We start from the raw sequence: 72,089 nt of genomic DNA on the forward strand, positions 1-72,089 counted from the left end.
CCACTAAAAAGCTCCGGCAAGTGTCCAGGATTGCTGAGCGGCGCTGGAAGAAAACAAATTCGCAAGACAACTTCACCGCATTCAAACAGGCAACACTCGCTTTCAAATCTGCCCTCACCTCTGCTAAACAGGCCTACTTCACAACCCTCGTATCTTCCCTATCTTACAACCCCAAACAGTTATTCAATACTTTTAACTCCTTCCTCCGCCCATCACTGCCCCCTCCAACCTCCCTCATCTTTGCGGAGGACTTTGCCTCAAACTTCAAAAATAAGATTGATCAAGCAAGGCAAGTCTTCATCATTCATCCACCACAACCCCTTTGTATACCAGACCAATGCCCAAACCCCATAACCTCACTCTCCAACATCACTGAAGGGGAGCTTAATTGTGTCTTCTCCAAATCGCACCTCACAACCTGTGCACTTGACCCGATCCCATCCCACCTCCTCCCCAACCTCACCACCACACTTATCCCATCCCTAACCAACCTCTTCAATCTATCACCAATGTCCGGTACCTTCCCTTCTGCTTTCAAACATGCCACAATCACGCCTATCCTTAAAAAGCCAACCCTCGACCCAACCGCTATGTCCAGTTATCACCCAATATTGTTGCTCCCATTCGCTTCCAAACTCCAGGAGCAACACGTCCACGGTGAACTTTACTCCCGCCTATCATCTAACTTGCTCTTTGACAATTTATACACTCTGGCTTCCGCCCCCATCATTCCACTGATACAACCCTGACCAAAATTACTAATCACCTACTTACAGCCAAATCAAATGGACAATACTCTATACTCCTGCTTCTAGACCTGTCCTTTGCATTCAAAACAGTTGACCACTGCCTCCTACTACAGATCCTCTCCTCCTTTGGCATCAAAGACCTCGCCCTTTCCTGGATCTCCTCATACCTTTCCAACGGCACATACAATGTCTCCCAATCCCACACCACCCCCTCATCCCACCCTCTCTCTGTTGGAGTCCCCCGAAGCTCTGTTTTAGGACCCCTACTCTTCTCAATCTATACACTTGGTCTGGGACAACTCATAAAGTCCCACAGATTCCAGTACCACCTTTATGCTGATGACACTCAGATCTATCTCTCTGGCCCACACATCACCTCTTTGCTGTCCAGAATCCCAGAGTGTCTATCAGCCATATCCTAATTCTTCTCCTCTCGCTTCCTCAAGCTCAATGTGGACAAATCTGAACTCATCATCTTTCCTCCATCTCACAGATCTTCCTTACCCGACCTAGCTATAACATTTAATGATATCACGCTTTCCTCAGTACCGAAAGTCCACTGCCTCGGAGTAACCTTTGACTCTGCCCTGTCCTTCAAACCACACATCCAAGCTCTTTCTACCTCCTGTCGCCTCCAGATCAAAAATATTTCCAGAATCCATCCTTTCCTCAACCCTCAATCTGCTAAAATGCTTGTGCATGCCCTCATCATCTCCCACCTCGACTACTGCAACATCCTTTTCTGTGGTCTCCCTGCTAACACCTTCGCACCTCTCCAGTCCATCCTTAACTCTGCTGCCCAACTACTTCATCTTTCTCCTCGCTACCCCTCTGCTTCTCCCCTCTGCAGATCTCTTCACTGGCTCCCATTCCCTCAGCATATCCAGCTCAATTTACTAATACTGACCTACAAGGCCATCTATAACCTGTCTCCCCCATATGTCTCTGAACTAATCTCTGAATACCTTCCCTCACGTAATCTCTGGTCCTCCCAAGACCTCCTTCTCTCCTCCACACTTATTCGCTCTTCACCCAACCGCCTCCAAGACTTCTCCTGAATTGCCCCTATCCTCTGGAATTCTTTTCCCCAACAAGTCCGACTATCAACTACATTTGGATCCTTCAGGCGGAACATGAAAACCCACCTCTTCAAGAAAGCCTACAGCCTGCAATGACCCCACTACCTCCTTCTCTCTCACCACTACCGGAGATATCACCTCAACCAACACCGGAACTGCTGCAACCTACCAGCCTACTGTCTCCTTCCCCACCATCCTGTAGCATGTAAGCCCGAAAGGGCAGGGTCCTCTCCCCTCTGTATCAGTCTGTCATTGTTAGTTTGTTTACTGTAAGTGATATCTTTAATTTGTATGTAACCCCTTCTCATGTACAGCACCATGGAATCAATGGTGCTATATAAATAAATAATAATAATAATAATAATAATAAATAAAACTTAGAACTGAATAAAAAGATTTGCCAGACTCTGGTCCAGAAGCCACTCTGGGACTCCTTACAAGCTCTCCGACCTCATGCTATCTATGTAGTTAGAATTCACCGCACACTCAATTTTGGTGATGCAAAAGTAGACATTTATTAAAGTCAGTGAAGAAACAAAAAAATGGGAAATCGCAGGAAAATCAGACTTAGTTTCAAATGTGACTATAATCAGTTGTACACGGTTTGGGCCTATCTAGGACTTATTCATTACATTGCTGCAAGAGAAAAAAATTCCATGAGTAACAAGTTCACATGTACAAAAATTAAAATCACAAAAAGAATTAATTACATAAAATCCTGAAAATATTGACTGGTTTAAGATTATTCCATACAGTAAAATCCCTAGAGAAATGCAATGAGTTGGCATGATAACGTACATTATGTTAATCCCTTTCTGACATGAGACGTACTATCCTGTCCATGGAACCTGGGCCCCTATGCCCATGGACGGGATACTACGTTTAGCGCTGATCGCGGCCGGTTGTCAGCTGATTATCATAGCTGACACCAGGCACTATGTGTCAGGGGCGGTCATGGACCACCCCCGACACGTTAACCCCTGGCACACAGCGATCAAGCACGATCGCAGTGTACCGGGGGTTTAGGGAAGCATCGGCAGGTAGGGGGCTCCCTCCGTGCTTCCCTGAGCCCCCCGGAGCAGTGCGATGTGTGGCGCTGCTCCGGAGGCCTCCTTCCCTGCAGGTCCCTGGATCCAATATGGTGGCGGGGACCTTCAGGGGCCTGCAGGGAACCGGTTTCCTCATGCCTGCAAATCGCCGGCATGAGGAAGCCTCCAGCAGTGCCTGTGACAGATCGTTGATCTGTCACAGCGATCTGTGATGTGACAGATCAGCGATCTGTCATATGACAGTGATGTCCCCCCTTTGACAGTATAATAAAGTTAAAAAAAGTGTAAAAATAATTTATGAGAAATCGCTAAATAAATAAAAAAAAAATATTCCCTAATAAATTCATTTTTTGCAAATAAAAAAACCCAAAATAATAAAAGTACACATATTTAGTATCGCCGTGTCCGTAACGACCCACTCTATAAAACTGTCCCATTAGTTAACCCCTTTAGCGAACCCCTTAAAAAATAAAAATAAAAAACAAAGCAAAAAATAATGCTTTATTATCATACCGCCGAACAAAAAGTGCAATAATGCTACTGCTGAAAACGTCATTTTGTCCCGCAAAAAAACAAGCCACCACACAGCATCATCAAAATAAAAAAGTTATAGCTCGCAGAATAAAGCGATGCAAAAATAATAATTTTTTATATAAAATTGCTTTCAGTGCATAAAAGAGCCAAAACATAAAAAAAGACTTAAATGAGGTATCGCTGTAATCGTACTGACCCGTAGAATAAAAATACTTTATCAGTTTTACTGCACGCGGAATGGTGTAAACTCACCCCCCAAAAGAAATTCTTGAAATGCTGGTTTTTGTTCATTCTGCGTCCCAAAAATCAGAATTAAAAGCGATCAAAAATGTCATGTGCCCAAAAATGGCACCAATAAAAACGTCAACGCGTCCCGCAAAAAAAAAAGACCTAATATGACTCGGTGGGTCAAAATATGGAAATATTATAGCTCTCAAAATGAGGTGATGCAAAAACTATTTCTACAATAAAAAGTGTCTTTTAGCGTGCGACAGCTGCCAAATATAAAAACCCACCATAAATAGTAAATCAAACCCCCCGTTATGACCCCCTTACATAGGGAAAAATAATAAAATTAAAAAAATGTATTTATTTCCATTTTCCCATTAGGGTTAGGGCTTGGGTTAGGGCTAGGGGTAGTGTTAGGGCTAGGGTTACGGCTAGGGTTAGGGCTGAGATTAGGGTTAGGGGTGTGCTGGGATTAGGGTTGGAGTTAGAATTGGGGGTTTCCACTGTTTGGGCACATCAGGTGCTCTCCAAACGCAATATGGCATCTGATCTCAATTCCAGCCAATTCTGCGTTGAAAAAGTCAAATGGTGCTTCTTCCCTTCCAAGCTCTGCCATGCGCCCAAACAGTGTTTTACCCCCACATATGGGGTATCAGCCTACTCAGGACAAATTGCAAAACAACTTTTGGGGTACAATTTCTCCTGTTACCCTTAGGAAAATAAAAAATTGGGGGTAAAAATATCTTTTTTGTGGAAAAAATATGATTTTTTTATTTTCACGCCAAGGTGTTATAAACTTCTGTGAAGCACTTGGGGGTTCAAAGTGCTCAATCACCACACATCTAGATAAGTTCCTTGGTGGGTTTAGTTTCCAAAATGGGGTCACTTGTGGGGAGTTTCAACAGTTTAGGCACATCAGAGACTCTCCAAACGCGACATGACACCCACTGACCATTCCATCAAAGTCTGCATTCCAAAACGTCACTACTTCCTTTCCGAGCCCCGACATGTGCCCATACAGTAGTTTTCTCCCACATATGGGGTACTCAGGACAAATTGGACAACAACTCTTGGGGTCCAATTTCTCCTGTTACCCTTGGGAAATAAAAAAATTGGGGACTAAAAGATCATGTTTGTGGAAAAAATATGATTTTTTTATTTTCACGCCCGGGCGTTATAAACTTCTGTGAAGCCCTTGGGGGTTCAAAGTTCTCACCACATATCTAGATAAGTTCCTTGGAGGCGTCTAGCTTCCATAATAGGGTCACTTGTTGGGGGTTTCCACTGTTTAGGCACATCAGGGGCTCTCCAAACGTGACATGGCGTCCGATCTCAATTCCAGCCAATTTTGCAGTGAAAAAAGTCAAACGGCGCTCCTTCCCTTCTGAGCTCTGCCATACGCCGAAACAGTGGTTCCCCCTACATATCAGGTATCACCGTACTCAGGAGAAATTGCACAATAACTTTTGCAGTCCAATTTCTCCTGGTACCCTTGGTAAAATAAAAAAATTGGGCCTGAATTAAATTTTTTTGTGAAAAAAAAGTTAAATGTTCATTTTTTTTAATCATACAAAAAATTCCTGTGAAGCACCTGAAGGGTTAATAAACTTCTTGAATCTGGTTTTGAGCACCTTGAGGGTTGAAGCTTTAGAATGGTGTCACTTTTGGGTATTTTCTATCATATAGACCCCTCAAAGTGACTTCAAATGTGATGTGGTCCGTAAAAATAAAATGGTGCTGCAAAAATGAGAAATCGCTGGTCAACTTTTAACCCTTATAACTTCCTAACAAAAAAAATTTTGGTTCCAAAATTGTGCTGATGTAAAGCAAACATATGTGAAATGTTACTTATTAATGGCATGGCTGTGATTGGCTGCTGAAATGATGTCATGATGCACTATAAAAGCCACCGCCGTCGCCATTTCTGGTTCACTCTGCTTTGAATTCAGTTAGGGACAGGCTGCTGTTCAAGACTCTGAGGAACAGTTAGAGATAGCGATTTTCTATATAGTGCTTTACACAGGCTACTTTATCAACTGCTGTAGCTTTCTTTTGCCTTGCAGCACTGTTCACAGCTGTCTGCAAGGTCTGTGTGTGTGAGTGCAGCTTACACTGTAGTGTGTTCTGCACCACCTCTGGTTTTAGTTCGCTCAGCGTGCGTCACTGCCTCATACATAGTCCTTTTTTTGTTTTATTGCTTCTCATTTTTCCTGATTTTTCCTATTAGTGTGCTTCCATCCGTATCCATCTACATTGGTTGCAAACACTATATAGGAGTAGATAGTGGAGCCTTTCTGCAGACTTTCAGTGCTAGTGCACAGTTCTCTGCACTGTTCACGGCTGTCTGTGAGGTCTCTGTGTGTGAGGGCAGCTCACGCTGTAGTATGTTCTGCAGCCACCTCTGGTTGTAGTCCACTCAGCATGCGTCACTGCCTCATACATTGTCCTTTTTTGCTGTAGTGCTGCTTATTTTTCCTGAATTTCTCCTATTAGTGTGCTTCCATTCGTATCCAGCTAGATTGGTTGCAAACACTATATAGGAGTAGATAGAGGAGCTTTTCTGCTGGCTTGTACCCTGCAGCCCCAGCCAGATTAGTATTAGCCTATTTTTTGTAGCCTCATCTATTGCATTGTAGGTTACCTTCTTGCATTATAATAGCTGCAAAAAGTTTGTGATACCATCGCTTTTACATCTTTGGTCACATCCTTTTTTTTTGTGAAAAAAACACATAAAAAAAGTTCACCAAACATTCCACTTTACAGTTGTGTAGGCCACATTAGCTCATATTAAAGTGTAGTCCACACTTTATAAAATTAGTGTTTCTTATACCTGTTAGCAGCTGTTCAGGAATAAGCACACTAAGCCCTTAGTACTTTTCTGCCTATCTTTATCAGTCTACCAAGATGAAGAAGGCAGGGAGTAAGGCACGTGGTCGTGGGCATGGAGTTTCAGCAGGGAGAGGACGTGGGGATTCTGTGCCTGCTGCGGGCACCAGTGACTCAGCATCCCCCAGTTTTCCCAGGGAACAGTCCTTTATGCGCAGCTTTGTAGGAACTCGCTGTACCCCACTGCTGCGGGAGGAACAAATTGAAGCCGTTGTCGGATGGATGGCAGCTAACGCATCAACTTCATTTACTTCCACATCCTCACAGGTCCAGAGAACTGAAGAGCAACCATCTGTCTCTTCACCACCTGCCAAATTGCCCAGGCAGTCAGAGAGCCCTGGACAGGAGCCATCTCTACTTCTGTTCTCTGAATATCTTGGCTTGGAAAGAGGGGGCCAGCCAAGCAGCATTCTAGAATGTGAAGAAGAGGGAGTATGCAGTGATACGCAACAGCTTTGTCTCTCTGAATCTGAAGAGGCAGGTGGGCCAGTGCCTATGGTCAGCACACCTCAGTACGCATCTGATGATGAGACTCAGGTGCCACTTTCTGGTGCGTACTGTACTGGCGAGACTACCCAGGAGAAGCAGGTGTTTGAAGAGGGGAGAGTAGATGATGAGGTCCTTGACCCATCATGGCGTGAGAAACAGGAAGGTGGTGGGAGCAGCTCTGAGGAAGAGATTCCCCGAACGGCCAAAACAGGAGGGAGAGGGAGGGGGCAGACTTGGTTGCCTGTAGCCTCCACTTCGGCACCCATTAGGAGAATTCCTCTTCCAAACCCAAAACGGGCACTCCCAGGACTTGCAGTGCGTGGTCCTTTTTTGACACAGTTGCAGATGACATTTGCTTTGTCAAATGCAAGCTGTGTAATCAGAAAGTCAAAAGAGGGAAAAGTGTCAGCTACCTCAGTACCACAAATATGTGGAAACATGTGCGGACCGAGCACGTGGTGGAGTTACAAAGACACACTGAAGACATAGGCCAACCTACCACCTCTTCAGCTCGTGTTGTAGCCTCTTCCTCCAGCTCACACACAGCTGGTTCGGCTTCCTCACAGGATCGCCATGGAAGAACCTCTGGCACTGTTGTACAGAGACCCAGTGTAATTCCACCCACAGCACCACGTTCCCTGTCATCCTCACACTCCCAGGCCACTCTACAGCCATCAGTAGCACAGGCATGGGAGAAAAGGCGGCCATACTCGGCAAACCATCCCTGAGCACAGGCTCTGAATGCTGGCACTGCAAAACTACTGGCCCTTGAAATGCTCTCATTGAGGCTGGTGGAGACTGACACCTTCCGGAACTTCATGGCATTGGCAGTCCCACAATACAACGTGTCCAGCCGCTTTTATTTCAGCAGGCAAGCCGTCCCTGCCCTGCAAAAGCATGTGGAGGGAAAAATTAAGCATGCGCTACTAAACGCCGTCAGTAGCAAGGTCCAACTGACCACAGATGCGTGGACCAGTAACCATGGACAGGGACGATACCTTTCCCTCACTGGCCATTGGGTAAATGTTGTGGAGCCGGGTACAGATCTTGAGAGTGGCGCTGTGCGTGTTCTGCCAACTCCAAGCATTGCAGGAATCCAGTCTGTACACATTGACTCCTCCTCATACTCCAATTCCTCAGAATCAGCGCTGCAGGAGCCGTCACGGTCTATCTCCACATGGACCCGTGAACACTTACCTGTTACGACCGATATGAGCACAGCCGTGGACAAACGTCAACAGGCCATACTGAAATTAATTTCTTTGGGGAACCAAAGCCACACGGCGCAGGAGCTCTGGAATGCCATCAAGCAGGAGATCAAAGTTTGGTTTGTGCCAGCGAATCTCCAGCCAGGCTTGGTAGTTTGTGAAAATGGCCGAAATCTGGTGGCAGCTCTGGGCCTAGGCAACCTCACTCACATCCCATGTCTGGCACATGTACACAACTTGGTCATGTAGAGTTTTTTGAGGGACTATCCGAATCTTGATGCACTGCTGCACAAGGTCCGCATAGAGTTTGCTCACTTGCGGCATTCCAGCATGGCAAGATTGCGCATTGCAGCTCTGCAGCACCGATTCCGCCTTTGGAATATCGCATCATATGTGACCTACCCACCAGGTGGAATTCAATGTTACATATGTTGGAGCGGCTGTGTGAGCAGCAGGCAGCATTAATGGAGTACCAGCTGCATCAGGCGCAAACAAGTCGCACTGCGCGCCTTTCACACTTCACCACCACTGAGTGGGCCTCTATGAAGGACATCTGCCACATTTTGCGTGCCTTCGATGATTCCATGCGGATGGCGAGTGCAGATGATGCACTAGTCAGCATGACTATCCCCCTTATCTGCCTGCTTCAAAAAACACTGCAAGCACTAAGGGAGGCGGTTGTGGAAGACTTGGAGGATGAGGAGTCACAAATGCCATCTGCTTCTGGACAGTCTGTGCAATGTGGTTCCTCACAAAGGCCTAGGCAGGGGACACTTTGTGAGGAGGATGAGGAGGAGTCAATGGAGGAGGAAGACATCTCTCCAGAGGAGGGAGGTTCACAATGCTCTAGTAGTCAGTATTTAGAGCGAGGGTGGGGTGATGCAGAGCAGGCAGAGATGAAGCCTCAAGCAGGGGACAGCGTTTCTTGGCCAGTTAGGAGTCTGCAGCGCATGGTTGACTTCTTGCGGCAGTGCCTGAGAAACGACCACCGCATCGCTCACATTCTCAACACGGCTGATTATTGGGTGTACACCATCCTAGATCCTCGCTACCAGGACAACTTACAAAGCCTCATAACACCGTTGAACCGGGAGCGTAAAATGCGGGAGTGGCAAGACACACTGGTGCATTCCATCATGTTCTCCATTCCACCCGATAGCAGTGCTGCTAGTGCTTTACAAAGCAGCTCTGTGCGTCAAGGCAGTGGAGGAAGCTCTGCACAAAGAGGGAGCAGAAGCAGCGCCTCAGCACAAGGCAAGACCAGTATGGCCCAAATGTGGCACAGTTTTGTGTCCCCGCCACAAATGTCTACACCATCACAGACGGCTCCAGTCAGCAGGAAGCAATGTTTCCGTCAGATGGTGACAGACTACATGTCTTGCCCTCTCAGTGTACTCCCAGATGGCTCTTCCCCCTTCAAGTTTTAGGTCTCTAAGCTGGATACATGGCCAGAGCTTAGCCAGTATGCATTGGAGGTGCTGGCTTGCCCTGCTGCTAGTGTATTATTGGAGCGCGTCTTTAGTGCCGCAGGTGGTGTACTAACAGACCGTCGCATGCAACTATCCTCCGATAACGTTGACCCGCTTACTTTTCTGAAAATGAATAAGGCCTGGATCTTGCCGGAATTTGACAGTCCTCTTCCAGATTAAATAATTGTTTGGCAACAGTATCCAGGTCTCCTGTTGTATTCATGCTTATACCACCTGAACTGTAATCCCTGGGCTCCAACACCGCCAGTTGCTGCTCAGAAGTGCCCTCTGCACAGAAAAACACTAGCTCCTGTATTATTGGGGTTCAGTAATGCCAGCTGCTCCCCTGCTGTGTGTCCGGCAATGTCTCCTGCTCCCTCCACATTCACATTACATCAGATATTAAACTTGCTCCAATTAGGCATCAGCCTACACCATGATTGACCATGGGCTCTAACACTGCCAGTTGCTGCTCAGAAGTGCCATCTGCACAGAGAAAAACGCTAGCTCCTGTGTTAGTGGGGTTCCGTAATGCCAGCTGCTCCCCTGCTGTGTGTCTGGCATTATCTCCTGCTCCCTCCAAATTCACACTACATCAGATATTAAACTTGCTACAATTAGGCCTTAGCCTATACCCTGATTGACCCTGGGCTCCAACACTGCCAGTTGCTGCTCAGAAGTGCCATCTGCACAGAGAAAAACGCTAGCTCCTGTGTTAGTGGGGTTCAGTAATGCCAGTTGCTCCCCTGCTGTGTGTCTGGCAATATCTCCTGCTCCCTCCACATTCACACTACATCAGATATTAAACTTGCTCCAATTAGACCTCAGCCTACACCCTGATTGACCCTGGGCTCCAACACTGCCAGTTGCTGCTCAGAAGTGCCATCTGCACAAAGAAAAACACTAGCTCCTGTGTTAGTGGGGTTCAGTAACGCCAGCTGCTCCCCTGCTGTGTGTACGGCAATATCTCCTGCTCCCTCCACATTCAGACTACATCAGATATTAAACTTGCTCCAATTAGGTCTCAGCCTACACCCTGATTGACCCTGGGCTCCAACACTGCCAGTTGCTGCTCAGAAGTGCCATCTGCACAGTCAACATATGCTCCAGTGTTATTGGGGTTCAGTAATGTCAGCTGATCCCCAACTGTGTGTCCGGCAATTTCTCCTGCTCTGTCCACACTCACACAACTACAGATTTTAAACTTGCTCCAAAGAGGCCTCTGCCTCCACTCTGTTTGTACTATTGACCCTGGGCTCCAACACTGCCAGCTGCTGCTCAGAAGTGCCGTCTGTACAGTCAACATATGCTCCAGTGTTATTGGGGTTCAGTAATGTCAGCTGATCCCCAGCTGTGCGTCCGGCAATTTCTCCTGCTCTATCCACACTCACACAACTACAGATTTTAAACTTGCTCCAATTAGGCCTGTGTCTCCACTCTGTTTGTAGTATTTACCCTGCGTTCCAGCACCGCCAGCTGGCTCCCGGCAGTGTCTTTGGCACGGGTACTCCCTCCTACCCAGCCTGGTTCCAGCACGCCAGCTGTTTCTGGGTAGTGTCAACTTCACTTTGCCTCCAAAACTTTGTCCTGTCGTGTTGCGGTCGGGTTAGCCGACTCTATGGTGCCTGCAGTTTAGGTGCTTCCTATGTGGGCTGCGAGATCTGGCAGTAAAGGCTGGTTCCGTAGTGCCAATAGGACAAGCACCCCCTGTAGGACTGTGGGTTTTGGTAACTGCGGCCGGCTCGCGGCCTTGCAACTTTGTTTTTCATGGGTACCTTCTGCTACCCATCCGGGTTCCAGTACCGTCAACTGGTTCTCGGCAGTGCCTTTGGCTTAGGTGCCTCCTTCTCGGTATCTGAGTTCCAGCACTGTCTGCTGGTCCTTGGTAGTGCTTTCTAGCACAGGTACCTCCTGCTTAGTAACCGGTTTCCAGTACCATCAGCTGGTCCATGGTAGTGCCATTGGCTCTTGTTCCTTCTGCTACCCATCCGGGTTCCAGTACCCTCAGCTGGTTCTCGGCAGTGCCTTTGGCTTAGGTGCCTCTTTTTCGGTATCCGAGTTCCAGCAACGTCTGCTGGTCCTTGGTAATGCTTTGTAGCACAGGTACCTCCTGCTTAGTAACCGGTTTCCAGTACCATCAACTGGTCCCCGGTAGTGCCATTGGCTCTTGTTCCTTCTGCTGCCCCTCGGATTCCAGCACCGTCAGCTGGTTCTCGGCAGTGTCTTTGGCATGGGTTCTCCCTCCTGCCAAGCCTGGTTCCAGCATGCCAGCTGTTTCCGGGTAGTGTCAACGTCACTTTGCCTCCAAAACTTTGTCCTGTCGTGTTGCGGTCGGGTTAGCCGACTCTATGGTGCCTGCAGTTTAGGTGCTTCCTATGTGGGCTGCAGGATCTGGCAATAAAGGCTGGTTCCGTAGTGCCAATATTACAAGCACCCCCTGTAGGACTGTGGGTTTCGGTAACTGCGGCCGGCTTGCGGCCTTGCAACTTTGTTTTTCATGGGTACCTTCTGCTGCCCATCCGGGTTCCAGTACCGTCAGCTGGTTCTCGGCAACGTCTGCTGGTCCTTTGTAGTGCTTTCTAGCACAGGTAACTCCTGCTTAGTAACCGGGTTCCAGTACCATCAGCTGGTCCTCGTTGGTGCCATTGGCTCTTGTTCCTTCTGCTACCCATCCGGGTTTCAGTACCGTCAGCTGGTTCTCGGCAGTTCCTCAGCCTTCTTGTACCTTCTGCTACATTTCCAAGTTTAAGCTTTTTGAAATGGTTTTTGGTAATCACTCTGGATCTCCCTGACAACGACCCTGAAGACGACAACCCTGAAGACCACCCCGAAGAAGACGACGACCCTGAAGACGATGACCCTGAAGACGACGACCCTGAAGACCACCCCGAAGAAGACGACGACCCCAAAGACGACGACCTTGAAGATGACGACCCTGAAGACAACCCCAAAGAAGACCAAAAAGATGACCCTGAAAAAGATGACCAAGAGGACAAAGAACATGAAGACAACCACCAAGATACAGAACAACAAGAGACAGAAGACTAAGAAGCAGAAGACCAAGAAGCGGAAGAACAAAAAGCAGAAGAACATTAAGCATAAGACTAAAAATCAGAGCAAAAGATATTATCTAAATTCTAAGCAGAAGAAGACTAAGCAGTGTATGGGGGTGAGTCCGTTCCTCCTCGTGGTGCCCCTGGAAAATGCCTGCTGCTGCAGGCCAAACTGAGCGCGGACAAATCCTGTTGTAAATCTTTTGTGACAGGCAGAACGGAAGGTGTAATCTTCAAACTTTTATAGATAACAACTACAGGAATGCCTGTCACAAATAAGAATACGAGGAAGAAGAAGAATAGGAAGAAGATGAAGAAGTAGAATATGAAGAAAAATAATAGTTGAATAAGAAGAATATGAAGAATGTAAAAAAAAGAATAATAGGAAGAAGGTGAAGAAGAAGAAGAAGAAGGTGAAGAAGTTGATGAAAAAGATGCTGCTCCTGCTGAGGATGATGAAGGAGAAAGTGTGGGAGAAGTAAAAAAGAAGGTGAAGAACATAGAAGTAGTGAAACATACATAACTGACAAAATATAAAAAAGGTTAACATAGTCAATATCTTTGTAACTCCGAACGTCTTAAAAAAAAATAATTCCTGCTATTCCATTTGATTGGGCTAAACCTCTATGCCTTTAATGTCTCCTCCACCTCCCCCAATACATTCTACATTATTCTTAGTTGTTTTCCTTCATGTAGAATTAACCTACAAGGAAAGAAAGGGTTTATTTTAATTCCGATATTTCTGTCCCATTGACTTGCATTGGTTTCCGGTATCGGAATCAGCGATATCCGATGCTTTTTGGGTATCGGTCCGATCCAATCCGATCCGATATTTCACAATATCGGATGGTATCGCTCAACACTATTCAACGGATCTAGGCGATTCTGACATTGTTTTCTCGTGACATTTTGTACTTCATGATAGTGGTAAAATTTCGTTCATATAACTTGCGTTTATTTGTGAAAAAACGGAAATTTGGCAAAAATTTTGAAAATTTCTCAATTTTCCAACTTTGAATTTTTCGGCTCTTAAATCACAGAGATATGGCACTCAAAAAACATAATAAGTAGAGTTGAGCGAAACGGGTCGAAAAATTTCAAAAGTCGCCGACTTTTGGCAAAGTCGGGTTTCATGAAACGAAACCCGACCCTAAGATGAGGTCGGCCACGAGGTCGGCGACTTACGCGCCAAAGTCGCGTTTCAAAAGTTTGTTTTGCGCTCTTTTTCAGCCAATCAGGATCCACGGACACTGGGCAACGTGATGACATAGGCACGGGTCACCACCATCTTTCAGAAGGGCATGCAAGTGATTGGCTTGCTTTGGTGGGTGTCACAGGGGGTATAAAAGGGCGTGCATGCCGACCGCCATCTTACTTCTGCCGATCTTAGTATAGGGAGAGGTTGCTGCTGATTCTGTAGGGAGAGCGTTAGGCAGGGAAGAAGACAAAAAAACTGCTTCTGCTGCTAGCGATTTGGCCTGCACAACACACCAGTCACTGTGTGTGCAGTGCAAGGGGAGGCTATATAGTGGTGTATCAGTGGTGTTGGTTGTTGGGCTGCCTTCTAAGGCTTCCTGATATTCCTGCATTGCTGTTTACCCACTGCACCGCAAACTGCTTTTTTAAAAGCAATCCCAATTTTTTTTTTTGTCCTGCTGAGAAGACAAAAAAACTGCTTCTGCTGCTAGCAATTTGGCCTGCACAACACACCAGTCACTGTGTGTGCAGTGCAAGGGGAGGCTATATAGTGGTGTATCAGTGGTGTTGGTTGTTGGGCTGCCTTCTAAGGCTTCCTCACATTCCTGCATTGCTGTTTACCCACTGCTCCGCAAACTGCTTTTTTAAAAGCAATCCAATCTCCCTTATCCTCTAGTCACTTTTGTCACAGCTGTGCCATCGAGCCTGTCACATAGCGCTCAGATATTCATTGGGCCTCACACAATCCAAAAGTGTCCATCCAGTGTCCAAAAGTGTGTGCAGAGATTCAAAATCTCCCTTATCCTCTAGTCACTTTGGTCACAGCTGTGCCATCGAGCCTGTCACATAGCGCTCAGATATCAGTGGGCCTCACACAATCCAAAAGTGTCCATCCAGTGTCCAAAAGTGTGTGCAGAGATTCAATATCTCCCTTATCCTCTAGTCACTTTGGTCACAGCTGTGCCATCGAGCCTGTCACATAGCGCTCAGATATCAGTGGGCCTCACACAATCCAAAAGTGTCCAGTGTCCAAAAGTGTGTGCAGAGATTCAAAATCTCCCTTATCCTCTAGTCACTTTGGTCACAGCTGTGCCATCGAGCCTGTCACATAGCGCTCAGATATCAGTGGGCCTCACACAATCCAAAAGTGTCCAGTGTCCACAAGTGTCTGCAGAAATTCAAAATCTCCCCTGTCCTATAGACACCTTGTACCTTGTTTTACATTACTATATAGTTTGTTGGATTTTGTCTACATTTCTACCAAAAATGAGGAAGGCTGGTGGAAGAGGCCGTGGAATTGGGCGGGGGTTGGCAGCTGGTAATGATGGTGTTGGTGGTGGATCTGATGGTAGTGGCAAGAGCAAAATAGGACCGAATGCAGGAGGTGCTGACCCTGCGTCATCGTCTGGCTACATAAGGCCTCGAACGCTTAGTTTTCTAGGAGTTGGCAAACCGCTTTTAAAGCCAGAGCATCAGGAAAAAGTTTTGTCTTACATTGCTGACTCAGCCTCCAGCTCTATCGCCTCCTCTTCTTCAGTTGTAAAAAGTAAAAGCACTGAGTCGTCATTGGAGGCTCATGTTCATGAACCACACCTTTCCTTGTGTCCTTCACCCCAACCAAGATTGAAGGATGACGCAGGCCATACTACTGATTACTCCATGGAGCTGTTTTCACATACCATGCCTGGATTATCAAGTCAAATGGTGAATTACCCAGGCCAAGATGAATCTGACATGGAGTGCACTGATGCACAGCCGCTGATGGATGATTCTGCTGGTACATTCACTCAGAGCACTACATTGTCCTCGCAGTGTACAGAGCCAGATTCTGACCCTGATGAGACTCAGGTGCCCCTTCCCGCACACTATACCACCATACACGGTGACACAGAGGAAGGTGCACATGACATAGAAGAGGAGGTGATGGATGACCCAGTTGTTGACCCAGATTGGCATCCATTGGGGGAAGAGGGTGCTGCTTCCAATAGCTCAGATGAGGAGCATCCACAGCAGACATCGACATCACAACAGCTGTTATCTGGCAGGCCCGGAGCACTCCAAAGACAGGTTCCAAACATCAAAAGAGTTGCTGGACAGCTTGTCCAGAGGGTCAAAAGATCACAGCGTGCTAGGCCGCAAAATGTCTGCCAAAGTAGGAAGAGTGCAGTGTGGCACTTTTTTGAACAAAATCCTCATGATCAGGCCAAGGTTATCTGTAAGAAGTGCGCAAAGACCTTTAGCCGAGGGAAAAATCTGAAAAATTTGAATACCAGTTGCATGCTTAGACATTTAACCAGCATGCACTTGCAAGCGTGGATACAACACCAAACCTCAAGTGCCACATGTGCAACTGATCACAACGAAGGTAGTCAGCAACGCTACATTGTTTCCCCCACTGTAAGCCCACCGGTTAGCACAGCAGCAAATGTTGAGGTGTCGTTGCAAGACCACAGCAGTCAGGGAATCCCACTGTTATATCAACGAAAGACTGATTCTAGGCCATCAGAAAGAACACCAACTCCATCACCATCATCAACCCTCTCTCAGTCCGCCCTGTCCACCGCTACTTCCACCATATGCAGCTCTCAAGTCCAGCTCACCCTCCCAGACACTATGAGTAGGTCAAGAAAGTACTCAGTCTCTCATCCGCGTACACTGGGTTTGAACGCCCACATCACCAAACTAATCTCGTTTGAGATGATGCCCTTTCGGTTGGTGGAAAGCACAGCTTTCCGCGAACTCATGGCCTATGCAGTACCACGCTATGACCTACCCAGTCGCCACTTCTTCTCTCGCAAAGCCATCCCAGCCCTCCACCATCATGTAAAAGACCACATTGTCCATGCACTCAAGCAGTCAGTGAGCGGAAAGGTGCACCTCACAACTGATGCATGGTCCAGTCGGCATGGCCAGGGCCGTTACGTGTCCATCACTGCGCACTGGGTTAATGTGGTGGATGCAGGGTCCACAGGGGACAGCGGTGGTGGGACAGTGCTGCCTAGCCCACGGTATAGGAAACAGTTGGCTGTAGGCGTTCGACCCTCCTCCTCCTCCTCCTCCAGAAGCGAAAGCTCGTCCACAGAGCGCAGTCGTACGAGCACTCCATCTGCAGCTGCCACTGTTGCACACGATGTGTCCCCCTATCAAGCAGCTAGTGGAAAGCGTCAGCAGGCTGTGTTGCAGATGATGTGTTTGGGCGACAGACACACCGCCGAGGTGCTGGCCGAGTACTTGAAGCGACAAACTGAGTCATGGCTGGGCAGTGTACATCTTGAGGCAGGCAAGGTAGTTAGTGATAACGGCCGTAATTTTGTGGCAGCCATAGCCCTTTCAAAACTCAGCCACATACCTTGCTTGGCTCACACCTTGAACCTGGTGGTGCAGTGCTTCCTCAAAAATTATCCGGAGTTAACAGCCCTGCTCCAGAAGGTGCGAAGACTGTGCGCGCACATCCGCCGGTCGCCTGTACACTCCGTTCGTATGCAGAAGCTGCAGCGATTGCTCCACCTTCCCAACCACCGCCTCATTATCGACATTGCAACAAGGTGGAACTCCACCCTGCACATGGTGGAGCGGCTGTGCGAGCAGAGGCAGGCCATAATGCATTTGTGGGAGGATACACGGCCAGGCACTTTGAGAGCAGACATAGAGTTGACAGGTGTGCAGTGGTCGAAGCTGAAAGACCTTTGTAAAGTCCTTCAGTGTTTTGAGAAATGCACACGGCTGGTAAGCGCAGACGACGCCATCCTAAGCATGAGCATCCCACTTATGCGTCTGCTCATGCAAACTTTGACGCACCTTAAGGAGCAGGCGTCTGCAGCCAATGTTGATGAGGAGGAAGAGGAGGAGGGAATCCTTGATGACATTCAGCCATTGTCTGCTCAGGGACCTCTCCTGGACGAGGTGGAGGAAGAAGAGGAGGAGGAGGATGATGATGGGGATGATTACTTAGGGGAGGAGGATGCATCTCGTGGGGCAAGTGAAAATGTTGGCGTGGCAAGGTCTGGTACAGGGTTTGTGCGTGACTGGAGGGATGTGGATTTGCCAGAAAGTGCTCCTCCACCCAGCACTCGCAGTGCATCATTGACACCGGGAACATTGGCCCACATGTCAGATTATGCCTTGCGGATCCTAAAAAGGGACCCCCGCATTGCCAAAATGATGAACGATGACGACTACTGGTTGGCCAGCATCCTGGATCCACGCTATAAAGGCAAATTACAAAACATCATGCCACAGGAGAACCTTGACCTAATATTGGCTAATAAACAAGCAACTCTGGTAAATCGGTTGCTTGAGGCATTCCCAGCACACAGCAGCGGTGATGGTTCTCACACGAGCCGTACAGGCCGGGGGCAGCTTGGCAGAGGTGTTTGTGGTGCACACAGCAGAAGTGGCGTTGGAGACAGGGGTTTCATGGCAATGTTGTGGACTGATTTTTCAAATACCGCTCACACAACTGGTAATACTGCATCGATGGAAAGTGACAGGAGACAGCAGTTGTCAACTATGGTTACAAACTACTTTTCCTCCCATATCGATGTTCTCCCACACAGGTCATTCCCCTTTGACTATTGGGCCGCTAAACTGGACACCTGGCCTGAATTGGCCCAATATGCCTTATAGGAGCTCGCTTGCCCAGCTGCAAGTGTGCTATCGGAAAGAGTCTTCAGTGCAGCTGGATCAATCCTGACAGAAAAAAGGACCCGTCTGTCAACCCAAAATGTGGATGATCTAACCTTCATTAAAATGAACCACGCATGGGTTTCCAAGGATTTTGTCCCACCTTCCCCTGATGACACATAGTGTGACAGAAAAATGGCTTGCTTTGGTCCACCTCTTCCTGGTACTTCACCTATTTCGCCTTTTGCATCAGCTGAATGTCCAACATCAACATATGCCACTTTCTAAAACTCCCTAACTGTGCTGCCTCCCCCCCCATGGCCGGGGTCACCACCTAGCGCACGACACCGTGCGAGTGCCGTTGCCCTGGACAGGTGGGTAGGCCGACTCTTGGGCGCGGGCACTGGCACAGGGTCCCTCATAGTGCAATCAAGTGTCTCTGACGGTGGTGGTGCACACCCGCCGTCAGACACACCGCTGTACTATGAGGGGCCCAGTGCCAGTACCGACGCCCACGAGTGGGCCCCCCTTGCTTCGGCAGGGCCCCAGCATTTGCAATCTTTACCTCTCACTGCTCCTCCGCTGTGTAATCTGGGCCGTCAAATCCATACTGTGCCTGACACCGTCTGAGCCTGCCTCCTGATGTATAGACATATATTTTGAATGTGTACGCTATCCATACATGTTATCCGGGGAAACGGTACCCTTTCTAACCTTTGTGCAATCACGTGCAATCCATACTGGGCCTAACACCGTCTGAGCCTGCCTCCTGAGACATATATTTTGAATGTGTACGCTATGCATACATGTTATCCGGGGATACGGTACCCTTTCTAACCTTTGTGCAATCACGTGCAATCCATACTGGGCCTAACACCATCTGAGCCTGCCTCCTGAGACATATATTTTGAATGTGTACGCTATCCATACATGTTATCCGGGGATACGGTACCCTTTCTAACCTTTGTGCAATCACGTGCAATCCATACTGGGCCTAACACCGTCTGAGCCTGCCTCCTGAGACATATATTTTGAATGTGTACGCTATCCATACATGTTATCTGGGGATACGGTACCCTTTCTAACCTTTGTGCAATCACGTGCAATCCATACTGGGCCTAACGCCGTCTGAGCCTGCCTCCTGAGACATATATTTTGAATGTGTACGCTATCCATACATGTTATCTGGGGATACGGTACCCTTTCTAACCTTTGTGCAATCACGTGCAATCCATACTGGGCCTAACACCATCTGAGCCTGCCTCCTGAGACATATATTTTGAATGTGTACGCTATCCATACATGTTATCTGGGGATACGGTACCCTTTCTAACCTTTGTGCAATCACGTGCAATCCATACTGGGCCTAACACCGTCTGAGCCTGCCTCCTGAGACATATATTTTGAATGTATACGCTATCCATACATGTTATCTGGGGATACGGTACCCTTTCTAACCTTTGTGCAATCACGTGCAATCCATACTGGGCCTAACACCGTCTGAGAATGATAGATGGGGCCCACCATACACTGGAACATTCCAAAGATGGACATCAGACACTGGAGCAGCATTTACAGGGCCCATTATACACTAGAGCATTAGAAATGGGGCCCATTATGTTTGGAGCATTATTTGGGCCCATAAGACAGTAGAGCTTCATCCATGGGGACCAACATATACTGTAGCATTATGTGGAGCTCATCATATACTGTTTCAAACATTATATGGGACCAATCATTCTGTATGGAGAAATAGATGGGCCTCGTCATGAGATGTAAAAAGTGAGGTATTTTTCATTGTACTATACCGCTATTTCTCTGCCGTATTGGAGCATGATGAGTTGTGGTATGTGTTAAAGGGGCGCTCTTTCGCCCAGGACACATGAAAACCTGGAGCCAGCCCTCCCCCCCCACAGTCTGTAGCCAAATAACCCCCATTTTTCAGTGCGTAACTTGTATTATGAAGTTAATTAAGGTTGACAAGCTTAAGTAAGAAGAATTGATGCTTTTGGCATTCAAATGGGCACTGTAGGTGTGTTTCCTGTCCTCCTCTCACTGCCGACTTTTATTCCCCATTGACTTACATTGGGTTTCGTGTTTCGGGACGACCCCGACTTTTCCCTATAATCGGACGATCTTGCTCGACCCGACTTTTGGAAAAGTCGGGTTTCACGAAACGAAACGCGACCCTAAAAAACCAAAAGTCGCTCAACTCTAATAATAAGTAACATTTCCCACATATTTACTTTACATCAGCACAATTTGGGAACCAAAATTTTTTTTTTGTTAGGAAGTTATATGGGTTAAAAGTTGACCAGCGATTTCTCATTTTTACAACACCATTTTATTTTTACGGACCACATCACATTTGAAGTCACTTTGAGGGGTCTATAAGATAGAAAATACCCAAAAGTGACACCATTCTAAAAACTGCACCCCTCAAGATGCTCAAAACCAGATTCAATAAGTTTATTAACCCTTCAGGTGCTTCACAGGAATTTTTTGAATGTTTTAAAAAAAATGAACATTTAACTTTTTTTTTTAATTATTTCAGGTTCAATTTTTTTATTTTACCAAGGGTAACAGGAGAAACTGGACTGGAAAAGTTATTGTGCAATTTGTCCTGAGTACGCCGATACCTGATATGTGGGGGGGGGGAACCACTGTTTGGGCGCATGGCAGAGCTCGGAAGGGAAGGAGCGCCGTTTGACTTTTTCACTGCAAAATTGGCTGGAATTCAGATCGGATGCCAAGTCAAGTTTGGAGAGCTCCTGATGTGCCTAAACAGTAGAAACCCCCCACTTTGGAAACTAGACCCCCCCAAGGAAGTTATCTAGATATGTGGTGAGCACTTTGAACCCCAAGGGCTTCACAGAAGTTTATATATACTGTATATATATATTAGATTTTTTTTGTATAACAGGAAGCAGAAGAGGTGCTTCCAGAAGAAGACCGAAGGGGTGGAGTGATACCCAGAGTGGACTCGCAATTGGTAAGTTTCTTGCATGCACTGCAGAAACACATCTTCACACTTCACATAACACATAAAAAAAGTGATTATTACAGACATCACACTGCACACAACGCCTACATCAAAGCAAATAATGCTTTTTTTCTAATTTTATAGTCTTCTGATTCTGGTGCTCTATCCAGAGGTCCTCAAAGCGCCTCCCAGGGTCGTTGGCGTGAACAGATGGGCGGTTGACAGCAGGTAAGCCTTTTTTATTTTTTTTACAACGTTATGTTGTTTTAATGCTAATGTTGTTTTTTTTCTTTTTTAACAGCCTTCACAGTGCGCTCCTGAGTCGGACGGTGAGGAGGAGGGCGGGCTAGATATCGACTTCCTCATCGATCTGATCCGAGAAAGGGAGCCACTGTGGAATATGTGGGACCGCAGCCATGCCGATCTCATCTTGACCCGTCGGCTCTGGGAGGAAGTATGCCGGCAACTTTTGCCCAACTGGGAGGGCCTCGATGTTCGGGCCCAGCATAAAGCACGTAAGTGTACACAGTTCAGTCATGTTGCTGGATGTAAAGTGTTGAATCCTAACTAGGGATGAGCGACTTTGCCTTTTTTCGGGTCGAGTCGGGTTTCATGAAACCCGACTTTCTCAAAAGTCGGGTCGAACGCAATTGGCCGATTATCGTGAAAAGTCGAAGGCCGACTGAAACACGAAACCCAATGCAAGTCAATGGGGATCCAAGGTCGGCAGTGAGTGGAGGACAGGAAACACACCTACAATGCTCATTTTAATGCCAAAAACATAAATTCTTATTACTTAAGCTTGTCAACCTTAATTTACTTTATAATAAAAGTTAGGCATTGAAAACTGGGGGTTATTTGGCTAAAGTAGTGGGGGGGGTAGGGCTGGCTCCAGATTTTTGTGGGCCCTGGGCCAAAGAGTGTCGCTGGGCTCCTTTAACACATGCCACAATTCATGATCCTCTGATACAGCAGAGAAATAGCGGTATAGTACAATGAAAAATACTTCACTTCTTACATCTCATGACTGATATCCATTTTAAATTCTCCAATAGCTCCAAAAACGGACAGTATATTACTCCATACAGTATTATGGCCACCGCATAGTGTGCTATACAGAGTAATGAGGCCCATATATTTCTCCATACAGAATCATTGGTCCCATATAATGTTTGAAACAGTATATGATGGAGTTCCACATAATGCTATAGTATATGTTGGTCCCCATGGATGAAGCTCCACTGTCTTATGGGCCCAAATAATGCTCCATATATAATGGGCCCCATTTCTAATGCTCCAGTGTATAATGGGCCCTGTAAATGCTGCTCCAGTGTCTGATGTCCACCTTTGGAATGCTCCAGTGTATAGTGGGGCCCATATATCATTCTCCAGAGTATAGTGCTCCCCAAAAATTGCTCCCAACCTTTAAAACAATTAAATAAGTCTCCTCGCTAGGGAATCCCTGTACTAGTCTGGACTCCTCATCGTCCCCATCTTCTATCTCTGTGCACTTGGACTGTTTAGGCAGAGGGCGTACAGACGTGATGTCATCACGCTCTCTGACCAGAATGTCACTGTCAGGAAACGCGGAAGACGTCACGGCGGTGGAGCAGGGAGAGGTAAGTATTTCAACTTTGCAAGTGCTGTGATCCTGAGCAAGCAGGGGGGCCCACTCGTTGGCGACGGCACTGGCACAGGGCCCCTCATACTACGGCGGTGTGTCTGACGGCGGGTGGGGTGGGGGCCCTCCAACAGCAGAGACACTTTTGCGTACTATGAGGGGCCCTGTGCCAGTGCCGTCGCCCATGAGTATGCCCCCCAACTGCTCAAGGAACCTGCACTTTCATCTGCTCCTTCCTCTTTGTTACCATGTAAGGTGGTATAGTATGCGGGAAGGGGAACCTGAGTTTCATCAGGGTCAGATTCTGGCTGTGTAGAGTGTGAGGGGAATGTAGTGGTCTGGGTCAATGTACCAGCAGAATCATCTAGCAGTGGCTGGGCATCAGTGCACTTGTGTACCCCCAGGAGTATGGTCGCCACAGTGGCATTACCTTCCTCCTAGGGAGTGTGGTGTCATGCTTGGGAGCAATGAAGGATCTCTCTAGCAGTTAAACCAACACACAACACAGTTCCCTCTCCAGGCCAGCAGGGAGACCTCTGAACCTGACTGCTGAGGAGCTGCTCTCTGTGGTAGGGAGGAGGTAAGTTAGGGCAGTCTGTGAAGGGAAGGGGAAGTGTGTGTACGTGAGAAGGGGAGCTGGAGGATGAGCAGAGTTAAGGCTCACTCCTAGCTGGAGCGCATGGTCCGGATTCTGGTCTCCGAGTTTGTAGGGACACTGACAGTCCTGCAGCAAAAACCGGAGGAAGTAGCAGCTGTAAATGTTCTGTTCCCAACTAAGGCTCGGAGGCCCCAGCAGCGACGTGTGTGAGCCAGAAGGAAAAGGCTATGGCTGCCTGCCATACGAGAAAGTTCCAAAAGAGAGTCAACAGGGGGAACTTCAGTGAACTCAGTACTGCGAGTACCTCAGATAAGCGCTAGAACGGAGGCCACACTACCTATCTGCAGAGAGAGAATTCAAAATTTGTTTCCAGGCTGACCAACTCCTCCATCTGTACTCTGGGTCCTGGACGGCACTTACCAAGTACAGGTAAAGGAACTGCACGACTGTGCCTGTCATCTTTCTCCTGCACCTGGTGCACAGCTCTGCTACATCCTGCACTGCACACCATCTACCAACTCTTTCATCTGCCCTGTGACTACGGCCCTGCCTGTGCAGGGCTTCTACATCTTAGCTGCACCACAACATCTGTCCTAGAGAAGCGACACTGCAGCGCGGGTAAATCTGATCAGAAACCACAGGTGGCATCACGTATCTTTCACCTATAAACGTTATTCACCCATTTCCATGGATGCCCAGGGCCACGGAATGAGTCGTCACCACCAACGTGACTCATCTCTCTGAGACACCGGCCCAGTACCGATTAACCCCACTGCCCTGGTTGGCCACCCACACTCCATGTCAGATTCATTTTGGACTGGGGAATTCACGATTTGACTTGATAACCCAGGCATGGTATGATAGAAAGAGCTACATGAACTAATGTGAAGGGTGGCCTGCTGCATCATTCACTTTTGGTGGGGGTGAAGGACACAAGCAAAAGGGTTCTTCCTGACCAGGAGCCAGCACTTGACGACTCAGTGCTTGCATCTTTTGAAACTTCAGAAGACGAGGGCATATTTGCTGGAGTCTGTTTTGGCAATGTAAGCCACAACCAGTTCCTGATACTCCAGCTTTAAAAGTGATTAACCTACTCCCAGAAAAGGTAGCCTTCCAGGCGTTCTGTAGCCAGACGATGACGCAGGCTCAACACCTCCTGCCTAAGCTGCTATTGTGCTTTTGCCACTACCAGAAGATGCACCACCACCATCAGCACCAGCTGGCACCCCCACACCCAAGTCCGCGGCCTCTTCCACCATACTTCAAAATTTTGGAGAAAATGTACCCAAAATAACATCAGATATATGGTACTGTAACAGAAGCGTACAGCTCTATACAGTCAAAGGATAATTGTCAATCTCCCTATATATTCCATCAGTCACACAGAGACGCTCACAGGCTCAGTACGGATTAGACAAGAATATAAAAAGTAGAAAAAGTGTACAGTATCATCAGATAGCAGGTATATATAGTATAGTTTAAACATTCTAAATCTCCATAGATATTTCAGGAGGCAGACACAGACGCTCTCAGGCACAGTATGGATTACAACACAATATAAAAAGCCATAAAACGGTAATGGATCTGAAGAGTACAGCTGTACACAGTGTAGGGGTCATTGTTGTCAATCTCAGTATTTATTTCCACAGTCAGAAAACAACTCTCACTTGGTCAGCTTTGATTAGACCAGAATATAAAAAGCAGGAAATGGGTAATGTATCACAAGCGTAGAACTGTATACACTAGTGTTGGGGTAATTTTTAAACGTACATCTAAATTGCAGGACTAACCCATAGACTGTCACACGATCAGGATGGATCACACGACAATATAACAAGAAGATCCACAAGAAATAATCACACATGTGGGACAATGTTCCAGGTGTCAATGATACATTTAGAGTGGTGGGTGGAGGAGGACTTCCTGGCAGAAAGGGTACAGTATCACCAGATACCTGGTATATATAGCATATTTTAAACTTTAAAAATGTACATCAATATATCAGGCGTAGTATTGAGCCATCCCGCTAGTGTTCGAGTTCGTTTTGGTTCGTCGAACAGGAGGCAAGTTCGCCGAATGTTCGTCGAACGTTCGACGAACACCGTCGAACACCATTGAAAACAATGGCAGGCAAACACAAACACATACTAACACATAGAAAACAATTACAAAACACCTTAAAAGGTGTCCCAAAGCAGACAAAATGCTCAGAATACAAAAATAACATATGGAAAAGGGCAACTACATATAGAAAAGAGGTGGAAGAGTAAAAGGAGGAGGAGGAGACACAGATATAGGCATGCCATGCCCTTATGAAGTCAAGAAAGGCTGGAATAAAAATGTAAAATACAAAAAAAAATAAAAATCTGAAATCAAAGACGATCATATACCGTCGGACTTCCCACCATAAATTATGCCAACTGCTGATCGGGCGGCGTTATTCCCATGAACCTCTGAACAGTGTCCATGAAGGCAAAGTGTTTGGTTTCCGGGGGCAGTATGGTTGCAAAGCTGAACCTTAAAGGAATGTCCAGAAGGGCACCACCAGGAGTGGAGCCTGCGGCTTAATTCGACTCCACCCGGGAAACCTCAGCCATGCCAGCTACAGAAAAGATGGACAGATTACAAGCTTTGTCGATTCAGTGGGTGGTGGTGGATGTCCATTTTTAGTTGTGCTAGCGATTTCTCTGCTTAATTCCATTAACGAACGAGACTCCGGCATGCCGCCGCGGTACGAGTCAAGCTTACTAGAGGGTCACGCGAGACTCTGGCACGCGAGATCGAGCAATAACAGGTCTGTCATGCACTTACATGTCCGGGGCTGCATGCGCGCTACACTGAAAGGACCAGCGTGTGTCGCTTACAGGTGCAGATAACCCGCTGAACACTGTTAGTGATGGGGATCTGGGATTCCAATTCTTCCCCGCGATCGAGGATTTACCAGTAAGTGCAGGTCAACCGGAATTCCGGAATTAGGCCTAACTGGCATTCCAGAAAGAATGGAAAAATTAAGTGTCCAAACCACAGGTGCTGTAGCTTGCTTAACAGCTGGGCTCGTATGCTGAATAGCACGCAGTTCTTACATAAACAGGCGGCATAGCTTGGTGAACGGGTGGGCTCCTCTGATGAGTAGCAGACAGTGCTTACATAAACAGGTGGCATAGCTAGGTTCACAAGTGCGCTCCTCTGATGAGTAGCAGACACAGTTACTAGGCCTAAAGTATTAACTGTGCTAAATGCAGTCAAAAACTGGTTCTTACATAAACAGGCGGCATAGCTAGATTCACTGGTGGGCTCCTCTGCTGAGTAGCAGACAATGCTACAAGGCCCTAAAGGATTTTCTGGACTAGATGGGGTAAAAAATTATTAGAAACACACACGATGCAGCTCCTTGACAGGTGCACTACACCGCTTGCTACCACACACCGCTAATATGCCAGGAAACAGTCTATTAACATTGAAAACCATTATCGATGTGAAATTGAAGTTACGCTTTTGGTGAACGAACCGTTCTCGAACGGAACCTCGAACAGCCGAATTTTAAGCAAAGTGTTCGAGTTCGACGAACGGATCGAACACCGCCCAAAACAACTGGAATTTTAACTTGGCGAACAGGTCGACTCGAACATCGTTCATCTCTAATCAGGAGGCAGAGTCAGACGTTCTCAGGCCCAGTATGGATTCGACAAGATTGCAGAAAGTTGAGAAAGGGTACAGTATCACCGGATAACAGGTATATATGTAGCATAGTTTACACATTAAAAATCTATGTCTATATATCAGGAGGCAGACTCAGATGGTCTCAGGCCCAGTATGGATTCAACGTGATTGTAGAAAGTTGAGAAAGGGTACACTATCACTAGATAGCATGTATATATAGCATAGTTTAAACATTAAAAATCTGCCTGTATATTTCTGGAGTCCGACAAAGACACTCACAGCCTCAGTATGGATTAGACAAGAATCTAAAAAGTAGAAAAAGGTTTATGTATTCGAAGCGTACACCAGTATACACTGTTGGGGTATTTTTCAATCTTCATATATTTCAGTCTCAGTAAGACAGTCCAGAATCTCCGCAAGAGGAAATGAGATGGATACAAGTACAGACAGAAAGTCGAGTGATTGCAGAAATTTTGGAATTACTAATCACGGGAAAAACTCAATTACTTTGTCTGTGGAGACAGCGAAAACAGTTCTTGTGAAGAAATGTTTGCTGTATCGCAGTACCGTGGAACCCATCACTGTTACTCATCTCCATCAAATTGTGATCACAGGGAGAGATGTAGACATTGTCCTCACTGCCTATCATGATCTGTCAGGTAACTTTGGAGTGCAAAAGACAGAAGCCACAGGCCGTAGGCGATTCTATTGGATTGGCATCAGTGGACACATTTAAAAATGTGTGCAGGAATGTCACACGTCTGTGAGTCAGAAAACCGTGAAAGCTGATGATAAACCACCACTGCATCTCATTGTGAGTCAACGTCCATAACAAATGGAAGCCATTGGTCATCTGAAGATAGAGCCCAGCAGGACAGGGCATAGCTACGTCTTAACCATCATCTATCATTTCACCAAATTTGTATTGGCAGTCCCAGTGAAGTATTTAACAGGCCAGACTACACAGTGGTGGAGCAGGGAGAGGTAAGTATTGCAAGTGCTGGTGCCCTGAGCAAGCAGGGGGGCCCACTTGTGGCCGGCGGTACTGGCACAGGGCCCCTCATAGTACGCCAGTGTGTCTGACGGCGGGTGTGCACCCCCACCATCAGAGACACTTGACTGTACTATGAGGGACCCTGTGCCAGTGCCGTTGACCAAGAGTGTGCCCACCCACCTGTCCAGGGCAACGGCACTCGCATGGGTGCGTGCGCCAGGTGGTGACCCCGGCCTTGTGGGGGGAGGCAGCCTAGTTAAGGAGGTGGAAAAAATGGCATATGTTGATGCTGGACATTCAGCAGCAGCAAATGGAGCAATTGGAGAAGTCCGTGGAAGAGGAGGACAAAAGCAAGCCATTTTTCTGGCAACCTACATGTCAGCAGGGGAGGGTGGGACAAAATCCTTTGAAACCCATGCATGGTTCATTTTAATGAAGGTTAGATCATCAACATTTTGGGTCGACAGACGGGTCCTTTTTTCTGTCAGGATTGATCCAGCAGCACTAAAGACTCTTTCAGATAACACACTAGCAGCAGGGCAAGCGAGCTCCTGTAAGGCATATTGTGCCAATTCAGGCCAGGTGTCAAGTTTACTGACCCAATAGTCAAAGGGGAATGACCGGTGAGGGAGAACATCGATATGGGAGGAGAAGTAGTTTGTTACCATAGTTGACAACTGCTGTCTCCTGTCACTTTCAAATGATGCAGTATTACCAGTCGTGTGAGCGGTACTTGAAAAATCAGTCCACAACATGGTCATGAAACCCCTGTGTCCAATGCCACTTCGGCAGTGTGCACCACGAACACCTCTTCCATGTAGCCCCCTACGGCTCGTGGGAGAAACATAATCTCCGCTGTGTGTTGGGAATGCCTCAAACAAACGGTTTACCAGAGTTACTTGTTTGTTAGCCAATATTAGCTCTAGGTTCTCCTGTGGCATGATGTTTTGGAATTTGCCTTTATAGCGTGGATCCAGGATGCTGGCCAACCAGTAGTCATCATCGTTCATCATTTTGGCAATGCGGGGGTCCCTTTTTAGGATCTACAAGGCATAATCAGACGTGTGGGCCAATGTTCCAGGTGTCAATGATGCACTGCGAGTGCTGGGTGGAGGAGCACTTTCTGGCAAATCAACATCCCTCCAGTCACGCACAAACCCTGTACCTGACCTTGCCACGCCAACATTTTCTCTTGCCCCCTGAGAAGCATCCTCCTCCCCTAAATAATCATCCCCAACATCCTCCTCCTCTTCTTCCTCCACCTCCTCCACGAGACTTCCCTGAGCAGACAATTTCTGACTGTCATCAAGGCTTCCCTCCTCCTCGGCTGCAGACGCCTGCTCCTTAATGTGCGTCAAAGTTTGCATGAGCAGACGCATAAGTGGGATCCTCATGCTTATGATGGCGTCGTCTGCGCTTACCAGCTGTGTTTATTCCTCAAAACACTGAAGGACTTTGCAGAGGTCATTCAGCTTCGACCACTGCACACCAGACAACTCCATGTCTGCCCGCAAACCGCCTGACCGTGTATCCTCCCACAAATGAAGTACAGCCTGCCTCTGATCGCACAGCTACTGAATCATGTGCAGAGTGGAGTTCCACTTTGCTGCAACGTCGATAATTAGGCAGTGCTTGGGAAGGTGGAGCAATCGCTGCAGCTTCTGCATACGACTGGAGTGTACGGGCGACCAGCGGATGTGCGAGCACAGTCTTCACACCTTATGGAGCAGGGCTGTTAACTCCGGATAATTATTGATGAAGCACTGCACCACAAGGTTCAAGGTGCGAGCCAGGCAAGGTATGTGTCTGAGTTTTGAAAGGGCTATGGCTGCCACAAAATTCCACCCGTTATCACTAACTACCTTGCCTGCCTCAAGATGTAGACTGCCCAGCCATGACTCAGTTTGTCGCTGCAAGTTGTCGACCAGTACCTCCGCGGTGTGATGTTGTTGCCCAAACACATCATCTTCAACACAGCCTGCTGACGCTTACCACTAACTGTTCGATAGTGGGACACCTCATGTGCAACACTGGCAGCTGCGGATGGAGTGCTCGTGCGATTGTGCTCTGTGGACGAGCTTTTGCTTCTGGAGGAGGAGGGGGGTCGAACGCCTACAGCCAACTGTTTACTATACCGTCGGCTAGGCAGCACTGTCCCACCGCCACTGTCCCCTGTGGACCCTGCATCCACCACATAAACCCAGTGCGCAGTGATGGACACCTAACGGCCCTGGCCATGCCTACTGGACCATGCATCTGTTGTGAGGTGCACCTTTCCACTCACTGATTGCTTGAGTGCATGGACAATACGGTCTTTCACATGCACATGGAGGGCTGGGATGGCTTTTTGCGAAATGAAGTGCCGACTGTGTAGGTCATAGCGTGGTACTGCATAGGCCATGAGCTCGCGGAAAGCTTTGCTTTCAACCAACCGGTAGGGCATCATCTCTAACGAGATTAGTTTGGCAATGTGGACATTCAAAGCCAGTGTACACAGATGAGAGGATGAGTACTTTCTTGTCCTACTCAGAGTCTCTGGTAGGGTGAGCTGGACTTGAGAGCTGCAAACGTGAGGTTTGGTAGTCAGTCCACGCTTGCAAGTGCATGGTAGTTAAAAGTCTAAGCATGCAACTGGTATTCAAATTTCTCAGATTTTTGCCTCGGCTAAAGGTCTTTGCGCACTTCTTACAGATAACCTTTGCCTGATCATTAGGATTTTGTTCAAAAAAGTGCCACACTGCACTCTTCCTAGTATGGAAGACATTTTGAGGCCTTGCACGCTGTGCTAATTTGACCGTCTGGCCAAGCTGTCCTGCAACTCTTTTGGTTTTTGTAACCCGTTTTTGGACTGCTACGGTCCTGCCAGATAACAGCTGTTGCGATGTTGTTGCCTGCTGCGGATCCTCCTCCTCCTCTTCTGAGCTATTGGCAGCGGCTCCCTCTTCCCCCAATGGATGCCAATCTGGGTCAACAACTGTGTCATCCATCACCTCCTCTTCAATTTCATGTGCACCTTCCTCTGTGTCACCGTGTAAGGTGGTATAGTATTCGGGAAGGGGCACCTGATTTTCATCAGGGTCTGATTCTGCCTCAGTACACTGCGAGGACAATGTAGTGCTCTGAGTGAATGTACCAGCAGAAAAATCTAGCAGTGGCTGTGCATCAGTGCACTCCATGTCAGATTCATCTTGGACTGGGGAATTCACGATTTGATAACCCAGGCATGGTATGTGAAAAGAGCTCCATGGAGTAATCTTTAGAGTGGCCTGCCGCATCCTTCACTTTTGGTAGGGGTGAAGGACACAAGGAAAGATGTGGTTCCTGACCAGGAGCCTCCACTGATGTCTCAGTGCTTTTATTTTTTGAAACTTCAGAAGAGGAGGCGAGAGAGCTGGAGGCTGTGTCAGCAATGTTAGCCAAAACTTGTTCCGGCTTTAAAAGCGGTTTACCTACTCCCAGAAAAGAGATCCTTCGAGGCCTTGTGGAGCCAGACGATGACGCAGGCTGAACACCTCCTGCCTTAGGTGCTATTGTGCTTTTGCCACTACCAACAGATGCACCACCAACACCACCATTATCAGGACCAGCTGGCAACCCCCGCCCACTTCCATGGCCTTTTCCACCATACTTCCTCATTTTTGTGAAAATGTACCCAAAATACCACCAGCTATATGGTACTGTAAAACAAGGTAGAAGGTGTATGTAGTATTGGTGAGAATTTGAATCTCACTAGAGATTTGAGGACGCTGAACTATTGTCTCAGGCCCAGTAGAGATTACACCTCAATGTAACAGGCTGAAATTGGATGGTGTATGACAAGGTGGAGGGTGTATGTAGTATTGGTGAGAATTTGAATCTCACTATAGATTTGAGGACACTGAACTATTGTCTCAGGCCCAGTAGAGATTACACCACAATGTGACAGACAGAAATTATCTGGTGTATGAGAAGACAGAAGCTGTATATAGTATTGGTGAGAATTTGAACCTCACTGTAGATTGGAGGACGCTGAACTATTGTCTCAGGCCCAGTAGAGATTACACCACAATGTGACAGACAGAAATTATCTGGTGTATGAGAAGACAGAAGCTGTATATGGTATTGGTGAGAATTTGAACCTCACTGTAGATTGGAGGACGCTGAACTATTGTCTCAGGCCCAGTAGAGATTACACCTCAATGTAACAGGCTGAAATTGGATGGTGTATGACAAGGTGGAGGGTGTATATAGAATTGGTGAGAATTTGGATCTCACTAGAGATTTTAGGAGGCTGACAATGATGCTCTCAGTCTTAGTATGGACACAGGCAGCCTAATAAGCAGGACTGCTGCACACAAAAGGGTGGAAAAATGAATGCTTGGTAACTGTGCAGAAAAGAGGAAGAAAAGTATTTTTGCTTTTGAAAAAGCAGTTTGCACAGCAGTGTGAAAACAGCAATGCAGCTATCAGGGAGCCTTATAAGGCAGCCTACTAACCAACAGAGCTGATGCACAAAAATATAGCCTCCCCTGTCTCTGCACACAAACTGTTGTGTCGTACAGTGGAAATTGCTAACAGCAGAAGCAATTTTTTGGTTCTTCTTCCCTGCCTAACGCTCTCCCTTATTCATAATCAGCAGCAGCAACCTCTCCCTAATGCTAAGATCAGCAGAAGTAAGATGGCGGTCGGTGTGCACGCCCTTTTATAGCCCCTGTGACGCCACACAAAGCCAGCCAATCACTTGCATGCCATTCTCAAAGATGGTGGTGACTGATGCTTATGTCATCGCGTTGCCCACAGTGTGCGTCCTCCATCAATGGCTGAAAAAGGGCGCTGGAAGCATCATTTGAAACGCGACTTTGGCGCTCTGGTCGTCGACCTCGTGGCCAACCTCACGCTATGATCGGGTTTTGTTTCATGAAACCCGACTTCAGCGAAAGTCGCCGACTTTTGAATTTGACTGACCCATTTCACTCAACTCTAATCCTAACCAATTTGTGCTTTCACTTTTCAGTTGAGAGAATTGTCAAGTGGTGGCGGTCTGTCAGGGATCGCTTAAAGAAGGAGTTAAACAACGAGATGTGGGCCCCGAGTGGATCTGAAGGACGCAGGAGCAAATACAAATACTCAAGAGCCCTGTCGTTCCTCTGGGCGACGATGGTGAACAGAAGGTAAATATTACCCACCCCATTTAAGAAAAAATGTTTACATGTCTAACACTTTCAGCCAGGGCCATGCAATATCAATATATTAATTATCTTTTTTCTCTTTATTCCACAGCACCATCTGCAGCACTCGGGAGCCTGCAGAGTTGAACCTTTCTTGGGCGATCACTCTGGAGTCCGCCACCAAGGGACACTTTGACAGTCCCGGACAATCTGCACCTTCCCAGCCTTCCCTCACATCTGATCCTTTGGTCCCACCACTTTGCGCTGGAGCATCGTGGCCGCCTGCATTGCATGAATGTGCTGGTGAGGATATAGCTTTTTCTTTACCCCACCCCTCTGCTGCTGCCACCTCTAGTACTCCTGTGGGTTCTGGGCGGCACCACCAGTGGGGTCAGAAAAAGAGCTATGTGCCTGAATTCTTGCATCTGAGTGCATCCTTCCAGAACTGTCTGAAACTGTTGACTGAGCTAACGACCGCAGGTTTTAATGTGATCAACAACAGTAGTCTAGAATTTCACACACTCCTGGTTAGGATGCAGTCTGATGCAAGTAAAGCTCCGAACCGTACTCGAGCGCATGGATAAGCAGATGTATGTATTGGAATCATGCCAGTCTGCTCTAGCGCATGTTACCTCACAAGCCCCTCCACCCACCCCGGTACTTCCTCCCACACCTGCTCCCCCTCCAGCCGCTATCCCTCCTCCCTCTCCTTTGCAATACCAACATCATGCCCCGTACCAGCATCATGCCCCATATCAGCATCCTGCCCCGTACCAACATACCGCTCCGTACCACTTCCCAACCACATCATCTGCGCCTCCACTCCCTGCCCACTACCACCAGTGTCCTTCAACACCCATCATGCCCCAAACCCAACCCTGTTCTCCACCCTCCACCACTTCTGCCTCCCAATTCATCTACTCCACCCCTCAAACCTTCCAAATTCCCAATACTACTCCCGGTTTCATGTCCACCCGTTCTATTTCTTTCTCCACCCCTTCACCTGTTTTACCTACTGATCTTTCACCAAAATCATCATCACTTTCCTCTCTCCACACTCCCAATGTCGAAGTGTCCCAATCTGACAGCCCCTCCAGCATTATCTCCACACCCCACTATGTTGATTTATAATTTTTTGTTTGCTTAATAATTCGCAAATAAAAAAAGTTAAAATTTTTGTCTTTTATTGAGTTATAAGGATTTTAAAGTTAAAAATTTTGGGTAAAACAAAGTTAAATACTGTGTGTAAAGAAGGTAAAATACTTTGGCTAAAACACAGCTAAGTACACAACTTGTGTAAAGAAGATAAAATACATTGAGTAAAACACAACCAGGTACTTGGGTAAAGAAGGTAAAATACTTTGTGTAAAACACAAGCAGGTACACAACTTGGTTAAAGAAGGTAAAATACTTTTGGTAAAGAAGGTAAAATACTTTTGGTAAAGAAGATCAATGGTTACAAGGTACAAGACAAATTTTTCAAACTCTCTCATCCTGCCAGTCTACTCTTCCTTGTGGTGACATAAAGTATTAAGCAAATTTGTCCCCCATTCTTGAAACTGACACAGAACTTCTATACGTAATGTTGTGATAATCATGCAAGGTGGTTTCTTTAGGGTGGTCATCAATGCAATTCTGTTCCTTGCATATAACAAAATTATGCAGAACCACACAAGATTTCACCACCTCGTCCACAGTTTCAGTCTTCAGATTGATAGCAGTCAATAGAACTCGCCATTTCGCTGTCAGAATCCCAAAAGCACACTCCACCATTCTTCGTGCTCTTGTGAGGCGGTAATTAAAAATTCTTTTAGTTGGTGTCAGTCCATTACTGGAGTATGGTTTCAGCAGGTGTTCCGATAGTTGGAAGGCTTCATCCCCAACACAAACAAATGGCATTGGTGGCCCAGAGGTTTCAGGCAGCAGTCTTGGGGGTGGAAATTGGAAGGTGTTTTCATAGAGATGACGCCCCATTGCAGACAACCGCTATAAATTTGTATTCTGCGTCAGCGACAGCCATGAGCACAATCGAGAATTATTTTTTATAGTTAAAATATTCCGATCCAGATCCAGATGGTTTGACAATGCGGATATGTTTCCTGTCCACTGCACCCAAGCAATTTGAAAACTGACAAATTTGTTGGAATTTATCTGCAATTTCCAGCCAACTCTCCGTTGTGGATGTGGTATAAACTCATCATGTAAAGAGTCCCACAATGCACGGCATGTGTGCTCCACAATTCCGGAGATGGTGGAAATCCCAAGTCGTAACTGGAAATGGAGTGACGAAAAGCATTCGCCAGTTGCAAGGAATCTGCCAAAAAAGGGTACAATGAGTACCGTAAACCAGAAATAACATTACAGTTAGAAGTCAGCTTTAACAGTATGAGATACAATAAAAAGAATTATTAAAAACTACCAGCAACAACATTACAGTAAGAAGTGTGCTTTAAAAGGAGGAGATACAATAAAAATGGCTTACCGAAGAGTCACCATCAAACGCTCCGCCGGTGAAATTGAGAAGTGGCAATATGTGTCACTTCTTCTGATAAGGTGTCCAATTCATTCCACCAAGAAATCAAAGCTCTCCATTTGCATCCTAACATATGAGAAAAATTTCTCAGTGTTTCCTCATACCTCCATGTATAGTGTAGAATACACCCCACACGTTATTCTCTGGGCTGTGATGGGGTGGATCCACAAACGTCGTCGGCGAAGCAGCTGGATGCACTGCTGTCTCTCTCACTCCTTCTCCAGAACAATCACTTTCAAACGATTCACCTCAACAGTAAAATCCACATTGATCTTCAGAATGTTTGCTATCACGCCTTCAATCTTCGCCAGCCACTTGCTCTCCTCTCCAACATGCACTTGCTCCTCTCCAACCTGTCAAAGTTGGGCTGTATGAACACTGTATATATTGGTTTTCAGTAGCCAATCACGTTTGGGATCCTCCCATGGGCATTTTAAAAACCGGATCTGTCATAAAACGGATAAAAAACCAGAAGAAACAGATGGAAAACCTGATGAAATGGATCCTTTTTTTTGCCTGATTCGCTACACGGATCCAGCAGAAAAACAAATCCATTTCATCAGGTTTTCAGACTTGACGCCGTATCCGGCCTTCCGGCGAGATTACGGATTCAGTCTGTCAGAAAAAACCTGATGTGTGAAAGAAGCCTTAGGCCTTTTTCACACATCAGTTTTTGCCATCAGTCACAATCTGTCATTTTTAGAAAAAAACTGGTCCATCGACTGATGACGCTGGATCTGTTTTTTTCTCATAGACTTGTATTAGCGACGGATTGCGACAGCCTCATGTTTCGTCCATCATCAGTAATGTTTTATGTCTTCATCGAAAAGTCGGACAGCGACGGATCCAATGCTGCCCGTCATTGGCTATAATGGAAGCCTATGGGCGCAGGATCCGTCACTGTTTGTCAAATGACGGAATCCTGAGATGGATTCTGTTTTTTTAAACTGAGCATGCTCCAATTATTCTTACCAGTTAGGGCAGTCGGATCCAGCGAAAAACGGATTCGTTGCATCAGTTTTTCACAATCTGTGACGGATCCTTTTTTTTCCAACAAAACTGCTGGATTGTGACTGATGGCAAAGAACTGATGTGTGAAAGAGGCCTTAAAGGACTGGGGGTCAGAAAAAATAATCAGATGCCACTGATAGAGTAGACAAACCATAATAAAAGGAGTAAGGTGCAGAACACTGACTCAAAATGATGGTGTCACTGCATTTGGAAGTACTATAGCATTGTTCTACTAGTGTGGCATGAATGTATCTCAGATTTGACTAAAAATACTGATATGCAAAAAAAATCAACAGTTTATACATGCATACGTAAATAGTGAGGCAGTTACACAAGTAAATGTCTGTTTTCTTTTCACTTCTTTTATTTTTTTCAACACAATTACCCTTCTTCCCAAAAAGTATCAACAAATACTAAGTACATGCAAAAAAAACTAAAAAAAAACCCTGCAACAAATGGCTACATTATTGGAGTGGCATCTACATTTAGCAAATCTGACTAATAAATTAGCTCTGCAAAAAAATGAGTGGTGGTTTCTAACACACACATTGTAAAGCAGACAGACAAACAGTTAAATAGCTGTATTTTTCTGGGTTTTTTTAACACAATTCCCTTGATCCCAAAAAATACCAACCTAGAAAGGCTAGGTACACAGACAAAAAACAACAACATAAAAGGCCAGCAGTATTGGTACGGTGCATAATTAGAGTATGTTAAATTCAACTAATGTAACAAGTGTGGAGAAAATCAATCACTTGTGACACACACACTTTGTGACCCAGAGAGTCACATAACTAAATCCATTTTTTTACTTCTCTTTTTTATTTAGTTTACTTAATTCCATTGCTTCCCCAAAAAGATTGACCAAGAAAGCTAGGTACCTGACAAAAAAACAACAATATAGGTGTGGCATGTGTTACTTCAAATTAGTGCAAGTGCAGACGGCTGTATATTCTCTCATCTGAGACAATCCTTCCAATTATGCAAGTGATCCTTCAACCAAACTGTGATCAGAGTTTGATATGACTGTAAGCATAGTGTGATCCGATTCTCTCAGATGTGAGGAAGATGGAGAAAGAAATGTCCCCATATTTCCAGTTCTGTGAGGCTGTCGAAACCAGATTGTAATCAGATGTCATCCAAGTGCAGGCCGATGTTTCCAATGTACTCATTGACTTGCATGGCCGAGTGTGATTCGAATATGGGATCAAATTCATGCAGCAATTTTTTAGGCAGGCAGTGTCTCGAGGTTACCATGACAGAACAGAACCAGAAGACCGCAACGTCTGATGGCTCCTGCTTCGCCACTGAGAAGAAGCACTTCTCCAGTGTAGGTGTTTGTTTTCTTTCAGCAGGACAGGGGTTAATCGGCCATGTGGAAATCCCTGCTTTCAGCTGTGCTTGGTTAACCACTCCTCTCTCCTATAAAAACTAGGTCTGCTGGCCAGATCCTAGTCTGAGTTAGCACTTGCCACATAGATCTGGAGAGGGAGAAGCTGGTGTTTAGAGTGCTGGAGGAGTTTATTGTGCGACTGTTGCTTGGTTTGTACACTTGGAGAGCCCTCCTCCTTACCAGCTTTATTCCCCCCCTTCCTTCACACCTCTGTTGTTTGCGAGTGGAATTTTCTCTTACCCTTGTCTTGTTCCCTTGTCTGTTGGGTTGGTGTACTTCGGTACACCGTAGCACCTCTCTTCCCTGGGTGGGGGAAGGGGACAGACGCAGGGCTAAAGCTAGGAGACAGGGCAAGGGCGGAGGCCCCGGCATCCTCGCCATCTGAGGTATCCAAGGGAACAGTTTACTCGCCAGTCCAGTCGTGACAGGCAGTATCTATCAGAGGAAAAAAATGGATATGAGCATAGTCCCTTAGATTAACATTTGTCTAATGTTTTGTCAGATCGCACTAGGACAGCAAATACACTTGTCTGCACCTTCCCTTAAACTAATATAACAGGTTTCCAAAAAATCAGTAATTTGTAACACACAAACTTTGTGAGTCTTTTTTTTTTTTTTTCCTTCCAGCAATATTGATGGACTGATTCTGCTTCTAAAGATATATAATTAAAATGCAGCCCCACTATAACCACTCTGATCTTTCACCTCCAGCTCTCCCATCTCTCTCTCCCTATCAATTGAATATCTACATTGTTCCCTTTTGTTCGCACATTAATTTTTACTGCTGTACTATAGCACACAGACATTTACTTTACAATTTTTACAGCAGTTTAAGGATGTCTCTCTCTGCTACTATGGTTAGGCTGTTAGCTATGATATCCTCTTCTTACTATCCAGATTCAACCCAACATTTCTGCTACATTCCCTGCTTTTGCAAAGCATTATGCGGGAGTCTGCCCCACTGCTTTCAAAGTCATATGAACCTTCCTAGCTAATGCTAGTGGTGGCCATTCTTGCAAAATGATCGCAAATTGCCCGAATTTGCTGAGTTCAGGAATTTAGTTTGCATTGAAGCGATTTGATGATCCCTTGCACGTCCACATCTTTATTGAAGTCAATGGAGATGCAATTACCGTATATACTTTTGTATAAGCCGAGATTTTCAGCCCATTTTTTTGGGCTGAAAGTCCCTCTCTTGGCTTCTACATGGGTCATATACCTGGGGGTCGGCGGGGGAGGGGGTGTCAGAGATCATACTTACCTGTCCTGCCGTGGTCTCTGCAGCCTCGCTTCTCCACTGTCTCCCTTCCTGCCTTCAGCGGTCACGTGGTACCGCTCATTACACTCATGAATATGCGCATATTCATGAGTATAATGAGCGGTACCACGTCACCGCTGGAGACAGTGGAGAAGCGAGGCTGCAGTGACAGCGGCAGGATGGGTGAGTATAGCGATATTCACCTGTCCCCGGTCCATCGCTGTTAACCGCTGTCTCTGCTGCATCCTGTGTCAGTGACGTTTAGGCAGCAGGGGGCGCAGTGATGTGGTTATTGCGTGCTGTCCCTCTGCTGGCTGAACAGTCATTGACACAAGAAGCGGCAGACAGCGGCGATGGACCCAGGAGAGGTGAGTATGACTTTTTTTTTGTAGCATATGGAGGCATAGTCTATGGAGCAGCATATGGGGCATATTCTATGGGGCAGCATATGGGGGGCATATTCTATGGGGCAGCATATGGGGACATATTCTATGGAGCAGCATATGGGGGCATAATCTGTGGAGCAGCATATGGGGGCATAATCTGTGGAGCAGCATATGGGGGCATAGTCTATGGAGCAGCATATGGGGCATATTCTATGGAGCAGCATATGGGGCATATTCTATGGAGCAGCATATGGGGGTATATTCTATGGAGCAGCATATGGGGGCATAGTCTATGGATTCCACTCTTGGCTTATACATGAGTCAATAGGTTTTCCCAGTTGTTTGTGGCAAAATTAGGGGGGTCGGCTTATACACGAGTATACATGGTATCCAATGTAGTGTCACAGAACTACTGTTCTTCTGACAAGTGAGTTCAGAGGTGTGAGCAGCACCTATCCATCAACTATCTTATATAAGTCAAAAATACCTAAGAACATTACAATTTAAAAAAAAATTACTGGAGGTGGCTGGATCATCCACTTATTAGTTTCTCTGAGCTTCTACCAGCTGCCGAATATGCCCCCATATGCTGCCCCATAGAATATGCCCCCATATGCTGCCCCTTAGAATATGCCCCATATGCTGCTCCATAGACTATGCCTCCATATGCTGCAAAAAAAAAATATCATACTCACCTCTCCTGGGTCCATCGCCGCTGTCTGCTGCTTCTTGTGTCAATGACTGTATACTTATGATACAGGCTAAACTTTTTGTTCTTTCTGAAGTCTGACCTTCCGATAAGGTTCTCTGTTAAATGATGGGTGACATCTATTTAATATTGCTGCATGCAATACTGAAATGCTGATGCATGCATACATTTTCGGATTCTTAGTAGAGAGTGGTACAGTTTTGATGTGCTAGGATCTATTAACCATGCTTATAGAAAGGACAATTTTAAGTGAATGTTCCATTAATAACATAGACTAGAACTTTGCAAATTCTTTTCAAACCACAGCCATTCTATGTGTTCCTCTTTATTGCTAGCTATCTCATTAAGTTCATTCATTGTGAAGCCCAAATCCTATTTAAAGACATATTTCAATGGTATCCAGAAAGTGATACAAGACAACCTGTTTTAAAGACAAAGGAGGACATACACTCATAAAAAGGTTGTCGAAGCAATAATTTGTTCCCCGGGGGAACACACTGATGATGTGAAAACAAAGCCAGGAGGAAATGACCTTTTCTCAGCTGTAGTCCACCTGCGCTTGTTCCAGAGCGGCATAAATCTGATCCTCTCTTTGCTCGAGGCATTTTATTTAAACAGACTTTGCACTTTAAAAGCACTAATACAGGTTTTAGATTAAGAATCTTGAATAAGAGCTATAAAATCAGTGACATGTGGAATTCCAAGCTTCTCGACAACAGTCACATTATAAAACAAATTTATTATTGATTGTTAAGCTGATACATATCTGCAAACTAACAATATATGACACAATTTCGACAAATTAAAAACACTAAAAGGTGGGAAGACAGAAGTACAACAATATTTCACAAAGTAAAGTGCTTGATTGCATAACTAGCATACCAGATTAAGCACATCAGCAAATATTAGGTTGATACTAGTGATGAACGAGCACTAAAATGCTTGGGTGCCCGTTGCTTGGGTCGAGCAAATTGGAATACTCGGGTACTCGACCCGAACAACGAGCCCAATGTAAGTCTACAGGAAAACCGAGTATTTTTACTGCGACCCCCCCCGGGGTCCTTTGCGGGCCTAAAACCGTCTGAAAATGATGGACACAGTGCTCAAATGCCATGAGAACATCATGGGGAATGACCCTGGATACATTTCTGATTCCCAGGTCACCGCTGTGAACAATGTTGTCAGAGTCTTACGTCATTTTTACAGGCGCACCAAAACACATACAAAAACTAAATCAAAATGGATTGTCCTGGGAAATATGTTAAGGAACATCCTTTCCAGGGTAATGACTTTTATATAGGGCAAAATAATTAACCCAAAACAAAAATGTTCCTCCATCACTTGGGCTATGTTCATTCATAGCGTTTTTGATGCGTTTTCAACTTTAGAATTGCTTTAAACCAAGACAAATGCATTCACTGGGAAATGTCATTTTAGCAGTTTACAATCTTCTTTGGCCATGTGGTGTGTGACACATCATCAGACACATCCTGTTTCATTTATGAAGGAGGGACTCTGAAAGTCACAATATCTATTTTTAGAGGGTCAGCAGTCGGCCCTCACTATTCTTAGAGAACCATCAGCCGACAATGCTTTGTTGTTCCCATTATTAAACATTGGGTCTATTATTTTGTTATTGCGTATGCAGTGAGTGGTGGGGCTGCCCAAAATTTGGATGCACCCCAGTAACCGATTGAACAGATGTCATGGATGGCCACATGCAACCATAGTAATCATTTGGTACTCCCATACTGTTTGCTTATCTATTGAATGCAAGGCCTGCCCTGCACCAAAGTTACATGTACAGTTGTGGCCAAAAGTATTGACACCCCTGCAATTCTGTCAGATAATACTCAGTTTCTTCCTGAAAATGATTGCAAATACAAATTCTTTGGTATTATTATCTTCATTTAATTTGTCTTAAATGAAAAAACACAAAAAGAATTGTCCTAAAGCCAAATTGGATATAATTCCACACCAAACCTAAAAAAGAGGGTGGACAAAAGTATTGGCACTGTTCGAAAAATCATGTGATGCTTCTCTAATTTGTGTAATTAACAGCACCTGTAACTTACCTGTGGCACCTAACAGGTGTTGGCAATAACTAAATCACACTTGCAGCCAGTTGACATGGATTAAAGTTGACTCAACCTCTGTCCTGTGTCCCTGTGTGTACCACATTGAGCATGGAGACCAAAAAGAAGACCAAAGAACTGTCTGAGGACTTGAGAAACCAAATTGTGAGGAAGCATGAGCAATCTCAAGGCTACAAGTCCATCTCCAAATCCCTGAATGTTCCTGGGTCTACCGTACGCAGTGTCATCAAGAAGTTTAAAGCCCATGGCACTGTGGCTAACCTCCCTAGATGTGGACGGAAAAGAAAAATTGACAAGAGATTTCAATGCAAGATTGTGCGGCTGTTGGATAAAGAACCTCGGCTAATATCCAAACAAGTTCAAGCTGCCCTGCAGTCTGAGGGTACAACAGTGTCAACCCGTACTATCCGTCGGCATCTGAATGAAAAGGGACTGTATGGTAGGAGACCCAGGAAAACCCCACTTCTTACCCCGAAACATAAAAAAGCCAGGCTGGAGTTTGCCAAAACTTACCTGAAAAAGCCTAAAACATTTTGGAAGAATGTTCTCTGGTCAGATGAGACAAAAGTAGAGCTTTTTGGGCAAAGGCATCAACATAGTTTACAGGAGAAAAAAAGAGGCATTCAAAGAAAAGAACACGGTCCCTACAGTCAAACATGGCGGAGGTTCCCTGATGTTTTGGGGTTCCTTTGCTGCCTCTGGCACTGGACTGCTTGACCGTGTGCATGGCATTATGAAGTCTGAAGACTACCAACAAATTTTGCAGCATAATGTAGGGCCCAGTGTGAGAAAGCTGAGTCTCTCTCAGAGGTCATGAGTCTTCCAGCAGGTCAATGACCCAAAGCACACTTCAAAAAGCACTAGAAAATGGTTTGAGAGAAAGCACTGGAGACTTCTAAGGTGGCCAGCAATGAGTCCAGACCTGAATCCCATAGAACACCTGTGGAGAGATCTAAAAATGGCAGTTTGGAGAAGGCACCCTTCAAATATCAGGGACCTGGAGCAGTTTGCCAAAGAAGAATGGTCTAAAATTCCAGCAGAGCATTGTAAGAAACTCATTGATGGTTACCGGAAGCGGTTGGTCGCAGTTATTTTGGCTAAAGGTTGTGCAACCAAGTATTAGGCTGAGGGTGCCAATACTTTTGTCTGGCCCATTTTTGGAGTTTTGTGTGAAATGATCAATGTTTTGCTTTTTGCTTCATTCTCTTTTGTGTTTTTTTCATTTAAGACAAATTAAATGAAGATAATAATACCAAAGAATTTGTGTTTGCAATCATTTTCAGGAAGAAACTGAGTATTATCTGACAGAATTGCAGGGGTGTCAATACTTTTGGCCACAACTGTACCCCAATGAGCCTTTGAAGCCACGTACTGGATGACCACAGGGAAGCCCACTTCACATTCATTTGGTACTCCCATACTGTTTGTTATGCATTGAATGCAAGGCCTGACCTTCACAAAAGTTACATGCACCAAATAAGCATTTGAAGCCACATACTGGATGGACACATGCAACCATAGTTTCCAGTATTCATTTGGTACTCCCATACTGTTTCCTTATCTTTTGAATGCAAGGCCTGCCCTGCACCAAAGTTACATGCACCCCAATAAGCCTTTGAAGCTACGTACTGGATGGCCACATGCAACCATAGTTCAGAGTATTCATTTGGTACTGCCATACTGTTTGCTTGTACATTTGTGCATTGAATGCAAGGCCTGCCATGCACCAAAGTTATATGCACCCCCAACAACCCTTTGAAGCCACGTACTGAATGGCCACATGAAACCAAAGTTCCCATTATTCTAACTCTAATTTTTTTAAGTCACCTAAAGCTTGCCCATGAAGTGAATATAAGGTCTGCCCAAAATTTGCACACACTCCAATTGCCCAAGGAAGAAATGTGGATGATGGTCTCCAAAAATGCTTTCCCAGTTTAAAGAAGCGGGTCTCCTATACTTGTTATGCCCATACACTAAGTGTATAGGCTGAAAAACATTTTCACCTGAGGGGACACCTCAACATAGAGTGTAAACATTTTGGGAATGAGCTTCATAAACACCCTTGAAAAAAATTACTTGGCTGTTGCATCACAGAACACGTTCACCCTCTTGTTCTAGAGGAGTCTGAAGAGAGGTGGAGTATGGCCTCCGAAAAATGTTTTCCCAGTTTAAAGGAGCAAATCTACTATACTTGTAATGCCCATACACTAAGTGTATGGACTGACAAACATTTCCCCCTAGAGGTACACATAAACCTTCTGTGTAAATATTTTTTTACGGCCATCATGAACACCCTTGCAAAAAAGTATAGTGGCTGCTGCATTTTGGAACACGTTCACCCTCGTGTTCTAGTGGTGGTGTCTGAAGTTATGTGAAGTATGGCCTCCGAAAAATGTTTTCCCAGTTTAAAGGAACGGGTTTCCTACACTTGTAATGCCCATACACTAAGTGTATTGGCTGAAAATCATTTACCCCCAAGGAGGGGGGGCACCTCAACATAGAGTGTAAACATTTTTAGAACTGGCATTATAAACACCCTTTCACAAATTTCTAGTGGCTTTGCATCACAGACCACGGTCACCATGGTGTTCTAGTGGTGGTGGATTATGAGGATGAGGAGAAGGGGGAGGATAACAGCAAATAGCCAAAATCAGGAAGTGTATACCCCTGTGTGGGTGTAAAGAGGTGCATGGCAATATACCTCCCGAAAAAAGACACTGGATTTGAGGTTAGGATTCACTGTTATCATGCGGTGGTGTATAGAAATCTGGCCAAATCCAGCCCTAGTTCATTTTTATGTGTCAGCCTCTCAGCATTTTCAGTTGACAAGCCGAAGCGCTTATCAGTTATAATTCCACCAGCGGCACTAAAGATGCGCTCTGACAAAACGCTAGCGGCAGGACAGGACAGGGCCTCCAAAGCATAGAGAGCCAGATCATGCCACATATCCAGCTTGAGTCCCAATAATTAAAAGGCACAGAGGAATCTTGGAGGACTTTGGTACGGTCATCAAGGTACTCCCTCACCATCTTCCAAAGCTTTGAATTCCTTTTGAGAGTACCCCGTGCCTCAGGGCCACTGCGATGGGAGGGTCTGAGAAAACTCTCCCAGAACTTTGCCAATGTTCCTCTGACTCTGCTAGGTTGGAGTGGAGTCTCTCTCACCTGTACTCCTTGGTTGTCCAATGAACTGTGACCTCTGCCACCAGCGTTTTCAGATGGGAATATTTTTAATAATTCCGCAACAATGGCCTTCTGGTTCTGCAACTTTTAGTACACCTGTCTGGAAGAAGAGATTGAAAGCTCTCCTTCTAGCGTGGGTCTAGAAGTGTAACCAACCAGTAATGACTGTCAGCCAAAATTTTCACAATACGAGGGTCATGGGAAAGACAGCGCAACATAAAGTCAGCTATGCGTGTCAGACTGCTAACAGGTTAAACTTCTGTGTCCTCACCAAGAGGACAACTGACCATGCTCTCCTTCTCCTCCTCCCTGTCCTCAGGCCATCCACGCTGAACAGACAGTATGACAGTTGTGCTTGTATTACCGTCTATAGCGCATGAAATTGGCTCCTCCTCCTCCTCTTCCTCATTGTCAACCAATCCACTTTGGGATGATATGAGGCTGGGCTGTGTGTAATCACCCTGTATGCTTCCTTGCTCCATCTCATCATACTCAGCCTGCAATGCAACCTCTTGTGAGCAGAGCGTGTTTCAGAAGACAGAGAAGCGGGATAGTGATGCTAGTTATAGCGTCATCACCACTAACCATCTTTGTGGGCTCCTCAAAGTTTTGTAGGATGGTACATATGTCTGACATCCATGTCCACTCCTGAGGTCTTATGTGTGGAGTCTGAACTGAATACCCATGGCCTTGTTGATGCTGGTAGTCAACAACTGCCCTCTTCTGCTCACAAATTCTTTCCAACATGTGCAGTGTTGAGTTTCAACACATGAGGACATCACACACCAGTCGGTGAGCCGAAAGCTGCAAATGCTGCTGAATCACAGCAAGAGCGGCTGAAGCTGACATTCTAAAATGAACTCACAGGTGGTGTACTTTGACAAGCAGATTCGGCAGCTCCGGGTAACTTTTGAGAAATTGTTCAACAACGAGGTTAAGCACATGGGCCAGGCTTGGTACGTGTGTGAGCTTGCCTCTCCTCAGAAATGCCGGCATGTTCCCTCCATTGTCACATACGACCATGCCTGGCTGTAGGTTCAGCGGTGTCAGCCACACATCTGCCTGCTCTTCAGAGCTGTCCACAACTCTTCAGCATTGTGCGGTTTGTCAACTAAGCATATTAGCTTCAGTACAGCCTTTTGCTGTTTGGCTGAGGCAGTGCTGCCGTGCTTCCAGCTTGTGACTGATGTGGTCATTTAGGAGATGGAGGCTGAAGAGGAGGAGGATGAGGTGCAAGAGCTGTAGACTGTGGGGGCAATCCTGATTGACGTAGGGCCCGCAATCTTCGCCGTCAGGATGACATGTTCCATCACAAGGTCCCTCTGGGTCCAGGCTTCCACTATGCTATCCCAGTGTGCCGTCAGCGAGATGTAGCATCCCTGCCCACAAGCACTTGTCCACGTGTCTGTGGTAAGGTGGACTTTCCCAGTAACAGCATTGCTCTGGTTTCAATATTGCTATTCTGCAGCCCCTATGAATTCGGAGTTCATGCGAGAAGATGTCGGTGTTTGTTGTGGCACAATTTCAGCTTGCTCACCGCTTCGGCCTCTGCATGCACCATCACCATTACCATTACCATCACGTCCACTTCTCCGTCCCTTGCACGCGCCTTGCCCATTTTAAATGGACTACAATATTTTCCACGTTCACTACAAATGGCTGAATTGGGAGCGAACATATATGTGATCCGTGTGTGGGAAAACCACACTTTAAAATATCTGGACTGTAGGTAAAAATGTATTTTTTGTTATCAAACTGGTGTCAATAACTAAGGTAACAGACAGTAAATACAGTAGAATGGAGGCCTGAAATGCCACAACTTGTAGCCCACAGATAGATCAGGTGTCTGAAGGAGATACCAGACTGTTCAATATGTGGCCTGTATTCTTTTATTTTTTACCCCAAAATAGTGTATAGACCTAGGGTAACAGAAAGCAAATACAGTGGGATGGAGGCCTGAAATGCCATAATTTGTAACCCACAGATAGACCAGACTGTTCAATATGTGGCCTGTATTTTTTTTATTTTTTTGCCCAGCTAAATTATGCAACAAGTAGGCTAAGACACAACAAAAAAAATTCTATGGAGGCCTGAAATGGCACAATTTTGAGTGCAATGATATGCGATCCGTGTGGCGGACAAAACCCGGTGTAAAATATCTGCCCTCTAGCTAAATATTTTTTTGGCAGCTAAGTATTTTTTGGGCAGCAAAATGGCGTCAAGAAATTTTATAAGACACTCCAAAAAAATTCAACAGTACCACAAAAATTTTAGAAATTTATGTGCACTCAGATGTGATGGCTGGGATCGGCAACCCCATTTAAAATAGCTGGATTTTCACGATGTACTATGAAAAGGATCTGGCTGTATTCTGCAGCACCATCAAGCAAATGGAGAAAAAAAGGGGGCTCTGGATTGCTTTGGAATAAAATAATCAGGATTAAGATGTCAAACAAATTATTCATGGCCACTGATACCTGAGGCTAGGTATATACAGTCAAAATATGTAATAGGCAGTAGCAGCAGCAGCAGACCATAATGGAATGGACCCTCTTGATGTATGCAATGAAGTATGGCACATACAATGCCTGCCTGCTACTGATATCTATATAGCCACATACAGTGCCTGCATGCCTTGCACTGATGTGTATATAGCCACATACACTCCCTGCCTACATTGCACTGCAATCTATACCCCGTAATTAGTCCTTAGAAGGACTGTTGGTTTAGCTCGATATGTGGATTCAACAATGGTATACCCACACTAACTAATAAAAGCACAAATCTCTTCCTATCTCACTAGCAACTCTCCCTACACTGTCTGATTCCAGAGGCGACTGCGCCGAGCAGGGCGGTGCCAGGTCTGATATAGATCTGATGACGCTATTCGGCCAGCCAATCACTGTAATACCCCAACAAAGATAGCTGTGGCATTACAGTATGTGGCAGACAATCCCTGCATGTTCACCATTTCAGGATGAAAATGATGAAATGGTAAGACAGGATGTTAAGAAGGCTGAACTTTTAAATTCCTATTTTGCATCTGTTTTCTCTCAGAAAGGAAATGTAACATCAACTGTTATTCACTGTCCTATTAAGGGAATAGAAGAATCAAGGATATCTATAAACAGAAAGATAGTGAGGAAACACTTAGCTAACCTAAATGAATTCAAGTCTCCAGGTCCAGATGAATTACACCCCAGAGTACTGAAGGAGATAGCAGAAGAAGTTTTTGAACCCCTCTCCATAATCTTTGAAAATTCTTGGAGAACAGGAGAAGTGCCAGAAGACTGGAGAAGAGCAAATGTTGTTCCTATCTTCAAAAAGGGGAAGAAGGTGGACCCAGGCAACTATAGGCCGGTGAGTCTGACTTCTATACCAGGAAAGATCTTTGAACAAATTATTAAACAACATGTATGTCAATACCTGGATAAGAATGAAGTGATTAAACAGAGTCAGCATGGGTTTGTAACTAATAAGTCATGTCAGACTAATTTAATTTCCTTCTATGACGGTATTACTGATTGGGTGGATCAAGGAAATGCTGTAGATATAGTATATCTTGACTTCAGCAAAGCATTTGACAAAGTCTCTCATACAATCCTTATTGAAAAAATGACTAAGTATGGAATGGACAAGGCAACTGTTAGGTGGATTCATAACTGGCTTAGTGATCGGACCCAAAGAGTGGTCATAAATGGCTGCACATCCAGTTGGAAGAATGTCTCAAGTGGGGTACCACAGGGCTCTGTCCTGGGCCCTGTATTGTTCAACATCTTTATCAACGATTTAGATGAAGGAATTGAGGGTAAACTGATTAAATTTGCTGATGACACAAAGCTAGGAGGGATAGCTAATACTAGAGAAGAGAGAGAGGATTCAAAAAGATTTAAATAAACTGGAGAAGTGGGCAGCAACTAACAGAATGGTTTTTAACAGGGAGAAATGCAAAGTACTACATCTGGGCAATAAAAATGAAAAAAGCATATATAGAATGGGAGGAATAGGGCTAAGTGACAGCACATGTGAAAAAGACTTGGGTATACTAATAGATCACAGACTGAATATGAGTCAACAGTGTGATGCAGCAGCAAAAAAGGCAAATGCAATTCTAGGATGTATTAACAGAAGCATACAGTCTAGATCACGTGAAGTAATTATTTCCCTCTACTCCTCTTTGGTCAGACCTCATCTGGAATATTGTGTCCAATTTTGGGCACCACATTTTAAAAAAGACATCAACAAACTGGAGCAAGTTCAGAAAAGAGCGACCAGAATGGTGACCGGTCTGCAAACCCTGTCTTATGAGGAAAGGTTGCAGGATTTGGGAATGTTTAGTTTGCAAAAGAGAAGACTGAGAGGAGACTTAATAGCTGTCTACAAATATCTAAAGGGCTGTCACATTGTAGAAGGATCAACTTTATTCTCATTTGCACAAGGAAAGACTAGAAGCAATGGGATGAAGCTGAATGGGAGGAGACACAGATTAGATATTAGAAAAAAACTTTTGACAGTTAGAGTGATCAATGAGTGGAACAGGCTGCCACGAGAAGTGGTGAGTTCTCCTTCAATGGAAGTCTTCAAACAGAGGCTGGACAGACATCTAACTGGGATGATTTAGCGAATCCTGCTTTGAGCAGGGGGTTGGACCAGATGGCCCAGGAGGTCCCTTCCAACTCTACGATTCTATGATTCTATGATTCTATGATTCTATGTCTTATGCGCCAGTCTCTGAAAACGTTAACAGCAGTAAGAAAATGTGACCCATAAGTGCCTTTTATATAGAGGTCTTATGTTGCAAAAATACTAAAACTGTAAAGCTAGCCATGTGGACGAGTTGACTCACAGTGCCATGCTAGCTGGTGAGATAGTCTGCAATAGTTTTCGCACAAGTGACTTTATTATGTTCCTAATAGGGTTCATCACTTGAGTACTTTGCCTGTCTTTTTTGTGCATACCATTTTCTTTGTAAAAATTACAGAGGCACGTTTGTTACTGTGCATCCTTGGTATATATTTTACATATATACATATTTAGTTGTTGCCCAATTTTGGATACTCTGCATGTATTGAATCTCTATTTTCTTCTTTTTTTTCTTCAATCCTCTTTTTATTGGTTTTAATACAGCAAGCAAAAGAAGACAAACAATGTAAAAATACACATGGTTACAAGATATGCACTTCCTTGGAACATTCTTCCATTGTTTACTATCACCACCTAAAGATCAAATTTCAGTTTTTCAAATATGAATCAATGGAGTAGTCATATCAATTGGGTCAAAATTAGTTCAAAATTCGAGAGTAAGTCCGGAAAGTATCCAGTGCGCTTGTCCATAATAAATCCAGTTGACAGTCTCATACCAACACTGACACAATGGATAGCCACTAGTCTCTGTTGTCGTACATTCCTGTCTGGACTGGAAACCTTTACTTATGCAAATACACTCAAGAGCTGTAACCAAATGAACAATTCAAACAATAACATGAGATTAGAAGGACAGCTTAGGGAAAATAGGGGTGAAGAAGAAGAAAATGGCGTGACAAAGAGAGCCCCTCAACTACCAGTGAAGAGCAAAGATGGTGGTGTGTTGCTGCCATATAACCCTAGGGGGATTCAACAGTATCCCATAAAAGGTCAAGATGCGAAAAGTTAATCGACCATCGGGCGGCGCTCATAGCAATCCAGCACTGACAACCATATAGGTCTGCAGGAGACCTCTGGTTGTCAAGCCAACCCATCGGTGACCTGCAATCACATGACGGGGGTCACCGATGGGCGGATTTCCAGCGCGATTGTCGGAAGCGCATGTTAAATGGTGCTGTCAGAATTTGACAGCGGCATTTAATGGGTTAATAACCGCAGGTGGATTGCGATTTCACCTGCAGCTGTTCCGTCACATGTCAGCTGTTCAAAACAGGTGACGTGCCAGGAAAGATGTGGGCTCACCACTGGAGCCCACATCAAAGGGAGTGAGTCCGGCATCAGCGTAAATTTATGCCCGATGTCGGAAAGGGGTTAATCAAATATTGAACAAGGTGTGCTTTTTTGTGATACCTATTAGAAGTAGTCACCCTGTAAGACAATGTCCAATCCTTTGATAACGAATAGAGTGTTTAGGCTACCATTAATGCTTAGCACCAAAAAGCTAACTTTCTTTCTCATAGAAAAGAGATAATTTGCATACTTTTTTTCCCAAGTAACATTGCTTGGACTTGAATATCCCTAGGCAGCTTGTTGGTCTATACAAAGAGAAACATGAACCTTTAATTTTGTCTTACTATTGAATAATGATGTTTTATCTCAACAGCTAGAAAATGAGGAAATTTAACATCAAATTTCATTTATACTGCAACTATTTAAAGATATGTCAGGAAGCAGTTTTCCCCCTCATTATTCTCCCATTACCAGTCTCACGTGCTAACTTTTTTATTATTATTTTCTCTTTCCTTCTTTTGCTTTTTGTAGGAATTTACCTGATTGTCACTGGTTTTTGTGACGTTATAGCGATATTGCTAACGATATTGCTATGTCTGATACTTACCTCCGACAACTCCACCGCTGGTTATCGCTATCGCGCGAGAACGTCCTGGAACGTTTCTCATCGGCAGCTTCCTGCTGTAGAGGCGAGCGACGTGTGGACGCGGGCGGGGGGACTTCAGGATCGTGTAGTGTGACAGGTAAGTAGCGACCCCCGACCCCTGCAATGTCACTGGTGAGATCTGCCTGTGTGGCAGCTCACTAGTGACCACTTAGCGATGCACCAGTGATCCTGACCATGTCATATCGCTGGTCGGGATCGCTGGTGCATCACTAAGTGTGACAGTACCTTTTAGAGCTGGAAATAGTGGCCCAAGAAAGTGTAGATTGGCTGGAGAAGATGCTTGAGAAGTGCAGGCCCCTTGCCTCCATGTAGGGAGGGACATGCAGTCTTTGAGAGTTGTGAAGCTGAATGGTAGGCCTCAACAGGTGACTTTGGCTTACTACCAATTTCAGCCCCAGCCCTGCCCACAGGTCGAATAGAGAACAGGGAAGTTGATCACTCTAGTCGAGTGAAGCAGCAGTCCATATCAGCCTCTCCTGCATTGCCACTAAGTGATACTCTTCCTCATGACAATATGAGAAATAGGGCAGGAACAGTGCAGTGCTGTGGTTCTGGACCTGGGGCAGTCACACTAATCACTTATATACATACTGTTTCTTTAAGTGGTCGGCTGCAGGACATGATCAGTAGCCATAACTGCACAGTAGCATATCAGTGAAGAGAGGTTAAAGCTACCAAATGCAGGCAGCACAGTGGGGAGAGTGGAGCCTGCTGCTTATACCCAGGTGAGCGTGGCTAGAGCAGGCAAAGAGGACTGAGTAGGGAGAGGAGAAAATCCATCAGGGAGAGCAGGAGGGTAGCTACTCTTATGGGCTCTGAGCAGGGAAAGGCAAGTTATGAAGGCCTACTCCTAAAGACTTTTTCAAGTGATGAAGGTATTGCTAGCAGGGAAGGATCTGACTATGAGGATAAATTGCCAGGTCAAAACAATCTTCTGGATCTTTTTTTCTGTTGCTGACATGGATGGGAAGGGTTGTGAAAAGAATAGAAGGCTTCCACATGGAACAGATTATTGCCACAGAGGATATAGATGTATTGAGAGAGAGTCAGGCACTTGATCGTTCATACAGCAAAAGTCCCTGAAAAGCGCTTGATGTCTCAAACACTCTACAACCTTTCTACCAGTTCCAGCTCAGAAGAACCCACCACATTTTGGCACTAGGGATATTACTACCGTGCACATTGTCACAGCAATGCAGGAAGGAAGAATGAAGAAATGTCAATCTATGGCACCCTTGTCAATTCGGATGCCAATACCCCTAACCAAGAAGAATACCTTGGGAGATGCTTCAAAAATGGCAGAAATCCCTTCAAAAGGTAATGTCAGCCCTTTTTATGCAGATTTGCTGCCCTGCTTCTGCACCAGGAAAAGAAGTACAGCATCTGAATAGAATCTGTTAGCTTTTTTTAATAAAGGACTTTCACTTCTTTTCCATCTATAAATTCTGACATGAGTGCTTCCCATGACAGCTTTCCATTTTCCTGAGAACTCCTATTGGGACCTGGTCCTACTCGGGCTTTATTCACGTTAACATTTGCTAAGGTTTTAATACTAGAGGTAAGATCCATCCCGATTTGGGTACACCTTGATGCTGGTGGGAAGGCATTAATTTTTTTTTTGGTCAAAAACGTTGTTTACTAAGTGAGCAATGTTATTTACAGTATATGGACTATTGTTTTTACTTTTTTGCTTACAGCAAGGTATGTGTTCATTTTGTTTCTGTCTTAGGTTTTGTCTGTTTAATGACCAGTGTGAACTTGCTTCTATATTCCATATATACCAACTTATACTTCAATTCATTTTTTTTCGGTTAAGTTACAGGTTTCTGCACTTAGTGCAGGTAAGTGTATGGCCTCCCTTTATTTCAGCTGGACATTACGTTTATATAGTTTCCGAATTTGCTGAGTACTCATATTCGGAACCCGGTCCTGCTTGGCCCTTATTCACATTGATGTCACTTTGACACATGGTACAGTTTTAATACTAAAGGTTAAAAGCATCCTGACTAGGGTACACTTCGATGCTGGAGGCATGACTTTTATGCTTTCTTTTCTGTTAAGCAAGAGTGTTCTCCCTGCAGTGACAATCATTTAGCCCTATGCTGTTTCCCAAAAAAATCATGGCTCAGCCAGTGTCTAAGAAAGTGGCAAGAAAAGTTTTATATGGGGTTTTCTGATTCTCTGCTTGCCACTTTCTTAGACACTGGCTGAGCCATGATTTTTTCGGGAAACAGCATAGGGCTAAATGATAAATAAACGCCTCCCCCAAAAGAAATTCATGAAATGCTGTTTTTTGTTCATTTTGCCTCCCAAAAATCGGAATGAAAGTGATAAAAAAAAGTTGCGTGCCAGAACATGGTTCCAATAATAACGTCAACTCGTCCTGCAAAAAAATTAGACCTCACATGACTCTGTGGGTCAAAATATGGAAAAATTATAGCTCTTAAAATGTGGTGATGCAAAAGCTATTTTTACAATAAAAAGCTTCTTTTAGCATGTGACAGCTGCCAAACATAAAAACCTGCTATAAATAGTAAATCAAACCCTCCCTTTATCACCCCCTTAGTTAGGGAAAAATAATAAAATAAAAAAAAATGTATTTATTTCCATTTTCCCGTTAGGGTTAGGGCTAGGGCTAGGGATAGGGTTGGGATTAGGGTTAGGGTTAGGTGTGTGTTAGGGTTAGGGCTAGAGTTAGGGCTAGTGTTAGGGTTAGAGATGTGTTGGGGCTAGGTTTAGGGCTAAGGGTGTGTTAGGGTTAGGGTTGGGATTAGGGTTAGGGGTGTGTTAGCACTAGAGGTAGGGGTTTTGTCATGATCCAGTGTTGGATCTGGCAGTATTAAAAGCACAAAGTGAACTTTTTTACTTTGGTTAAGTTCAAAGGTGTTTTGACTGTCCCCGGTGGTGGTTGTGGTATTGCACCTTAGGTTAGGTTGCACTTAATTAGGGTTCAGGTGTGACACTCTATAAATGGGTCTCAGGGTGTTCACTCACTGCTGGTGATATTTCTTGCTGAGTTGTTGGAGAGCCTGGTGGAATGATGGAGCTGGATAGGAGTCCTGCGCAGTCAGCCAGAGAGAATGAGTGCCAGCTAATGGTGTCTGCAGGAAGGACTGGCATGGCCTGGTGGAGTCGCAGTTTATGGTGTCGGCGGGAAGTGCGGGCATGGCTTAGAGGAGTGGCGACTAGGAAGAGAGTTGCACTCAGCATGTTCGACTTGGTTGCTGAGAACTGGATTCGAGCATGCTTGGATTCTTGGCAGAGGCTGGACTCATCTTGGGACTCTGTGTACTGGACTGCTGCAAGCAGTGATGGACTCTGCTCCCAGGCTGCACGATGGTGACGGATCCAGTTATGGTGATGGATCCAGGTGGAGGGGAAGATGCACGCAGGTGGTGGGCTCTGTTGCTAGGAGCGCACGCAACAGAGCAAAGCTAAGTGGTGTTCCCCCTGTATTGTCTCTTTCCTCATGTGTGTTGTTAGTGCAGTGGTGGGATTAGTCTCCGCACCGACCCATTCCCTAGTGAGGGTTTAGGGTCAGGGTGAGCAAGGGCGTTAAGGTACGCGTGCGGCCACAGGTGCGGAGCCTGTTTAGGGAATGTAAGGAGTGCAGGGACACTGGCTCAGGGGAGCTTAGGAGGTCTCCATCTCCCCCATTCCCTATCGCAGGGCCTTTCATTGTTAAAGTTTCCCAGGTTCCCCCCTTATTATTTAAATTCGCCGTACTGGAGGTGGTGTTTCCAGAAATGTATTTATAACGTGTAATACCCAAATTCGCCAGGTGGAGGCGGCGTATCCACCTGCACGTTCTATTGTTTAAATTCGCCCCACTGGAGGCGGTGTATCCAGGGTCACGTGTGTTATGGGTTCGCCTTGTGGCATCATCTGCGTCCTGACACACGTGATCATGACAGGTTTGATGGGTTAGGGTTGGAGTTAGAATTGAAGGGTTTCCACTGTTTAGGCACATAAGGGGCTCTCCAAACATGACATGGCATCTGATCTCAATTCCAGCCAATAGTCAAACGGTGCTCCTTCCCTTCCAAGCTCTGCCATGCGCCCAAACAATGGTTTATCCCCACATATGGGTTATCAGCCTACTCAGTACAAATTGCACAACAACTTTTGGGGTCCAATTTCTCCTGTTACCCTTGGGAAAATAAAAAATTGAGGGCAAAAATATCATTTTTGTGGAAAAAAATATGATTTTTTTATTTTTATGGCTCTACGTTATAAACTTCTGTGAAGCACTTAGGGGTTCAAAGTACTCACCACACATCTAGATAAGTTCCTTGGGGGGGCTAGTTTCCAAAATGGGGTTACTTGTGGGGGGTTTCCACAGTTTAGGCACATCAGTGGCTTTCCAAACGCAACATGACACCCGCAGACTATTCCATCAAAGTCTGCATTCCAAAACATCACTACTTTTCTTCCGAGCTCCGACGTGTGCCTATACAGTAGTTTTCTCCCACATATGGGGCATCACCGTACTCAGGACAAATTGGACAACAACTTTTGAGGTCCAATTTCTCCTGTTACCCTTGGGAAAATAAAAAAATTGGGGACTAAACATCATGTTTGTGGAAAAAATATGATCAGCGAAGGAGCACAACATATGACCCACTTTAAGTACTAAAAGTGAACTGAAGAAAATTATCTTGTATCAAAAAACATTTTAAACAGTAAATGCTTAACCTAGCTTTACCAATGAATTCCACACATGCCACAATACTGTACAATAATGAATTGTACCTTAGTAATAAAATAGCAATCTGTTCTCAAACTGGTACAAGAAGATAATGTGTAATAAAAGTTACCATTTCTAAAAATTCTTAAAGGGGTAACCCAACTTCTTTTGACAGTGCAGGGGTTAATCTGCTCAGTTGAGAGTTCTTGGAGCATTAAGGCTCTCAGCTGTGCACTGTTAGCAACTCCCATTTCATATATAATCTACATCCTGGCTAGCACTCATTGTCAGAGTTAGCTTATGCTGCATGGTGTTGTTAGTCATTTTGTGGTTTTATCTGTGACTGTTGCTAGGTTTTGAGTGTGTGTTAATTCCTTTTCTTCTCCTACTCTGGTTTTACCACATCCTCCATTCCCCAGTGCATCCCTCTGTTATATGTATGAGTATATTTGCATGTTTGATATTTTACAAGCACAAAGTTGACTTACTGGTGAGAGGTGAGCTCATGAAAAAGAAGATGCAAAAAACTTTTAAATGGCACGTTAAATTGACTCTCAATATGTTTCTTTCTGATGATTTTATCCTGTCAAACACATATAAAATGGAGATGGCATACATTTTTTGCTTCAAATGTATAGAGAAGGTTTAACTAACTGTAGGGATCCTCTTGATTGGACACCATCTTTTACTTAGACTGGAATAGTATTTTCTAGTCTTAGTTGTAAGGAACATCGCACTGCACTTGCTCACTGAGCCAGTGCGCGTGACCTGAGTACAAAAACTGTGCACAAAGATACCTGTGGAGCAGGGCAGCAGTGGTGACGATGCGTGCTCCAGACTAACAGGACCTGAAGCACATGACTGCTGGGGGCGTGGCCTAAGCTCCAGAGAGCTAGGAGCTGAAGGAAAACTCCTAGAAAGTTAACTACGGGCCAAGTTACCAAGGGGCATAGACAGAGAAGTAAAACAAATCAGGCCGGGGTCAAAGCATGATATAGCATGACAGTACTAAAGGATTAGACAGAACGGATAGTCAGGACAAAGCAATAGATCAGTAAACCAGAACGGGCAATATACAGTACAATAGGGGTAAACAGTAACAGAATAACGATAGCCAAGCCAGGAGGTCAGAACCGGAGAAGACAATAGTACCAAAACGTGAGACAGAGAACAGAGTGAGGAGACAGACCGGGTCATACATGGGAAGCAAACAAGCAATGCAGTATACGAGCACACCAGGGGGGTCAGACACACAGCCAGAGCAACAGTATAGCTGACAGTGAATCCTAGTCTGGAGTGGGTATAAATACCCCTCTCAGATCTAAAGGGAGGCCAGCAAAAGTTAACCCTGCAAGAACAGGACATTAACCATGTCATATACCATGACAGTACCCCCCTTAATGGGGGGCCACTGGACCCCCAGGCTTCTCAGGGTATCTGGCATGAAAAGTCCGCACCAGTCTATCAGCATGCACCGAAATGGCCGGAACCCATGACTGATCCGCAACGGAATATCCCTTCCAATGAATAAGGTACTGAAGTCTCCGACGCACCCACCGTGAATAAATGATGCACCCTACCTCATACTCCAGTTGATCCTCTACCAATACTGGTGGAACCATGGAAGAAGGATCTTCTCTAACTGTCCCCACAGGTTTTAATAGGGACCTGTGGAAGATGTTAGATATTTTGAAGGAGGTGGGCAACTAATCTGTAGGCCACTGGGTTGATCACCTCTACAAACTTGTATGGGCCAATAAATTTGGGGCCCAACTTCATAGAGGGTATCTTAAGTTTGATGTTATGGGTGGACAACCTGACTTTTTCCCCCACTGTCAACGCAGGAACCACCCCCCTCCTCCTGTCCACAAAATGTTTGAACTTCTTCTGGGCTTTGGAGATGTTCCCCTGCACCTCCTTCCAGAAGGTTTTGACTGTTGTACCATCCCCTCGGCACCAGGGCAACCCAAATCCATACGGGAAAATTCCCAAAACTGCGGAACAAACCCATAATTGACCTGAAAGGGAGACTTTCCAGTTGACTGATTAATACTACAGTTGAATGCAAATTCTGCCATGAGTAATACCTCATACCAGTCTTCCTGTCTGGAGGAGGCCAGGCATCTCAAAATCTGCTCCAATGACTGGTTGGTGTGTTCAGTCTGTCCGTTGGATTCTGGGTGATAGGCAGAGGAGAATGATAACGGGACCCCCAACTTCTTACAAAATGCTCTTCAAAACCTGGCCACAAATTGCACACCCTGTCCAACACCACGTTTACAGGTACTCCATACAACCGAACTATGTGCTGTATAAACAAGTGGGCCAAGGTCTCAGCAGATGGTAATGCAGGTAATGGCACAAAGTGGGCTTGCTTAGAAAATCTATCAACCACTACCCATACCACTGAGTTGCCCTTGGAAGGGGCAAGATTTGTGATAAAGTCCATTGACAGGTGTGTCCATGGTTTATCCGGCATTGGCAAAGGCACCAATTCCCCTGTCGGCCGGACCTGAGAGCTTTTAGAGCGAGCACACACACCACAAGTATTTACAAACCTTTTAATATCACTACCCATAGAGAGCCACCAAAAACCCCTGGCCACTGCCCCTCGGGTAGCTGCAATACCAGGGTGTGCACTTAACACAGAATCATGAAATTCTTGCAGGAGTGTGAGACGGAAATGTTCGGGTACAAACAATTTACCTGGGGGTTTATTCCTGGGAGCCTGTGCTTGTGCTTCCAGAATCTCTCTCTGTAACTCAGAGGAGACTTCAGCTACAACCACTCCCGGTTGAAGAATTGAGGAAGGAGGTTCTGGAGGGGACACAGAATAAAAACTTCGGGATAAGGTATCCACCTTTACATTTTTAGACCCTGGTCGGAATGTAATTGTAAAATGAAATCGAGGAAAGTTCCCACCGAGAAGACAATAGTACCAAAATGTGAGACAGAGAACAGAGTGAGGGGACAGACCGGGTCATATATGGGAAGCAAACAAGCAATGCAGTATACAAGCACACAAGGGGGTCAGACACACAGCCAGATCAAAAGTATAGCTGACAGGGAATCCTAGTCTGGAGTGAGTATAAATACCCCTCTCAGAGCCAAAGGGTGGCCAGCAAAAGTTAACCCTGCGAGAACAGGACATTAACCATGTCCTATACCATGACATTAGTATTCTTAAGCATTACCTTCATAACTTCTAAAAGCACAAGGTGCCCAAAGTGGCCAACATCTTTACCCATCATACTTTATTACACTAAATATCGAAAACGAACAAAAGAATTATAACTTTGCCAGCAATTACTCTTTTGCTGTTCGCTTTTTGGCCATGGGTACATGGTTTCATAATTTGACCAGTAAGCAAAGATGGCACTGATCAGCAGATCAATACTTTGTATTCTCCTTTTCACAATATAAAATATAACATATAAATATTGCTGCAATCTAAGAAATAGTGAGAATAAATACATTTATTGTTTAATTTAAATAATCAATTATAACTTTGGCTTATATTTTTAATTGAAACCTTCTTTTAATTGTTTCCATTTATATTACAGAAGAGCAAATCTTCTGAAATTCAAATTTGCCAACTTCAACGAACTTTGTGAAAAAACTTGACTCGCGACAATAAAATCTTTACAAATTTCAATACTGAAAAGCTTATAATTGCTTACAAAATACACTTAGGGGAGAAGAGTGAGGGAGGACCTTGATGATCATAAGAGCTTACATTTTACAGGTGAGAGTGAGTGGACACCTTTGACCATAAGAGCTTACACTGTGCAGGAGAGAAAGGACCCTGCTGATATGCTTAAAATGTGTATATTTACACATATGAAAGTAGTCTTAACTGGATAACCCTTGTATATATACACTATTAAAGCATACAGATATCAATACCACTTTCTACTGTAGAGGACTTGCAGAATCCATGTGTGACTTATTGTCAATGTATAATAACGTACTTCAATAAATCTCCTACTTGGTGATTACACTTGGAAGGGATTTCTTTAAAAATGGGCCAGTTAAGTAAAAAAGTTCTAGTATATGTAAAGAATAATGTTTGAAACTAGATCATACATACTAAGATGTCTTATAGCCCATGGGACAACTAAGAAGTTTGACTTTTTTCAAAACCCATTTTTAAAAATAGCTTTGCTAGCACTGGCATGATTTTATTCTTATTCATGTATAAGATCCAGAGATTGCAACATTTTTCTGTGCCCTGATAACACCTGACCCATATTTCCCTTATAACTGGGGCTGGTATACTGGCCCCAGTTAAAGTGGAAATGCACCCTGCTGGTTGCATAGCAGAGCTGTCTCCTATGACCCAGAAGCTATGACCTCTCCCTATACACTTCGATCACATGAACAATGTGTATGGAAGAGTAAGCGTTGTCCATATTTCATATTACGGCATGCCAAAACTTGTTCAGTGCTTCGTATACAGCATAAGAAAAGGGACAGAATGTATTAAATGGGTGGAATTTGAGAGCTGACAACACTGAGATGAGATTTGGAAGTGTTTGTAATCATACATAACTGAGCTTTGCTGTATCTCTTCAAGGTAGCTTCAGATATCATTGAGGATGGGAGCGTATGTTCTTTTTTTCCTATTTGTTACTGCCTGCCCATGATTGGTCAGCCTCTTGTAGGGGAAGAAAAACATATCCCATAACCTTTACTGGCTAATATCTCTGCAGAGGAAAGGAGAAATAAAAAAATAAAAGCTAAATTTTGCTCAGCTCTGCAGCCCCTTTTCCATGATGATTTAATATGATCAAACTGGTGAAAGCCCCACTTTAAATAATAGAAATTGTGAGTCTCTTTGAATGATACTGGGAGGTAAGTGATGTCTGGAGCGCAGACAGGAATACATTTTGTGCTGCTTTGATGGGTTGGCCACTAATGCTTATTTGCTCATCATACATTCCAATCTGATTAGGACTAAAATTTCATCATGGTATTTGATATTTGACCATTGTTGTCTAAGCCACAACCATTTTTTAAACGTATTGATTTTATCTCTTGCATTCTAATGAGTATATACATTTAGTAGAGTTAATATATTTCACTATAACAATATAGCACAGTTCACAAGAGAATTATCCCGTGACTTGCAGAAAATGTAAGATATTACTAATGAACATTCCTATTTCCATACACTGTCCTTAATTCTTTATCATCATAATTACATTTTACTGGCTGAGTTAGCAATAGAAAAATGGCATAAAAACATTTGCTGGCTGTCAGTTTTAATTAGCATTTGTAAATCATAAACAATATATAATATTTTATTATTTGTTGTTGCAAAAGTAAGAAATAAATGCATGCTTTTCTAAATAAATAGAAAATGCTGTTTCTGAATTTCAATTAACACATATCTCCAAAGAAATAAAAATAAATATTGTGTAATAAAGTTGGATAAGTTTTGTATATGGTAAACGTCAATTATCTTAAATACTTTTTATATGTGGGAAAAATATGAGATGTAACTAACACAAATTATGTTTCATACACATAACAGATATCTCAGACTCAAGTTTAAGCAGAATTCCAATTAGCTATACTATGAAATAATGCATTGATTTGTAAATGTGGTTCAGTCCCTGTCGTAACTGATTTTGGAGCACATATCTCTGTCATTTTCATGCATAGAGACCCTGGGCTGTGGCATAGTTAAAAATCCATCACTTTCTCAGTAGGTTACTCTGGGCAGAGTAGTATGCCGAGAGTCTATAAGCTGCAACTTCTGCCCTTAATGCAGTGTCTAATGGGATGGCAGTCCTATACCAAAACCCCCATACCTTCCAGATCCAGCAGAAGTGTAACATAGTAGCATAGTTTTGAAGGCTGAAGGAAGACCTTATGTCCATCTAGATCAGCCTATTTTTAGTGCAGCTGTTCTGCATTGTTGATCCAGGGGAAGGCAAAAAACCCACAGAGTAGAAGCCAATTTTCTCCATAGGGAAAAAAAAATTAGAGAAGCATCACATGATTTTTCGAACAGTGCCAATACTTTTGTCCACCCTCTTTTTTATCTTTGGTGTGGATTTATATCCAATTTGGCTTTAGGACAATTCTTTTTGTGTTTTTTCATTTAAGACAAATTAAATGAAGATAATAATACCAAAGAATTTGTGTTTGCAATCATTTTCAGGAAGAAACTGAGTATTATCTGACAGAATTGCAGGGGTGTCAATACTTTTGGCCACAACTGTACCTACGTCTAAGCCTGGGCGCTAGCAGGCTAGGCTGCACAACACATGTGTACCAAGGGTAGGGGTTTCTTAATGAATCATTCACCAGAGACATTCATATGTGCATACATCACTCACTCCACATAGTCTGTAAATACAATCTATCCTAGCGCATGGCCGAGCGGCCATGCGAACCTTTTATAGCCGCGAGCGTCCGGGACCTTCCTGGCTTCTCGGATGGGCCAATCCAAACAGGAGCAGGACCTGAGCATGTAACATTCGATCTCCAATGGGAGATCACTCCACGGGTGTGCTTAGTGGCCCGACATGGGGACTTAGTCCCTGGAGAATCTCGCTGCTGAGCAGCATGTATTGCCATAGCTGTGCCAGCAGCATCTGAATGAAAAGGGACTGTATGGTAGGAGACCCAGGAAGACCCCTCTTCTTACCCCGAGACATAAAGAAGCCAGGCTGGAGTTTGCCAAAACTTACCTGAAAAAGCCTAAAACGTTTTGGAAGAATGTTCTCTGGTCAGATGAGACAAAAGTAGAACTTTTTGGGCAAAGGCATCAACATAGAGTTTACAGGAGAAAAAAAGCGGCATTCAAAGAAAAAAACATGGTCCCTACAGTCAAACATGGCGGAGGTTCCAGATGTTTTGGGGTTGCTTTGCTGCCTCTGGCACTGGACTGCTTGACCGTGTGCATGGCATTATGAAGTCTGAAGACTACCAACAAATTTTGCAGCATAATGTAGGGCCCAGTGTGAGAAAGCTGGGTCTCCCTCAGAGGTCATGAGTCTTCCAGCAGGACAATGACCCAAAACACACTTCAAAAAGCACTAGAAAATGGTTTGAGAGAAAGCACTGGAGACTTCTAAGGTGGCCAGCAATGAGTCCACATCTGAATCCCATAGAACACCTGTGGAGAGATCTAAAAATTGCAGTTTGGAGAAGGCACAATTCAAATATCAGGGACCTGGAGCAGTTTGCCAAAGAAGAATGGTCTAAAATTCCAGCAGAGCATTGTAAGAAACTCATTGAGGTTACCGGAAGCGGTTGGTGGCAGTTATTTTGGCTAAAGGTTGTGCAACCAAGTATTTGGCTGAGGGTGCCAATACTTTTGTCTGGCCCATTTTTGGAGTTTTGTGTGAAACGATCAATGTTTTGCTTTTTGCTTCATTCTCTTTTGTGTTTTTTCATTTAAGACAAATTAAATGAAGATAATAATACCAAAGAAATTGTGTTTGCAATCATTTTCAGGAAGAAACTGAGTATTATCTGACAGAATTGCAGGGGTGTCAATACTTTTGGCCACAACTGTACCTACGTCTAAGCCTGGGCGCTAGCAGGCTAGGCTACACAACACATGCGTACCAAGGGTAGGTTTCTTAATGAATCATTCACCAGAGACATTCATACGTGCATACATCACTCACTCCACATAGTCTGTAAATACAATCTATCCTAGCGCATGGCCGAGCGGCCATGCGAACCTTTTATAGCCGCGAGCGTCCGGGACCTTCCTGGCTTCTCGGATGGGCCAATCCAAACAGGAGCAGGACCTGTGCACGTGACATTTGATCTCCAATGGGAGATCACTCCACGGGCATGCTCAGTGGCCCGACATGGGGACTTAGTCCCTGGAGAATCTCGCTGCTGAGCAGCATGTATTGCCATAGCTGTGCCAGAGGTGGCGGCAGCAAGCAAACCCACGGAGCTGGTCTGGGCAGAGCGCTTGGACCGACGAGTTTGCTGAGTACCCTTCTCTGAAGCTGGAGAGGAATGGGAGACCTCTGGAAGTAAGGCTCGGGATTCTCGCTGTGCAGCGACAGAAATCCGACGCCTAACACATTGTTGACCATTCAGACTATGTAGAGGCAGAAGGTCCTGAAATACCTTCAAGTCTCATGATATTTTCAGGTCAGGTGACTAAGCAGCAAAGACAAGGAACATAACACACAGGAAAAAAGTGTGTGTAAATGTAGTAGAGCATTGTGTGTACACTGTGGGGGCATTACACTGTATGTGTAAGACATGGGAGGTATCAAACTGTGTGAGGGAGTGTACTGTGAGGGTATTATCTTGTATAGGGGTCTGTGGGGCAATATACTCTGTGCAGGGATATGTGGGCCTCATACTGTATGGGGGACTGTGAGGGCATTGTACTGTGTAAGGAACTGTGGGTACATCACACTGTGTATATGAGATATGTGGGGGTCATAATTAGAGATGAGTGAATATTTCAATGTTCGGTTCGGATTACATTCGCTGAATTTGCAATATTCGCCGATTAATTTGTCGAATATTCACCAAACATAGCCAAATGCCATTCATGTCAATGGGAGGCAAAAACAAACGCATGCACACTTTATAACGGCCCTGAATACTGCCAAAACACATCAAATGAAGGACAGACACCAGGAACGTTGCCTCAGTTCACCCACAGTACTTATTTTAGCGCAGCAATCAGCCAAGCATGAGGTATCGGGGACTGGGACAGCATTTACAGCTTTCAATTGAATGTCACAGTAAGACGAGGTGGGTGAGGCATCGGTGTAGGTCCCCTTTGCTGGGAGCCCTGATACTACATGCCACACCTCTACCTGCTTTCATGCTGACCCACACTCAGGTGGTACAAGTATCAGTTTTGTAGACTACCATTGTCAGAAAAATTTAAGGATAGTAACTCAGGTAGTTGAGTCCAAGGAAGTGGAGGCCTGATGGTCTCAGAGGCCTTCTGCTGCAGGCAACACGCATGAAGGAGATCCAATCAGGAGTGTTCACATTTCCAAAAATTATTGGCAGACATCACCAAAGTGTCATCAATTTCACCACAGTAGAAATGGTATAATAGGGACCGAAGGTCTTTCACTGCACCCAATGCAGCAGATGGACAACCAACCAGGATTGTTCACATTTCCAAACATTATTGACGGACACCACCAATGTGGCATCAATTTTACCACAGTAGAAATAGTATAATAGGGACCAAAAGTTCTTCCCCTACACCCAATACCGCAGATGGACACCCAACAAGGAGTGTTCACATTTATGGAAATGAGAGCCTTACACCACAGAAGTGGCATCAATTTCACCACAGTAGAAATAGTATAATTGAGACCAAAATTTCTTCCACTATGCCCAATCCAGCAGATGAACACCCAATCAGGAGTGTTCACATTTCCAAAAGTTATTGGCAGACACCACCAAAGTAACATCAATTTCACCACAGTAGAAATGGTATAATAGGGACCGACAGGTCTTTTACTGCACCCAATACAGCAGATGGACACCCAACCAGGAGTGTTCACATTTTCGAAAATTATTGGCAAACACCACTAAAGTGGCATCAATTTCACCACAGTAGAAATGGTATAATAGGGACCAAGAGGTCTTTCCCTATACCCAATCCAGCAGATGGACACCCAACCAGGAGTGTTCATATTTAAAGAAATGAAGGCCTTACACCACAGAAGTGATATCAATTTCCCCACAGTACAAATAGTATAATAGGGACTGACAGTTCTTCCACTACACCCAATACTGCAGATGGACACCCAGCAAGGAGTGTTCACATTTCCAAAAATTACTGTCAGATACTTCAAAAGTGGTATCAAATTCACCACAGTATAGATAGTATAATAGGAACCAACAGGTCTTCCACTACACCCAATCCAGCAGCTGGACACCAAATCAGGAGTGTTCACATTTAAACAAATGAGGGCCTTACACCACAGAAGTGGCATCAATTTCACAAGAGTAGAAACAGTATAATAGGGAACAATAGGTCTCCCACTAAACCCAATCCAGCACAGCAGATGGACACCCAACCAGGAATGTTCACATCTTAAAAAATTAGGGCCCGACACCACTGAAGTGGAATAACTGTCACGAAAATAGACCCAGCAGATGTAGACCATCCATGACTGTTCACATTTCCACAAATTTGTGCTAACATAAGCAGCAGCAGCCACAGCAGGCACAGAAGCCACACTAAAGATATCACAGAGTGCAGTTATGTGACATTAATGCATCACAATATAAAATGCAATATCACCTAGTCTATACAGTCTGCGATTGGGGTGCTAAAGTCCTTCAAGATCTATGACGTGTTCCTCTTAATGAAAGTTAGGTGATCTACACTTTCGGGGAACTGCCGGCTGTGCTTATCCATCAGGACACCACCAGAAATTCTGAAGACACGTTCTGAGAGTGCTGGTTGCTGGGCACGATAAAACCTCCAAGGTGTGTGAGGCAAGCTCAGGCCACTCATCAATTTTGGAAGACCAAAATGTGAAAGAGTCCCAACCCTCCTTGATGGTATTGATATTTAGTTCTAGATACTCCTGCACCATCCTCTCCATTCGTTTACCACGTGGAAGACTTGAACGCTGTTGCACTGGTGCACGAGTTGGTCTAAAAAAGTGACAAAGGACTCACAGAAATTGCTTCTTCCACTTCCACCACTGCTGCAGCTAATGTTTTGGCGTTGACAAATTGATGTGCCGGAGGTTGGAAGTCTACAGCTGCGAACTGTGTGCCTCACTGCTGTCTTGGGCAAAAGCTCTCTTAAGGTTGTGTAAAAGCAAGTTTCGATACTCCAGCATTCGTGGGTCCCTTTCTAGGGTGGGAATCATCTGGCAAAATTTGATTTTATAATGCGGATCTAAGAAAGTGGCAACCCAGTAGTCAGCATTTTTCCTAATCAGAATTATACAGGGATCATTTAGCAGATAGTGCAGCAAGAAGGCACTGATATGTTGGGTTCTACCATGAGGTCCAAGCCCATGTAAATGTGATATGCGCTATCTCCATACTGTGTTGGCCAAGGCTATACGACATGACATACTACCTCAGGGCTCGTTGCTGCTGCCACAGTCGCTGCAACATGTGCAGAGAGGAATTCCATCGTGTTGGCACATCGCATATTATCCTGTTAACTGGCATGACAAAGACCTCTGTATCGATGCCAGTCGATGACCTGAGGGGTGCGAACGGTGGAAATAAGCACACAGCTTACGTGCTTTCTGGAGCAGCTCACCCAGGCCAGGATAGTGGCTGAGAAACCACCACCAAGTTGAGGATGTGAGCCATGCAAGGCACATGTGTGAGCTTACCTCACCGTAGGGCCGCCACCAGGTTTGCACCATTATCGGACCCGGCCTTCCCTGGATGTATGTTCAGCGGAGACGGCCATTGATCAAACTCAGCCTGGAGAGCTGTCCACAACTCTTCTGCTGTATGACTGCAATCTCGAAGGCATATCAATTTTAAGACTGCCTGATTGCGTTGAGCCCTGACTGTGCAGTACGGAGGTGGTGGGGGTTCGCTATGCACTGTTGGAACGCGTATCTCGTGAAGGCAGAGATTGAGGGAGCAGGTGGAAGCCCTAGAGTAGATAGAGGAGGCAGAAGCAGTTGAGGAAGTGTTAATTGTAGAGGTTTGTTCTGCAAGTCTTTGGGATACCAAGACTTGTGGAGCAGTGCTTGTCTCCACAGTCACCAGAGTCACCCAGTGCCCAGTCAGCGAGATGCAACGCCCTTGGCCATGCTTACTCGTTCAACTGTTTGTTGTGAAATGTAACCTGGCAGACAGAGAACTTGTCAAGGGATGGGTGATGCTGTCTGCAACATGCTGGTGTAGCGCAGGCACAGCTTTCTCAGAAAAGTAATGGTGACTGGGTAATTGGTACTGGGGGACTGCGATGGCCATCAGGAACCATTTGTATCTACCAGGTGGAAAGGCAGCATTTCCGTGGCCAACAAATTGGAGATGGTGGAGTTCAACCTCTTAGCTTTGTAATGCGTAAGAAGAAACAATCTTTTACATGACCACAACTGCAGAACTGTGGGCTGGCTGCAATGCTGAGAGAGGGTCGAGTATGGTGAACCGGACAAACTGCTGGACTATGAGAGAGGTGCAGGTGGAGATGTTACTGTGGATTGAAAAACTTGTTGTGTGCTCGTTCTCTGAGATCGGTCAAAAACAGCAGGCACGTCCGCTTCCTTTACAGCTGAAAGCGGGCTCTCAGTCAGCATGACTGGAATGAGTAAAGAACCCGAGATTCTGTGGTTGAAGACCTGCGTCTCAATAGTTGGCATGGTAAGAGAAGAGGAGGAAAAGCAGCAGATACGATTGATAGGGCGGCTGATGGTTGTTGAGTTCCACTGGTCCGCATTTTTGTGCAGTTGGATTCCCACAGAAAAGCATGCCGATTGCGCAAGTGAAGGTTCATACTGTTAGGGTTGCAGATCGCACTAAATATAAAATATAAGGAAGTGCGATCGCAACCCGGGGTCCACCGTGCAGAGATGGAAACTGCTGCTCAGTAATGGCGGAGCACTAAACACTGGGGGTTAACCGCTGAACTGGTGTGTACAGGAGCGAACTCTGTTACCTCACTGAGCCGCTGGAACAAGTACTAGAGCCTGTTTATCCTCACAGCACTCGGCAAGAGAGCGTTAGTGCTAAGACACAGGACTCTGCCCCAAGGACTCTGGGTTAGAGCCCCTCCAGCCCCACTAGCACTCAGCACCAGAACCGCGATGTCTGAACAGACACCTATATTATGCTGTGCCCTGTTAGAAGTCACAGGGTGCAGCTGAACGATGCATACCGCACAGCGCAGCTCTGGTGGATGCCACTAACCAGCCTAAACTCAGGCCTGGAAAGTGCATAGGATGCACACGGCACTACACTAACATATGCTGCAGTACCTGCGGTAGCATAGTGCCTTAGGTAGATTGGTGCACACAGGCGGCAGCATGTTTGAGGTGCTGGGAGCACTGCAGCGCTAGGCAGTGCCACACAACTCGGCGCTGACTCTGAACGCTAAACCCTACCAACATGCGCATCAAAGGGAAGGGGTTTCATAATGAGTCATTCAGCGGTTCACAAGCATCCATCATCACACACATCTTTACCAATTACAGTGTATACTAGCGCATGGCCGTGCATCCATGTGACTTTTATAGCAGCGTCCTTCCGGGACCTTCCTAGTGGTCCAATGGGAGCAGCAATAGGACCTGAGCATGTGACCTCAGACCTCCAATGAGAAGACTTCCCATGGGCGTGCTCAGTGGGCCAAAAGAAGGACTTAGTTCCAAGAGCTGCTGGCTATTGCAGATTACTATAGCTGAACCCTGATTGGCAGCCGTAACCAGCCCAAGAGTAGAAGACTGAGCAAGATGCCGGGAACGATGTTTTTGCTGAGCAGGCTCCTCTGCGGCTGGAGAGGAACGGGAGACCGCAGAATGCAAGGATCAGGATTCCTCCTGTGCAGAGGCAGGAACCTGACGACTAACACATACATGTAGTAGTCAAATTATTGCACTTTTTATCTCGATTCAGTTTTTTTTGCAAAGCTGGCAGATTAGGGGAGTTGGCTCAACCTTTGCAGTGTCAAAAAAGGCCCAGGCTAGGGCAACCTTTGCCACCCCTGGGAGCTGCAAACCCGCAGACGCTGCTCGTCAGAGGTACAGTGGTGGCTGAGGATGTCTCGCTCGTCGTGGCTGCATCACTACGTGTCTGCGACGTACGGCGCATCATAACCTCCTCGTCTTCCTCCTCAGATGATCTTCTCAGTTGTATGCCTCTATGTTCACATCAACTGGGATCTAACAACTCATCATCATCATCATCCTTTGTGTTATCACAATAGTTGCCCTTGGAGTCACCCTCCTCCTCTTCTTGCCCTGACAGCACAGTGCAGTCCGCGTGAGCCTCAGATATCTGAGTCTCATCAGGATCACCTCCACCCAGGGGGTTAATATCTGATGACGAGGGTCAGGATGCCGTTCAAATCGTACTTCGTCCTGCCCCAGATACAAGCTAAAATAATTTTGAGCATCGGTGCATTTTTCCTCCTTTTGATTCTGCAAAGCTATTGAGTATATTTCTGATGAACATGGCATAGAATGTGTGAACAGCTCTTCAGACTCCCTCTTCTGTGGTTCCATACAGTCAGTTGAACAGTTGGATAGTTGGGACGCAGGGGGAAGCAAGGGAAATTTGGGTGCCCCCTCTGTGGACTGTACTGGGTGTAATGTTGAAGTGGAGGAAGAGGAGAGGCCACTTGAAGCTGTACTTGCCATCCATTCGAGTACATGTTCTTTCTGGGCATCATCGACAAGGCGTACCACTGTAAGAACAGAATAATTTTTCGTGGCCTATGGATCAGGCTTCTATAACACACTAGATGCTTCAAACTATTTTAAAGTCAGGTCCCCTACTCTATGACGTTAATAACAGAAAATTTTTTGTGACCTATGGATCAGGTCTCTACAGCTTAATTTCACCCCAATCAAATGGCAAAGTGTGTTATGGCGCGTTGTCTAATTTCTTGCAACTGAAAAATTATATATTTTTTTAATGTGCTTTAGGTCTGCAGACAGGTTCATATCAACACCACAAAATTACAATTTGGGATACAGCAGGCTGTTTCACATTTAGCAGCA

Source organism: Dendrobates tinctorius, unplaced genomic scaffold (assembly GCF_039654945.1).
Source record: "Dendrobates tinctorius isolate UK_male_01 unplaced genomic scaffold, ASM3965494v1 ptg000154l, whole genome shotgun sequence".
NCBI lineage: Eukaryota > Metazoa > Chordata > Amphibia > Anura > Dendrobatidae > Dendrobates > Dendrobates tinctorius.